Source organism: Bicyclus anynana, chromosome 24 (genome assembly GCF_947172395.1).
Source record: "Bicyclus anynana chromosome 24, ilBicAnyn1.1, whole genome shotgun sequence".
Classification (NCBI taxonomy): Eukaryota; Metazoa; Arthropoda; class Insecta; order Lepidoptera; family Nymphalidae; genus Bicyclus; species Bicyclus anynana.
In genome coordinates this window covers 7,582,193-7,654,281 of record NC_069106.1, presented here as the reverse complement: position 1 = coordinate 7,654,281, position 72,089 = coordinate 7,582,193, and the positions used below count along the sequence as shown (strand labels likewise).

Below are 72,089 nucleotides of genomic sequence, written 5' to 3'. Positions count from 1 at the left end.
AGTTCAACACGCTGGCCCAATGCGGATTGGCAGACTTCACACAAGCAGAGAATTAAGAAAATTCTCTAGTATGCAGGTTTCCTCAAGATGTTTTCCTTTACCGTTTGAGACACGTGATATTTATTTTCTTAAAATGCACACAACTGAAAAGTTGGAGGTGCATGCCCCGGATCGGATTCGAACCCACACTCTCCGAAATCGGAAGCAGGGGTTATATCCACTGGGCTATCACGGTTCTCCACTGGGCTATCTCGGAGACTGTATATACATATATATACCACTATAAAGCGTGGCGACGCGTCGTCACGCCGGTTTTACGTGCGTCTATAGGTGTTTCACATCAAAAATATAGGCCAATGTTCAGACAGGACGAAGTCTGTCGGATAGTACTTAAGAAATATAAATAGATATACCGGGCGCCGCTCAGCAAACAGCCTTTACGTGCCGCCGCGGGAATTAGTTGAAGCAATGAGATTTGAGTGTTTACACACACACAGTGAGATGAGCTGTGTTTGTGCACACACACAGTGAGATGAGCTGTGTTTGTGCACACACACAGTGAGATGAGTTGTGTTTGTGTAACACACACAGTGCCAGCTACCGGCTTTTATCTGTGAGTGTGACTAACATGGGAATTAGTCATCATCATTATCAACCCATATTGATCTCACTGATGAGCACTCTTCTTAGATGAGAGGGGTTAGGCCAATAGTCCACCCTGCTGGCCCAATGTGGATCGGAAGATTTAACACATAGCTTACACACGTAAAAATTTAAGAAAATTCTCAGGTTTGCATGTTTCCTAACAATGATTTTCCTACACCGTTTGAGACACGTGATATTTAATTTCATAAAATACACTTAGCAGAGGTCAAATCCACTGGCATATCACGGCTCTTGGGAATTAGTAATACCTGCAAATACCATATTATACATGTATAGTTATGTGTTATGTGTTGTATAGTTTAAATAATTTATATATGTATTTTTTAACCATTTTGTATTTTAGATTAAGCATCCTAATAGTTTAGTATAGTTGTTTAAGGTAATGAAATTAAATTGTATTAAGTTAGTAAATTGTGTATTTCCGCACCAGTCATGATTTAAAATATTAATATTGTAAATAAATTTTAGACTTTAGTTTTAGACAGTTGCATGCGGTGTTTACCTATAAATAGATTTGCATTTTATCTTTCTGCTCCTTGCATTTATGTTTAATAATTGTATTATTTGTATGTCTGTTGGTAGACCAAATAAAGAGAAAAAAAAAATACATCATAGCAGATACCACGCGGTTTCATCCGCATGGTTCCCGTTCCCATGAGAAGAAAGGGATAGCCTTTATAAACTCGTTGTGCAATGGGACGATATTTTTGATTCGCGACTAATAATCGACAAATATGTCACTTTATCTCCACAAGATGTGTCATGGCGCGCATCTGATGCCTGATGATTTTTTTGAATCTTTGTAGGGGAGACCGGGGCTGGATGTTACAGGGGTAGGTTGTTACAGTGGCAATTGCCGCGAAACAGAGATCGCAATAGTAACGTTAGAAAAAGACAAATACTTTCGTCGCCGTCGGCTACCGTGCCCCGAGAGCCAGGAACGCCAGCATTTTTGTGAGAAGAGCACGCGTATGCCTCCATTAAAATTGCAGGTTAGTAAAATTTTTCACTTTTAGTAATATCGGTTTACAAGCTATGTTCGATAGTGTCAGAGATACCCTTGTTGTGAATTTTACTCCCTAATACTTACGTTTTGCAATGAACCTGCGTTTTTACAGCTATATTTTTTGAAGTTTTCACTGCGTAACCTTAAATGGTCAGTTTTGGCGTTGGGGCTAAAAGTTACATTTGCTCGGGGTTACAACTAACATAAGTTGTCTTATGCTTTTTTATAGGATGATGACGTATGTACGAAATACTGAGCAGGGAAAAATATCTACAGACATTTCCGAACAAGCGGCAGCTTTGGATTATTATTATTCGTATCTGTTAAAACTCCTGATTTGTAAGGTTTGCATATGAATTAAAAACTCGCAAATCAGCAGTTTAAACAGATACGCCAGAGAAAAATGCTTTGGCACTGAAATAGAGTAAAAAAAGGAAAAAAAATCCAAGAAAGGAAAGTCAGTCAAGGGGGGAAATCTACAGGAAAGAAGATGGGACAGGAAAATCATCGTTTCATTTTAGATTATTATGTTTTCTTTGATAGTATGTATGTTATGTTATTTCAATTAAGAAAAGTAACTAACTATGATGATTGTTCCTAATAAAAACTCATATAATACGTTTGTTTTTTATTGTAACAACTTGCCCCATGTAGTGTAACAACCAGCCCCAAGCACGGGGTTGAATGTTACACGGTTTTTTTCTACAAATCACACATTTATATCATTACTATTAGTCTTCAATATACATTTTATTTTAAATAATGATCCTGGATAGTTATTTTATCAAACAAGCCTATACTCGGGTAAAACAATCAAACCAATTAAAAAATATGACAGTTTGTAAAAAAAATGTCACAACCAGTCTCCCCTACATTATGAGTGTTTTATTCTTTGTTAGAGTAAAATAATGTATAGAAAACGAAAAAAAACCAAAGACAATCTAGAAATAAAGGTAAAAATTTAAATTACAGTGGGTTTTGTGCGACAGTCGGGCAACTATCGCGCGATCATTTCAATAATTTATTGAAAATTACTTGTTTTTACTGTATTATTACATTTATTAATTAAAATTAGCTTGTTTAATAACAATTCCAACAAAAAATATATTTAAATAGCTCCTATAATACATTTTAATGCAATCGGGCGTTTTAAACACGCGTGACCTTGGAACGCTCGACTTTTAAAGATGGCACAGTGGGCCGTTTTTATTAGAAACTCGGATGCACAGTGGAAAGGATAAAGGAGTCAATCCCAGCGGGCTTATTCACTATTTTGGTTTTTATTATCAACCTTTTAAAATAAACATCAATTGCGAAATGTCATCTACCTACTGTATGATATTCACCAGTAGGCGCCGGGTGACATTTGTTACATAGAATCTCAATTTCTTTTATGTCAACTAGCATACGTAAAAGTTAGTGAGTTAGCCTGCTGTACTTCGTGAACTAAAAGCACAGCACAAACTAATCCGTTTTCACACACCTCTGTTATCGATTTCACGGCATAGTTTCGCTTTCAAATCAATCACCTGCCCTTCAATGGCCTCTATTACCCTTAAATACACTTCAAATGCCTTCAAATAGCGGCACAATGGTCGGGGGCGTGTAATGGCGCGATTTTCTACAATATTTCACTTGGGAGCGTGAAATAGGCGCCATGTGGTGACCATTAGAGATTCGGCGCTGGCGTTTGAGGCCAGCTTTATGGCGCGCTATATGTTAAATACGAAGATAAAATGTAAGACTTCTGAGTGATTAGAAAGAAAAAACGTATTTTTTTTTAAAATGTGCCACACTTAACCCCTTAAAACTATTGTAGTGCCTGATATTCAAACAGTTTGCTTAGTGGAAGTTTTCAATGTTTTCATACTGTTACTATCGCGTTATCGTAAACGTAAACAGTTGTTCAGTAGTGTCACTAGATGGCACTATTTAAATTCGTTAGAAATTCGCGTTTACGTTAACGCGATCGTCACAGTATCAAACCGTCACTAGGCCCTAAGAACACCACTATGTCATATGTACGACCTTGAAAAAGGATCCAGCTCAGCATTGTGCTGCATGTACCAAGCAAATGTTGGACGTACAGCGCTGATTTTCAGCTGATAATATAATTAGATATCTACTTTTACTAATATTACAAAGAGATACACTTTGTGGTATTGTAGGGAGTAATCTCTGGATATACTGAATCAATTTTATTTTAGTAATAGAAAGGTACTTTAATTGTGAGTGTCATATTTTATACCTGTATTACCACGGCAACGAAAACTACGTGAGGAAACCGCGGGGTGTTTGATAGTATAATATAATTAGCATAGACTTATTCAAATAACAGTCATTGAAAAAGTTTTCACAAAAAGAACCTAGATAAACAAAATGCCAATTGATTTTTTTTTTTGTCGTTTTACTTCGGACACACATATTTTCAGGTGAGTCCACGTGTAAAATAATCGTAGTTAAAAGTTATATGACATGGATTTATTGATATATTCGTAGGATGGGATACTGAAACGCAGACAAAGTTGTAGGTTTCAACTTGTTTTAAAAATGGGTATTGTTTCTTGATAATTACATTATTATTTCTTTAATTTAGCTAATAACTTTAATTGCACAACTGTAATAAAAAATAGCTTTATAAGGTTATACTAGCAATTTTTATAATTACCTAATAGGCTGAGAAGTTCTTTATTAAGTTTCATTAATAATATTTATGATTATAATATAAAGGATTATGTAAACAAGTAAACGCGTAAAAAGATGTAATTAAATAACAAGCTATTAATTAGTTTTAATTGACATTGTGAGATGGTTAGAACAAAAAAAATTAGGTACTATAACAGATGGATAGGAAACGCAAATTGATCTTATAACCCTAAATATACATACAACCGAATACAGCCCCTTTCACTATTTGAAAATCGGTTAAAAATACCAGTAACTGTAATAAAAAAATACTTAATTAAATGGCCAAGTTTTAAAAAGAAAAGGAGAAGCCCAAGTCAGTCATTGTACCCTGGCGGAAATAAAAAAAGATTTTATTTTTAACTATTTTTGATTATACAAATCTACGAATTTACTTTAATTCTTTCGAAATAAAATTCATTATCTGCCAAGAAATGCAACAATAATAAGGGTATTAATGTCGGATAGATGACGTTTACAATGCATTAATTGAAGTGACGATTTCAGTTGTGGATTGTATTTTATAAAAATAAATTCATATGAAATAAAAAATATAGGTAGGTACTCATATATATTATTATAGGACTCCAAAAGGTGATTGCAAATATAAGAAAACTAATGTAGAACAAAGGTTATGATTCACAACACTTGTCAGGACAACTTAATTAACAAATCAAACTGTAACCAAAATAAGACCCTAGAATGGCAGAGAATGACCTTGAGTGGAGTCACGTACTTGTGAACGATGTGAGTAGGGTTAAAGGATCCTTTGACAGTCGACTAACACTCCCTTTTTCAACTCAAGTCACTCTCCCCGCCTATCCCAAGTAACCCATAAAGAATTACACAACAAGAGATGTGGACGGCTCGAACGCCACGAGCACACTGAAGCCAACACGAGATCGAGCGATGTCATATCCGTCACAGACTACTATTTCCAACACTAAACGGCGATAACAATATAAATAAAATAAGAGATAAAATCAGTAAGTGGGTATAGGTAATGTATTTATTGGAAACATGCATCGATGAACTGCAACAAAATTTTGTCGATTTTTTACCATATACTGCCAACTAATTTAAGATGCGCCCAAAAGGCCGGGTGTCCGAAAGTCAAGTCGGTCTCAGACACAATGGATGAATTTGTTTCTAATGACCAACGCACGCCCACTGCTCCTTTGTTCATTGGGATACACTTTCGAAGCATTGCTTCAAACTGCAGACGGTATGACGACGTTATACTTATTAACACATATTAATCAATAATATACAGATGGGGCGAATGGAACACGACGGTGTTGTAGTCGCTCTAAATACAAAATTCAAAAACTAATACATTCTTGAGTCAGTCAGTCATCATTTTTGAGAAAAAACATCGTGCGGAAACTTGAGACTACTAGAATACCAAAGAATTTTCTTAATTCTCTGCGTGTGTGAAGTCTGCCAATCCGCATTGGGCCAGCGTGGTAGACTATTGGCCTAATCCCTCTCATTCTGAGAGGAGGCTCGAGCTCAGCAGAGAGCCGAATATGGGTTGATAATGATGATGATGATGATGAGCACGTACAAATTGGATTGTAAAATTTCTTCTCCGATACAAGTTCCTCAGGTTGATAAATTTTACATCTATGAAATACTTACCTACGACGTCCCATGAAGTTGATTTCTATAACAAGACGTCATTAAATTGTACAGTTTTTAACAAAGGCTTTGATGGATGTAAGCTTGTTGTTTAAAGTTAAACATAACAAGCACAACAATTTGTGTTGTTAAGTTTAAAGTTTACAAGGAAAATCCCCGTTTGCATCCCCTTTGTTATAAACGATTTCATTTTTAAATATATCTGTTTATTCAAAGATCTTTGTTATATTATATAATATCTGTAAAGCTAATGTACCTATAGCTTGTTAAAAAATTAAAGTTTAATTTTAAAAGAAAATTTTTGATTATACTTTTTTGTTTATACGTATTTTTTATTTTCGTCGTAATTGTTATAATTTGCAAGCAATTTCAAAATCCACGTGTTTTTTTATTATTTCTTTGCATCTACTTCACCTAAGAGCCGTGCTGATGATGATGCCACTGCCAGTGCCAACAGTCCACCACGCTGGCCCAATGCGGATTGGCAGACTTCACAAACGCAGAGAATTATGAAAATTGTCAGCTAAGCTATGCAGGTTTCCTCACGATGTTTTCCTTCACCGTTTGAGACACGTGATATATAATTTCTTGTACATATTTAATTTCTTTGTGAGCCGAATATGGGTTGATAATGACTTCACTTAAGGGCCTATAGGGGAAGATTGTTATGATAGGGCTTCAAGATTCCTTAATACTGGTTCTATTATAGAAAAACAATGAAAACATATCTGTTATTGTCGATAGAGTTCCACCAATAAAAAAGCAAACGGCTAACACAAAAGTCAATGAGCCCATTTATAAGCGCACTTTTTGCGAGCCAACAAAATGGCGGATCGGAAGCCATTTTGAGTTCGCAATTTTAATTGGTACGATAAAAGAACATTTTTCGTGGAATATTTCGCTCGAAATGCGGTGGCGGTTGTAAAAAGTTTTATCATTGCGAGGATTAACATTCCATTTTCAAATCGAACAAATAGGCCCTTTTTGTTGGGACCACGCCTCGCCTTGACACTTCGCCATAATGGACTGGGGGCCTGGGTCAGCCAGACATGCTACATTAGGGATGATGACAGTTTTTTTATCTCTATCTATCTATTCTTAATATTATAAAGCTAAAGAGTTTGGTTGTTTGAACGCGCTAACCTCATGAACTATTTTTAGAATTTTTTTTAGGATTTGAAAAAATTCTTTCAGTGTTAGATAGCCCATTTATCAAGAAATTTTATTTTCACCACATGGGTGAAAACGCGCGGCGTCTTTTAGTTGTATATAAATTAGGAGTATGCTAATAGTAAAAAATAACTAAGTACATATTTAAACACAAATTTGTACATTTTACAAGATTTAAAGGGTCATATTTGCAGCACTGCGACGGATCTCTGAAAAACGCCCCATACAAAATGGCATGCATTAATGACGTCCTAGATCATAATGATCGTTATATTTGTATGTTCGTCCTAAGAAAATTACAAATATGTGGGTTTAAATCTCCTTTTCGTTTGTACAAGTTAATATTTTGTCTTAAATAAACTACACAGTTATATATATTAACAAGCTACTGTTATCATACCTATTTCTTTAAACTTTTAACGAAGGGACTAGAATGTATAACAGCTAGGTTTACTAGACAGTTTTTCTACATGAGCACCCCACTGAAGTTTACAATCCAAGTTCACTCCCAGGAAAACTGTGGAATTCTCCATTTTCTGTGTTTCACCATCGATCTTTATAGACTTATTTATTTTTAACATTTGGTAATGAAAACTCAATACAATTAGTTTTCTTTGCATTTAAAAGTAATTTATTTGCAGTGAACCAATGCGACACATGGGACACGGTTTACATCGTCAGAGTTATCTTTACTTCTGTCGGTCTCTTACATTTTCCACAAAATTCTGAGTTAGGACTGCGTCAGGATCTGGCATTCTTCTTTTCGCACTTCATGAAATGAGGTGTATCTAGCTCTTGCAGGCTCTCACTCCATTATGGCTGCCAAGACAAAAGCGTGTGGTAATTAGCTGATTCCGAATGCTATAGACCTCCGTGTAAGTTGCAAAAAGTTGCTTCAGCAATTTTATGCCGGCAATAAAATATGTTAATTCGCAATTAGGCATTGCCGATTTTACGTGCTTCGACTTCAATGTATTTAGCACAAGGCCCTGCAGTTGGCTATAACGGTCGTCTTAAAACATCTGAACAATGAATAATTTATTGACTAACAGATGGATCGTTGACATTTAATGGGTTGCAGAGATGATTCCTCTCTCTCTGACTATGAGGGAAATCATCATCTCCTTACCCCTATCCTACTTAAGTGGGGTCGGAAAAATATGTCAATCTTTTCCATTCGTCTCTATTACTCGTCAACTCATCATCCACTCCTTTTACACACATGACCTCTTTCACACAGTCCAACCATCTCTTCTTTGGCCTTCCTCTCCTCTTATGTCCTTCCACACATAAGCACATTCAACATTTTTCTAGTAATATGTCTTTCCTCCCTACGCATTACATGTCCATACCAAGCTAACCTTCTACTCCTCAATTTTTCTGTCACTGGCGTAACCTTCAGACTTCCTGTTATATACTCATTCCTTAATTTATCTATTCTTGTCACACCACATATACATCTCAACATACGCATTTCGTTCACATGCATTCGTTTACTATCCGTCCCTTTCACCGCCCAACATTCTGATCCATACAGCACAACAGGTCTTACAACCGTTTTGTATATTTTACCCTTAAGTCTAAGAGGCATTCGCGGGTCACACCCAAGGTCACAAGCCCTGGGACCTGCTCGAGGTCCCAGGACTTGTGACCTTGGGTGTGGGTTTAAATGATCAGAATGCATTACCACTCACCTCCCTTGCCTTATATATTCCCCATGCCCTCACTATACTATATCGCACAAAATCAATAATGCCTAATGCCTTTTTATATTATTGCTAGCTGATGCCGGTTTCACCCGCGTGGTTCCCGTTCCCTTAAGAATACGGGGATAATATATTGCCTATAGCCTTCCTCGATAAATGGGCTATCTAACACTGAAAGAATTTTTCAAATCGTACCAGTAGTTCCCGAGATTAGCGCGTTCAATCAAACAAACAAACTCTTCAGCTTTATAATATTAGTATAGATATTAGTTATTATAATATTATTAATAATGAATATTAATACAATCCGTACTAAAAGAAACTCGTACCATTAGGTCCAGTAGAGCGACAAATACCTATGTCTTTCAATATGTGGGTAGGGTTGGTTACACGTAAAAACGGACTCCCGTACAAAATTCCAATTTATTAATAAACCCCCAGCTAATGGCCGCTTACCAGGAGTAATGTACTCACTAAATCATAGCTGTATTTACAAATAGCACCATTAAATATGAATAAAACGGTGCGCCACATAAAAATATCAACCAAATAATTTCGTGCGCTCCTAAATCATACTGGGGCGCGTAAATCAAAAACTCGTGTTTCGGTGTAGGTATTTATAACTAACTAGCTGACGCCGCGCGGTTTCACCCGCGTGGTTCCGGTTCCCGTAGGAATATTGGGATAATATATAGCCTATAGCCTTTAGCGATAAATGGGCTATCTAACACTGAAAGAAATTGTTAAATTGGACCAGTAGTTCCAGAGCTTAGCGCGTTCAATCAAACAAACAAACAAACAAACAAACAAACTCTTCAGCTTTATAATATTAAGTATAGACTAGCAGACGCCCGCGACTTTGTCCGTGTGAAACTCGGTGTTTACTTTCAACTACCCCTACCATATCCTTACCCCTACCTCTACCCTACCCATTAAGGCTGCACACGCGACGGAAGCTTAAAAAATTAACCTATCCCGTTTTCCTAACTTCTCCTTCACTGCTCTGCTCCTATTGATCGTAGCGTGATGAAAAGTATACTATACCTGCCCAGGAGTATGAAGGGACTACTGTTATTCTAGTATGTATACTTTTATAAATTTAAGTATTTTTTTATTCTTTACAGTTAACCCTTGACTACAATCACACCTGATGGTAAGTGATGATGCAGTCAAAGATGGAAGCGGGCTAACTTGTTAGGAGGAGGACCAAATTCACACTCCTTCGAACCCAGGACCTCCGGTTTGTAAATCCACCGCACATACCACTGCGCCACGGAGGCCGTCAAAATGAAAAGGCTCTCTATTTGTGCAAGCTAATCCCTAGAACTGCTGAACTATTAATGGGAATTTCTTGGGTTAGAGGAGATCATTGGGCAACATAATTAGGTAAGTACAGGCTGTAACGCACCCCCTGCACTATAGGTAAAGACTCTCTAGCTCACGTAGCGCCCGGGTGCAATCATCACCCTAGCGCCATCTATTACCTGCATATACCTGGGTTAAAATCAACGCACTCCCTGCACCATAGGTAAAGAAAGACGCCTCTATTAGAAGTAAATTCACGCACGTCGCGTTCATCTCTTCGCTTTAAATATAGACGATCGAAAAGAAATAAATTTCTTTTTGATCTTGTCTTTACCATTTCGGCGCCCCCTAGGATTTGGCGCCTGGAGCGACCGCTCCGTTCGCCGTATGGACGGTCCGGCCCTGAGTACAGCCTACTTATTATCGTTCAGAAATCAATCTTTACACTTGGATGCAGTCGCGGGCGATCGCTAGTTTCAAATAAATCTCTATCCCGAAAATATCGAAATGTGCATTCCAAAAATTCCCTTCCCCACATGAGGACGATTAACGCGCATGTCAAAATAGAATTCCCGCTAAAATATTTCCTTCCCCCGCCAATCGGGCATGGAATATGTCCCGTACTAGGACTTTCTGTAAATAGACGAAATACCCAAATACAGGTTGGATTATACGTGTATTAAGGGCGAATTATGCTTTTAAATCTGGAAAGATCATTGGCAGAGAAAAATCCATGAAATATTACATTTTCTTATATCTTCTCGGATAACGGGATATTTTAATGAGATTAGAAAATTAAGGACATGATTAACGTGAATTTTTCTCTCTTGGCTGGATCCTAACTGCATAATCTAACCCAGGAAGGGGTCATGACCACCCTCTTGGATCTGCAATTTCTAGAACCAAGAAATAAGACACGCTGCTAGTGTCATTTTAATGCTTCGAATCATTGTACCGTACGTACAATTTAAATGTCGTTGTTCGAATCATTACTTCCTTAATTATTTCAGTCTGAAAATTGTTTTAACAAAACTTATTTATCTAAATTCAAGCCCACAAATTACTATTACTAAATGTATAATAATCTAATTATAAAAAAATGTGGATACCAGTACAGTGAATCTTAATCTTCTAGTCTGAATGGTGCGTATTCTCTATAGACGTAATACGTGGGCAATTACCTTGTTTGAAAATTCCATCTACACTTATAGAAACATCTGAGACCCTAATAAATATTCCTAATGATACATTCCTTATTACCAAGACGATAAGTGCTATATTACAGACAATATCATTAGATTAAAATATACGTTTTTTCTAAACTATTTAAATGCTCAAGGAAGTAGACTTTTATACCTTTGAACCGCATTTGTTTTAAGTGAGATAAATAGTGATGTGACTCAGTAATTATTATCGATATTTCTATTGACATTTCTTTTCAAATACAAAAACTGAAACTCAAAATAATTATGATTTGTAGTAGAGCGTAGTATATTTTTAACCGACTTCAAAAAAGGAGGAGGTTATTAATTCGTCGGAATCATTTCTAAAGATTATGGAAAAATGGAAACCAATAAATATTTGTGAACTAACAGAACCACGTGGTGTCACCCGTATAGTTCCCATTCTCGTGGATATAAATAAAATAAATGAAAATAAATAAGTCATTTATTCCATATTTATATTTTTAAATTACATTTCAAATATCCCGGTAATGAAATATAGCTTATGTTACTCCCGTGGTGTTGTAGTTTTCCAGTGGTCAAAGGAATTTTTAAATAGGTCTAGTAGTTTTGAGTTTATTTGTTACAAACGAAAATACAAATCTTTCTTATTATAATATTTCAACCGCGTGGTTTCCACTATATTATATTCCTACTTCTCGTAGGAATACGGGGATAAAATATAGCCTATAGCACCCGGGGATAGTAGATAGTGGCTTCCCAACAGGGAAAGAGTTTTTCAAATCGGTTCGGTAGTTTTGGGGCCTATTTAATGCAAACAAACAAATAAACAATCAAATCTTTCCTCTTTATAATATTAGTATAGATGTAGTAATTTTCTTTTTTCCGCGTAGATTACATTAATTATTATTATTATTATTTCGTCCAATTTGATCTAATTATAGGTTAACCGGTATCAGTAGGTAACCTACCTACCTACTGATACCGGTAAAATATAAATTATTAATTTTTCCGCAAAGCAACGCCTGTTTCTATCCAATGTCCAAATCCAATCCAAATCCAATTTATACCTAATAAACTAAAAATTATTTTAGTTTTAGAAAAAAACTCAGAAGTTGATATTAAAAAATAAGAAAACCAACGTTGAACAAAGGCTCTGATTCACAGTATTTGTCAGGGCAACTTAATTAACAAATCAAACTATAACTAACACATTTTGGAGTGTTATCATAATTATCAATTGATTATTTTTTCTTGGTTTTTGTTTCCTTAAAAAATAGTACAAAGTTTGTCTTTTTTGTGCTCGTAAGCCCCTTTCGGTTTTTTTGAGCACTGCTTATAGTTCTTACAAATCTTTCTTAAGCCCAATTAATTAATTAATGTACCTATCAAGCAATGAGCAGATTTACGTCTAAGATTTTTGTTTATAATTCCACCTGTACAGACATGAGCGTCATTTTAGTTCAAATTACTTGCCTTGCCGGTGTCTATACCTACGTCATATTGTGAATACTGGATCCGGGTATCTGTAGTCGATAAAAAAAACAATAGACACTAGTCCCATCACTAGCGACGGTGATCAGTCTATTACCGAAGTCGTGCCATAGACAATTTGTAACCTCATAACGACTCGTGTTACACTGCACGCCATAAATCATACCCATTTTTTTACACACACAGAAAAAAGTCGACGCGGCAAAATGTCTGCTAATTGACATTTTCCTACTGGCTCAAGCTGGTTAATTATAAAAATATGCGATGTTAATGATTTATTGGTAACAGTATATGAGCCGAGATAGCCCAGTGGATGGGACCTCTGCCTTCGACCGAAGGGCGTAGGTTCGAATTCTGTCCGAGGCATGCACTTCCAACTTTTCAGTTATGTGCAATTTAAGGAAATATCACGTCTCAAACGAAGAATAACACCGTTTTTTGTGCTAAATATTTTCAGTTATCGCAGCGCGTCCATGGAACTCACTACCAGATACCATTTAAAAAATAAACCCATCAGTTCATACATTTAAACATCGACTTCATGAACACTATCTTTTTTTATCATCATAGATTCGTTATATTATATGTATGTATGTATATATTATTTATTTATTTAATTTATTTATTACTTACCTACCTAGTGTTATTTTTGATATATTTAATATTATTTACTTTTATTATTTATGTAAGTATAATATGTTACTCATTTTTTTTTTGTTGTACCTATCCATTTCTTTTGTTTTCAATCTCTCCCACTGTCAAAGGTCACTGGCAGAGATCTCTTATGGAGAGGAGATAAGTGTTTCCTTGTCCACTGTTTTTCTTTTTATATTTGTGTGTGACTAATATTGGTACTAAATAAATTTAAAAAAGAAAACCATCATGAGGTAACCTGATTTAGTCATCATCATTATCATCATCATCATCATCCTTAAAGTGCGTTCCCCGGACCGAATTCGAATCTAGACCCTCCGGAATCAGAGGCATAGGTCATATCCACCGGGCTATCACCGCTCATAAGTACCTAGACGTAAAAGGTAATGCCCAGCCCTGGCCCAGGCATACCCTAACCACCCGGCATTTCATAGATGCCCCACTTTTCGAAAATGCTAAATAACTCCGAATTTTATAATCTTAGAGCATTGCATTCTTTGGGAGATATTAAATATATTTCTTAATGTTCTATATTATCTGAATCTTTCTGATATAGACTGTGTAGATTTTGTGTAAATTGTAATTTTATGGACCTCTAAAAAATGGGATAGACGCCTACTGTGGCGGATAGAAGACTTATCATGAAAAAACTTCTGAGGATAGGTGCCCTTAGTGGGGTTTGGCGACTTAGATTGAACATTGTAATTGGTTTGTTCTGAAATCAAACAACTATATTATTATAATCAGTCTTTATGGTGTTTTATATAACTTTCATTTTCATTTCTTGGCCATCTTTGTCAAAGTTATACTTTAGCTGTAGCTTTTTAGCAAACTGGTATGCTAACTGACGTATTGCTGTACGGTCCAGCGGAAATCCAGCTTCTCCTAATTTGAATGTAAGAGCCACGAGTCGTTTTTTTGTTATTACAGCATGTTTTCATAAAACAAATAAAAATAAATGCTGGATATATATAATTTTTTTCAGTAATAATTATGCCAGACAGTAACTACAATGATATGATGCAATACAATACAAAGTAAAAGTAATTCAAATATAAAACAACAACACATACAGTAACTTTGAAAATAAGAATTGCTGTTAACGGCAAATCTTCGTCTTAATATTTTAGATGGTATTCCTTATATTCTAGAAATCTGATTTACGCCTTTCTCTCCCTTTTTCAAACGCTGCTAGCATACCGTCTTCGTTCTAGGTTACAGTACGAAGGACAACACCCTGTTTCCTTTTATATGTACGAGGCATTTTGCTCTTCTGCAACAACACAACACTTATAATAAACAGTTGAGGACAGTTGCCCTTAGGGGCATCTATCCTAATAAAAAACGGGGCAACTATACTTTTTGTAGGGGATAGATGCCCTGATCAATAAAAACAAAAGTTGAGTTTCAATTACTATAAAATCTATCAGTTTACATAGGCTAATCTTCAATGCAAGCAGACAAATAGAAAAAAAAATAAAATTATAAGCGAGAGAAAAAATACACTGTTGAAAGGACTTACGAATCTTATTTTGGCGCCTTTTGTCGTCTCCCCGCGGAACATTTTTACTTACACAGACGAAACGCATGCACTCCGGTCGAAATTCCTCCCGACACTAAGGTTTGCGGGGGGAGGACTCGTTACTTACAGTAAAATTTAACTCCTACAGTGTTCCTAACATAGTGAAATAAAAATCAAGTCATCTATCCCACTGGGGCATCTATCCTGGAATTACCCTATACCTATGTAGAAAAATCTAGATAATTCTACTTTAATACTTAATAAAATCAACCTTTATCAAAAAAAGTTTGCTACATTTTTAGTTCATCTTCAATTTGTCCACAACGGGGACAAGCTAAGATAAGCTAAGAGAAGAGCCAGTTTCTTCATCGCAAGTAACAGTCAAAGTACCTACCGTCAAAAATCAAAAGTGACAGTCTTATTCACTGAAAAATAAAGTCTTCTTTACTACTTACTATTTTTACTGTTACTTTAGCTTTAGGTACATGAAGAAACTGTCTGTAATGATTAGCTTGTTTGTTCGTTCTGTTATTAGTTAAGCTTGTTGGTAACAGAAAACAATAATACAAACAAAAAGCTTCAAATGTTACTTTGGTAGGTTCATCGGTGAACATTTTGTCCTATAAAAGTGTTAAGAATATGTATTTTTCTTCAAGAAACTTATTTTTATTGAGTCAATAATTTAACCAGATTTATTTATACATCATAAATCATCTTCATACCTATACTTTTATACAGGGGTATAGATAAGAGTATTAAAAATATCTATTTTTCGTCAAGAAATTTTACTGAGTCAATAATTTAACCAGATCATTATTTATACATCATATTATCTATTCCATATACTTTTATACGGGGTATACCTGGGTTCTCTAGGCCGACGTTGTATGGGCCAGTGGGCATTCACCTTTATAATGTAAGTAAGTGAATAAGCTAATTCTGAACACATTTTGCGATGATTTTTTACGTACGTAAGTAACATAGGTACTAGTATAAAATCTTTGTTTTTTTTATTCTTTACAAGTTAACCCTTGACTACAATCTCACCTGATGGTAAGTGATGATGCAGTCTAAGATGGAAAGCTAACATTTTAGGAGGAGGATGAAAATCCACACCCCTTTCGGTTTCTACAAATCGCTTGTTGGTACGTCTTTGCCGGTAGAGTGGTAACTAGCCACGGCCGAAGCCTCTCACCAGTCAGACCTGGACCAAATGAGAAAATCTCAATCTGATCAGGGATTGAACCCAGGACCTCCGTTTTGTAAACCCACTGCGCCACGGACGCCGTCAAATTGTATGTATAGTAATTGATCGTTCTTAGCAGTAGGTAACAAATAATGATTTGAATAAAATAACGCAATATCGGAATCGAACCTTGTACCTCCCACTTACCTCCTAACCATAGACTACAGCCAAACAAACCTATCACTTCACACTCGGTTTCCCTTCAAACATACCAGTCGAAGAGGGGACTATTACATCCCTATTATCATACCGACCCGAGAAAACTTGGGGTGTCTCCTATTCTATCTCTCTCACACGTACACTAAAACATACGTCTATCTCTGTTCAACTGTAATAGTTGCTACTAAATAGGTATTTAGTATTCTGAAGGGAAGTTGAGTTAATTATTTGGGGTGCAAAGAATAGTATGAGAGTACAAACGAAATGCATTGTTATTCAACTCTATGAGTATGAAGTTAGGGTTGAAAATCAATTGATTTGGTGTTATGTTAAGTTTGTGAGGGGGTATAAAGATTTGGTTTATTAGATAAACGACGTGATCGGGGTTGTTAATACAATATTGTTCTTGACTGATGCTCGGTTTATCATTTATGGGTTTAGGGTTTATGAGAATTAATTTTGTTATGGTTTTTTTTTTATTTATTTAATACTCTTTATTTGTACACCACAAAAATAAAAGAAAACAAGCAAAACAGAAACACAAGAAAAAGTAGAATACAAAAGGCGGCCTTATCGCTTAGTAGCGATCTCTTCCAGGCAACCTTAGGCTTAGGAACTTATAAGGACAACTGTAGGTGGTTATTAGATGGGTAGGTTTTTTTTAGCTCTAACTACTTTCCTACCTAGTTTATTTCTATTACTTGATTCTTACACTGCGGGTTGTCTGGAAGAGTTCGCTATTAGCGATAAGACCGCCTTTGTGCATACCTACTTATTTTGTTACTTGATGAATATTGTTTTATATTTTTTATGTGCAATAAAGAATATATCTATCTATCTAGTTTACGGATAACGGGGCAAGCCCCTCCAACTTTTCAGTTGTGTGCATTTTATGAAATTAAATATCACGTGTCACAAACGGTGAACGAAAACCGTGAGGAAATTTGCATGCTTACCTGAGAATTTCCTTAATTCTCTGAGTGTGTAATCCGCCAAGCGATTTAGCGTTCCGGTACGATGTCGTGTAGAAACCGAAAGGTGTGGATTTTCATCCTCCTCCTAACAAGTTGCCACTTCCATCTTAGATTGCATCATCACTTACCGTCAGGTGAGATTGAAGTCAATGGCTAACTTGCCGAAAATAAAAAAAAATGTTTTAGGTAGGTACCTACTTAATCCGTTGCGTACCTATTCGCAACGAACTTAGTGGGCATTAGATCTCACACAGAACTCTTCCAGCTGTTACCATGCTTCTCTGTTGATAGCTTATTCTTTGCAAGATTAACCATCCAATTGTTTTTATTCTACCATCACGTGTTTTTTTAATTATCAACGCCAAGAGGCAGAAGAAGTACCTACTGTTGTAATTCTAACAAGAAGAAAGAAGATCAAGGCAGTAAGTAATGCTCTAGGAAGCTACCTAAATATATCGCAGTAAGGTATCGAAACTGTATTAGAATTCAATAATCCACCATCGATTAATTATAAAATGCCAGGCAATCAACAACAAATCATAAGTTAACCATTAGCTAAACAAATGTCCGGTCAAAACATCGCAGCAGTAAATCACGAGCGCTAATTCGAAACGGATCGACTGCAGCCGAAACTCGGCAAACGACGCCAAAACTAATCCCACAAAGAGAACCGCTCAAAAGGATATAACAAGCGGCAGCTCATTATATTTTTATACTTTACAACGTACGTATACGTGTACGTCACGTATTCGGACGTAAAGTGCGATCAAAACTCACAAAAGGTAATTATGTTTTGATTCCTACAAAAAAATCGAGTATCACAAAGGAGACTAACGAGATAAGAGCGTGCTAAATCGCTCCCCCCCACCCCCGCGCGGATCAATTCCGAGCGAAACGGTCGATTGGCTGAAAGGGACGGCTTTACAATTGGGCGGAGCTTTCACAGGCCACGCCTCTTGTCGCGCGAGGGTACCCGCCACCGCTCGCCGGTCAGTCGACCTCCGACCGCGCCCGCATGTGTACACAATCCGTGGCTAGTGACTGTGATAAATGGAACTGTAGCGTTCAATGTTAAAGAAACAAAGATACGAGGACAAGGAAGTGAACATGGCGATACAGAGTGTTTCCAGGTACCCCAGCAGCCCCGCCGAGGCTACGGAACCGCCCAAAGCGTCCAGGATATCCTTCAGCGTTGCATCAATATTGGCAGACACTAAGGCGAGCCAAGTGGATGAAACTGCCGAGATGATAAGACACCATCGGACTATACCCGAATCTCCTTTACGACAGTCCCCTGGAGCACAACCCGAATTGCCCGGCGGCAAATCTCTATCTCCCAGGCCGTCTTCCCAAACTCCCCCTTTGAATCTCAACGCGTCCGCGACTGTGACGTCTTCTGACGACGAATACGAAGATTCAGTTAACCAAGAAGACTCTATAGTAGATGTGGAGGATCTACAAAATGGCGCACAGAGTGATGAAGACGACAGAACGTCGACACCTAATGAGAAGGAGAGGTTAGGTCCGATTAGGCCGACGCCCTTCAGCGCATTGGCGGCGGCGGCGGCGGCCTACCACGGCCTGGGCTGGCCCGGCGCTCCGTCAGTGGTTCCCTCATTCGGACCACTCTTCCAAGCACATTTTCCCGTTGGTCATATTACAGGTAAGTCTTTAGATAGTTGTAATTTAAGTCTGTTTAAGTTTTCCACTTACAAAACTGTAAGTTGATATGGAACTAATAATTGGGGATCGATATAGTCTCCGAGTTTAGTTAATTTTCATGATCAATCATGTCGAATCCTAAACTTTTCTGAAATGGAATTTGGGAGAAGAGTTTTGCATTCAATTGCACAAATTATTTTAGGTGCCCACCCACCTATTTACAGTTTCGTATGCTATGAATGGATTTGTCAATTTTAGGTTTTTTAATGGAAAATTAAAGAGATTCTTCAAAATAAAAAGAATTACTTGGGTACTGCTTTTACACTTCATGACAAGAATGAATATCTTGTGTTCCAACCTACATCTCTTCATTGGTTTCCATCGGCCATGATTGTAGTCAAGCAAATTTATCTGGTAAAAATTTGTTACCTACCTATAGGCTTTTCTTACTGTATTATGTGTAAGACTAGGTATAGGTGTATCCTCTATGACATATTCGTCAATAGACACCTTGGCTTCAACGTCTGAAGTGCGCAGATGTGGCAAAACCAAACTTAGTTTTAAAAGTCCGGCTGAACGACTGGCACAATAACTTATCACTACTAGGTATTTTGAAGTGATAACTTCTTATGGGAGGGTATGTTTTGTAACGTAACGCGTTACAGCGCCACTCTGTCTTGCTTCCCTTTCTCTCCCGTATACGACAGCAGGTTTAAGTCATCAGTTCTTTCGGGCATCCCGAGACGCACACGTTTCTTTTTTTTATTGGTATTGGCAGACTTCACACACGTAGAGAATTAAGCAAATTCTCAGTTATGCAGGTTTCCTCATGATGTTTTCCTTCACCGTTTGAGACACGTGATATTATTTCTTAAAATGCAAATACTTAACTGAAAATTTGGAAGTGCATGCTCCGAACCGGGCTCAAACCAACGCCCGCCGGTCGAAGGCAGAAGTCATATCCACTATTGGATTAAGGAGACTTGATGCCCTAAGCAATGTTTCCCTACAGTTTGTGTCATGTAGGATGGTGCGGGTGACAGTTCGTTTCACTCTTAAAAGGTTTTCTTATGTATTATGAACGTCATACAGGTGAATGTCACCGTACCCTGAAAAACACTTTTAAGTGAACGACGAAGAATTAATAAAAAAAAACGCACGGCTTTTGAAATTGTTTAAACTTTCGTGTGCTCGTATTTATTCTCGGTTGTCTCGAATATCCCACTAAACGGGATTCCATAAGCATTTGTTTAAATATGCTATGAGCTAATCCAGCACTGTCTCTGGGTTTTAACGACTCTCAAAGGATAATTAGATTATTATTGTGTTTAACAGTGTCATGTTTAACATGTCAATCGTCAGCCAAGGGTTGTTCAAACTATAATTTACTACCCATTACCCCGAAAGGTTACCCCATGATACGCCTAAGTAGCTAGATGGTAATCAATCACTTTTTTGTCGTCTCAAATTGTTTGCCTCTTCGTATGTATTTATCGCTTGTTTAACTATTGCTTTCTCTTGGGAAAGTTAAAAATGCCCCTGTAGCCAAGTCGATTCTCTTTCTACGATCGCAAACGCTTCGAAAACTATAAAAACGTATGGTAATGACATTTTTTTTATTCTTTACAAGTTAGCCCTTGACTATAATCTCACCTGATGGTAAGTGATGATGCAGTCTAAGATGGAAGCGGGCTAACTTGTTAGGAGAAGGATGAAAATCCACACCCCTTTCGGTTTCTACACGGCATCGTACCGGAACGCTAAATCGCTTGGCGGTACGTCTTTGCCGGTAGGGTGGTAACTAGCCACGACCGAAGCCTCCCAGCCAAAATTGATATCGACAGGTCACTTGACCAAGATCCGTCATGAATTAATTTTAAAATTAATCATAGTGAATTAATATTATCATTATGTAAGTGTCCACATATCCGCATCGGACGCATCGTATCAATCGGATCTTAGTATTTTCTTTATATAGAAAGTCATACAAGTGCGTCCAATGATCGGCATCGTACATCGGATCGCACTAATCTACGGTAAAATTAAACATCAGTTAAATGCGATGCCTACGATAAGTACAATGTGGATCTGTGGACGCTTGCCTTTAGGTACCTACCTATAAGTAGGCTGCTTTAAAAAATATATTTTCAAAATCAAACTTCCTTACCTGCTCTGGATAGTTAAAAACTCTCATGAAGAATGGCTGTCGAGTCTATGCAAAGTATTAATAAATAAAAAAAACATAAACGTACCCTCTTAACTAATAGCTGCAGCATCAAGTTATTTCTATAATTTTAATGTATTTTTACCAAATAATAACAAGCATGCAAAGTTTCAAACACCATACGAATAGTTACTTATACGAGATATTTGTACCTACTGTTGGTATACTTAGAAAAATACGCTACATTAAATGAGATACTTACGCAAGGAACTTGCAAATAACTACTTATTACAGGTGCAGCATACGTAAAATAGATGCCGTATACTTAGTAATGGTGCAGCTTACTGCGATGTTTATAAGCAATACCATGTTATTTAAGGATCTTGTAGAATCGTGCGAGCCGTACGATGCGGATCAGTGGACGCACTTGTATGACTTTCTATCCAAAGAATATCGTTTGAGCCGATGGGTCCGATACTTACGATGCGGATATGTGGACGCTTACCATTAAGTGTCATCTCATCGTATGTTGGAGACTAATACGGCTATCCTATAACTTTAAGACATAAATAAGACCTTGGGAAAGAACATAGGCTACTTTCTATTCCGGAAAAATCCATGTTTCCCAAGGGATTTGTGAAAAACAGAATTTCACGTGAACAAAGATGCGGGTCTCCGCTAGCTGCTAAATAAATTAGTGAAACACTATTAGATTGCAATCAATACTTAATTTCTAATTTTATATTCAATCATCAATCCATTAATATTTTATTGTTAATTAATTATATTGCTAATTTTATTAATAATATTATTATTAATTGAATATTAATTGTAACAAACCAAGTTACGCAATAAGTAATAATGCATATTGTTATGTGTTTTATAATTAATATTGTTCTAATTTGCTTTAAATTAATGAATAATTATACGGTTCAAGAATCTAATAAAACTTCCTTGTTAGGAATGTTCGCTTCGTAATTAATTAGCGTAATCAGAGAATAGGAACACATAGATATTCATCATCATCATTATCAACCTCAGACCAATTATAGAAGGACCTCTATCGCACTCGTAGTCACGAACAAAATTGTCTGTCATTTTCCGAGGAAAACAAGCTTAGATTTGGTATATATCTTATATTAAACTAGAAGTTTGTGCCCATTTTTTACACCATTCAATTACACAAAAAGGTATTTTTACGGAGCTCTTTAAACTGTTTCTATATAATCGGTGTTAAATAGTTGTAATGGTGTGCGTCGCATTACAACTATTTAACACCGATTATATAGAAACAGTTTTTATAATCGCATCGTTGATCATATACTTTGACAGAAAAGTAACGTCTAGCGAGGCAGGTCCTATACAATAATTGGTTTGAGTTATCAACCTATATTGAGCTCACTGCTAAGCACGAGTCTCCTCTCAGAATGGGAGGGGTTAGGCCAAATATTCCACCAGCTGGCCCAATGCGGATTGGCAGACTTCACACACGAAGAGAATTAAAAAAATTCTCAGATACGCAACCTGGTTTCCTCACGATGTTTTTCCGTCACCGTTTGAGACATGTGATATTAAATTTTTTTTAATACACACAACTGAAAAGTTGGAAGTGCATGCCCTGACTGGATTCGAACTACAACCTCCGGAATCGGAGGCAGAGGCCATATCCACTGGGCTATCAAGAGCAGAGCAAAGAAGGAACAAATAGGTATACATAATTACATACGTACAAACACACACAAACTTTCGCCTTTATAATATTAACTAGCTGACGCCGCGCGGTTTTACCCGCGTGTTTCCGTGTTTCCGTAGGAATACGGGGATAATATATAGCCTATAGCCTTCCTCAATAAATGGGCTATCTAACACTGAAAGAATTTTTCAAATCGGACCAGTAGTTCCTGAGATTAGCGCGTTCAATCAAACAAACTCTTCAGCTTTATAATATTAGTATAGATTTGATGTCACTATCGCGTCGAAACTGAGGCGAACTAAAGTGCCTAATTGTCTTAATTTCATTTAACTGCATAGTTAACAACGAAAGTTATTTGAACAAATAATACCTAAATATTGTCTACAATGTAGAGTTGTGTGTTCAGAAAACGTAAAAACGTCGTTATCAACCCATATTCGGCTCACTGCTGAGCTCGAGTCTCCTCTCAGAAAAAGAGGGGTTAAGCTAATTGTCCACCACGCTGGCCCAATGCGGATTGGCCGACTTCACACACGCAGAGAATTAAGAAAATTCTCTGTTATGCAGGTTTCCTCACGATGTTTTCCTTTACCGATTGAGACACCTATAACATATGTATATAATTTACATTTTATACATCTATACATAAGTATATAATTTAAATTAATACAAAATTGTGCATATGTAATTGTGTACCTACCTACAAGTATGCTCAGTGGAGTAGTTAAATTCGGATCCATTAGTACATATCTATACTAATATTATAAAGCTGAAGAGTTTGTTTGATTGAACGCGCTAATCTCAGCAACTACTGGTCCGATTTGAAAAATTCTTTCAGTGTTAGATAGCCCATTTATCGAGGAAGGCTATAGGCTATATATTATCTCCGTATTCCTGCGGGAACGGGAACCACGCGAGTGAAACCGCGCGGCGTCAGCTAGTCTAATGGTATAAAATCGTTTTAGGCTTACAAATTGGCAAATTATTATAATGATACGTGCGGATTACGTTTAATAAGCAATATACTATATTTTAATGAATAATTGCTCTTTTTCCACTGTTTAAGTGGGTTAAATATTACACTAAATTGAATTTCCTTAATAAATCATTAGGTAAAATTAACTACAGGTTAAATTTGTTGGTTAAATACATAAATTAATTGCTTACATACCTATTATAAACCTACGAGTTAATTTTGTTTGTTTTTGCTCAGACTAATTACGTAAGGACTAGTAGGTATCGCAACCAACTTTACGAACAAAATTGTCTGTCGTTTTTTAAAGGTGATGAGGTAAACTCACACATCGAAAATAGTTAACACCAATAAATATTTTCCGTGTCCTTACACTAGGTATTAGATTACTTGATCGATGTTTTGTTGCGCCGGCTAGAGAATCGATTCTTTTTATATATCGATAGTTTTTATTACAAGTTTAGTAAGTTGCAAATTGAAAAATATAAAAGAATTTTAGTACATTTTACCTACCTATAGTAAAAAAAATGTATTTTTATTATTAGCTGACAACATTATTAAAGAATTTTTACTATGGCAACAAGGTTGTAACTCACACCCTGACATATTGTCAGTGATATTCGCGTAGTAGCGTTCGTCTATGGTTTTCGTTTTTAAAGCTATTTAAGGATTTTTTTCATTTAATGCTTCTCTGTCTAGGATTTAATGTTTAAAAATTTTGTAACTTGTATCTTACTTACATTTAACAATATTACATGACATTGACAGCTTACACCGGATATGAATTCAATTCCAGGTGTTTTTATTGGTTGTTTTAAACATTTTTACAGTTTCGTCTAGGTATGTTTAATTTGTAGACAAGGGAGCGAAACACAAAAAAATATTTATCTAATCAATGCGGGTTCCAAAGAATCTAAAAAATTATTTGTTGACCTGCATGTAAATTAAAAATAATAAAAGCATATTTTGGGACATGTCCTTTCGCTTCTAAGATTTAACCCGCACTAACAAGACAAGCTAACTAAACGCTTTTTACAACCGTTTATACCGCAAAAAACAGTTCAGTCATCTTAACAATAAACAAATCCACGGAAGCCCGATCCGTATCGTCTGAAGATATCACTCCGCATTGAAATCCTCAAACAAAGTACAAAACAATACGAACACGACCCACAAATCCACGTTAACCCTACCATAACCGGTCGGAACGGAACGGCGAATAAAGGGCCAAATAAGCCCTACATAAATATCGGATCTGTCGAAAGGCGAAAACAATATCCTCGAAAGATGGCGGCTTTGGAAACATGGCCGGCTGATTTGCATATTACGCACGAAATGATCAGATCGTCGACTTTGATAAAGCGTCTGATTTGCAGACTATCCGACTTCGACACCCGATTTGAAACTACAACAGACTTGGCAACTTGTCTATCAAATGTTGGCTGAAGGTTTAACATATTTGTTAACAAGTTTTGCGTGTACTTACAAAGGAGTAGATATAATAATGATGTAAAAGGCAACTTATCGTTAGAGAAACGCGACAATATCCTCGATAAATGGCGGCTTTGGAAACATGGCCGGCTGATTTGCATATTATGCACGAAATGATCAGATCGTCGACTTTGATAAAGCGTCTGATTTCCAGACTATCCGACTTCGACACCCGATTTAAAGCTACAACAGACTTGGCAACTTGTCTTTCAAATGTTGGCTGAAGGTTTAACATATTTGTTAACAATTATTGCTTATCTAAAGGAATAAAAAGGCAATTTATCGCTAGAGAAACACAACAATATCCTCGATAAATGGCGGCTTCGAAAACATGGCCGACTGATTTGCATATTACGCACGAAATGATGAGATCGTCGACTTTGATAAAGCGTCTGATTTGCAGACTATCCGACTTAGACACCCGATTTAAAGCTACAACAGACTTGGCAACTTGTCTTTCAAATGTTGGCTAAAGATTTCACATATTTGTTAACAACTTTTGCGTGTACTTACAAAGAAGTAGATGTAATAATGATGTAAAAAGCAACTTATCGCTAGAGAAACCCGACAATATCCTCGATAAATGGCGGCTTTACGCCTGAAATGATCAAATCGTCAGCTTTGATAAAGCATTGGAGCTGCAGACTATTCGACTTCGACACCTGATTTAAAGCTACAACAGACTTGGCAACTTGTCTGTCAATTCTTGGCTGAAATTTCTTAAAACTATTATTTATACAAAAGACTATTTAGTGATAAAAGTGAAACTTATTGCTAGATTAGTATGTACCTAGTAGTAAACACCGCGCGAAATTTCTAATCCCTTCTGTAGGACATAGTTATCAATGTCAGTTACCTATATCTTGCAAGCTTAAGACATGATATATTATTAAAATATCTACAGATGTACAAATAATTATTTCATATGAAGCTTCAACAGACGCACCAACTAGTCGGATTACTGATTTAGTTGATTATATATGTCGGATCGGTATGGCATTGTCGCATGGTTTTTTTGTAGAAATAGCAAATTACTTTAATCACTAGGAATTTCGTCACTTCACTAAGTACATTAGTAAAGAGTAGGTAATAGTAGTAATAAATATGATAAAATATATAGGTACCTACCTAAGTAATACAATGTAAGATTTTATGTCAATTACAATTCGTAATAGCTGCAACGCAACGCGATTGTGTAAAATGGTTGAATAAAAAAAAATCAAACATTGGCAAATGGGTAGGCGAGAATCAATCCATTCATACCTGTCACATTCTTGCCATATTCTTGTAGCCATAGACTAATAAAATCGGCAGACGCTGTCAAACATCTGAAGAACCATAATGACGCAGAGCATCCATGTGTGAGTGTAAAGTGTATTGGAGGTTAATAGCAGTCGGTTTGTCATCGTATGTGCATCTGTGTGCGTGTCGAAGTGTATAATTATGCGAACTGTCAGAACTGGGATGCGTCCCTTATTAGTTTAATAGAGTGTCTGGACTATATTACATCTCTCATTCATTTATTAGTTCTTTTTTTTTAATTTTTAACAATGTCAATATAAATATAAAATACAAAACACTATTAAAAATTTATAAAAAAAAATCAACCCTCTCGCTGCGGGACATGAGTGCCCAAGCAACCGGTGGTCAGGACTCCAGAGTGAGGCACCTCCTCACAATACGCGCCGTCTCAGGAATCACTGCCTTTTGTATCCGACTCTTGATCAACAGTTAAGCGAAAGCTTCTTAAGTCGTTGTTGGTCGAAGCTTTTTGTTATAAGACCATTGACTGAAACAACTATCGGAACAATAATAGTTAACAATTGTCTGGACTTATTATTACGTCTATGCTTCTATCTACAGTTAAGTATAAAAATGGTTACATTACGTGGAGGTTATTGCGTATTCTTTTTCGACATTTCGCACTCACCCACTCGTTTTGGGTATTTGTACAATTTCGCCGAAATGTTTTGCATTCTGTTTGAGTTTGGAGTTTGGGAAGTAATTGGCGGATGCTTGCATATCTGTTAGCGGCTTTTTAAAATGTTTGTTTACTAAAAAGGTTACATGACCTACTTGTGTTGTTACCGCTACAAAAAACAACGATGGACGTCCACTATTGGACACAGGCCTCTTGTATAGACTTCCAAACATCACGATCTCGAGCCGCCAGCATCCAGCGGCTCCCTGCAACCCAATTGATGTCTTCGGTCAACCTAGTGGGGGGTCGACCAACACTGCGCTTTTCGGTGCGGGGTCGCCATTCCAGCACCTTGGGACCCTAACGTCCATCTCTTCGAACTGTGTTTTAGCCATTGCCACTTCAACTTCGCGACTCGAGCGATTGACGTTGTCAATAATTTAGGTTTAGGCGAATTAAAACATAGTGAGAGACCTCCTTTTAAGCCTTATGTGCCATTGATCTGAACCTGACCATATTTCTGCCATCATACAGCATTGCTGTATTTTGGTACACAGATAATATACTGTTATTGGCGGCAGAAAAGAGTAGTTATATATATGTATGTTTTATGTGCTAAAGCCAAATTCGATATGCAATGTTTATAAACAAATTAAAAATGAGGGTAGAAAATACATGTAATTTCATACCTAATTTATTTAAAAATATGTATTTTTTTATAAAATGTTATTCAAAACAGAGCCGTGATAGCCCAGTGGATATGACCTCTGCCTCCGATTCCGGAGGGTGTGGGTTCGAATCCGTTCCGGGGCGTGCACCTCAACTTTTCAGTTGTGTGTGTGTGTGTTGGGCCAGCGTGGTGGACTATTGGCCTAATCCCTCTCATTCTGAGAGGAGACTCAAACTCAGCAGTGAGCCGAATATGGGTTGATAACGACGATTCAAAACATAGGTAACGAATTGTTTAATTTATGTATTTTTTTATAAAATCTTATTCAAAAGATAGGTAACTAATTGTTATAAGTATTAAATGTCATTAATTTAGGAACAAGTTAATTAAAATTAAGTGTAAAATGACAAGTGATTTAAACCCTCATTTTTAATTTGTTTGTTGATAAATATTGTAGGTACAGTGAATTTGGCTTTAGTATACCTAGGTATGGTTTTTGCACTTCCTCGGGCAAGAATGGTTATACCTATCTGGCTAGTAGAAATTCACTGTATAAATTAAAAAAAGAAACGAAACGACCTTAAGTGAGTCATTATAAAATCCTTATTTATTATTCTTATTTACTTAATAACTTCATAATTATATTGAATAGTTTACATGTTTTTCCTCTACTAGGTAAATAGATAGTAAGTATAATTTTATACGAGTAGGTATATTACTTATCTATATTTATAATATAGACGGAGAGCCAGCAACTGCCAGACCTTCGTAATTTCATAAAAGCTGAAAGTTTGTCAGTAACCAACTATGGAGTTAGGACCGGTGGCTTTGGGAGATACTTAGTAGGTTTCAAGGATCCAGATCCTCAACCGCTTAAGTATAAAGTATAATTTTTTTTATATATTTATCGGCGTATTAAGAGAAATGATATCACAATTCGCGAGACACTTAACTTCATGGCAACCCTTCGCTAAAGACTCTTGAAGTTTCAAATTAAATAGTGTTTTTTGAAGGGTTGCCGCGAAGTTATGTGACTGGCTACTGGGAATATAATTTCTCATATTATTTCGAGGAAAATAAAAAAAATACACTTTATACTTAGACGGTTGGAGGTCTGGATTTTTAAAACCTGCTACCTACTAAAGCCACCACGATCCAAACTTCATAATGTGGATAATAACTAGGTTTGAATATATTTTTTAAGATACATTCGTGTAAATAAGGTCAATGTTAACTAATTTATACATATAAAGCAAAGATTGTCTGGATATTTGCAAAATACTTGCGTATAAAATTTCAAAATCTTTTATCGTAATTAGATGAAAATTCATACAGTTTTTAGCTTCCTTAAATGAAATGTGACATTATTTAATACATGAACTATAAACATAAACGCACAAATAACAAAGATATTAGTAATATTGTTTGAACGCCCATACCAATCAATCGATCATTATGATCTACGACGTCATTAAATCGTACCATTTTGTATGGAGCGTTTTTCAGGGATCCGCGGCAGCGCCGCAAATCTGACCTTTTAAATCACTGTAGCTCTGAAAGTAATGATAGCAGATACCCTGTCACTTTTACAAAATTGCTTTACTATTAGCATACTCCTAATTTATATACAATTTAAATAACTGTCTTCATTCCTAGTACTTACCTATGATAGGAGCATGAGCTGACAAACTTTCAGCTTTTATAAAATGATAAAATGACGAAGGTCTGGCAGTCGCTGGCTCTTAGTCTAATACATATGTTGCACAGTTAACCTAATGGCTGCCAGTCACGAAGGATACTTTATGTATTTTCAGTTTTCAACTAATTAAGTACATTTTGCGTTTTTATTGTTCACTCGTGAACATGCCAGGCGTGTTCGCTATCGTTAGCCTCCCAACGCTCACTCGCTTTTAATACAGTCTTTGCCAATGATTTTAATATTATTAGATACGTTACATGCCTATACAAAATCATCGCAAAATGTGCTCTAAAGATTTTATATCCCTACAATATTGTAGGGATGTTCGTAAAACAATTTTAGCTTCCTTAGTTTTATTATGAGATGTAAAAACATAAACACACAAATGCGTAACGTAAATATTTGTAACTTTGTTTTGAAAGTCCAAATCTGACGATGTTACGAATTTATGACGTCATTGTTGTGCCGTATATAATATAGGACGTTGTATCCTCATCATCATTATCAACCCATATTCGCCTTACTGCTGAGCTCGAGTCTCCTCTCAGAATGAGAGGAGCTAGGCAATCTATGCGGATTAGCAAACTTCACATACACAGAATTATGCTGGTTTCCTCACGAATCCTATAAAGTTGAATTAAATACTGCTTTATATATGTTATATTTTATTATATACTGCTGTCAGTTGGACCATCTGTATCTACTACGTATTGCTATAAAAAAGTAGTTCAATAAACATAAAATAAAGCTTTATGTTGCTAGAAGGTCATACAAGTTGAAAGTTGAGACTCGCACGTTACAGAAAAGCGTTGAAAAATAATAATCCTTGTGCATTCTTATCGGCACAATAGCGATTATAGTCCATGAGCTAGTGGCAAATTGTATGTCTTTAGAAAGGCTTAAGGAACCTACTTTTGAATAACATTTACATATTTATTGGGTCTTTTTGAAATTCTTTTTGTAAGATCTTTATAGGACCCTACTTAGAGTAAGTATCTTTATATCTTTATCTATTTATTAAACCGATCGAAGTAGTTTCTATAATGATATTTCAAGAGAAAATGTTGTCATAATAAAGCTATTACATGGTATTTGTGGTTGACCTTTTTCTATAAATCTTGTGTAATTGATAATAATATTTAATATAAATATTTTTCATCCCGGAAAAATCTGTGGTTTCTTTCGGGAGTCGCCGGCGTCTGCTTGTAAATAAATAAAAATACTAAGTACTTCCCCAATTCCACCCACTAGCTCTTGGACTATTATAAGCGAGTTAAGCACACGTTAATACGGCTATTACCGCACGTTTCCCCATTTGTTTACGAGCCCGCATAATAGACTATTACGGACTATTACGGATGTTAAATTAGTAATAAGAGTTCGCGTCGGTCGAACTGCATCACTGAACTATAATTGTTTTTTTTTTCACGAGCGATGGTGGCTTATCGGGGTAATGGGTTCTTGGATTTTCATTATACTACGATATGTTTTTAAATCTAATCAAATATAATTTTATTTATTATGCTTAGTTTTTAAACGTCAAGTTTTAAAATATGCGTTTAAACAATACAGAAAAGAGTATTGAATTAAAATTTTCGTATCTCAACAGAGAATCGAATAGTTTAATATAACCCTTTTGATGTTGGAAAATACACATAGGAAATCTTGGTCGAGAATTTGAAGAAGCTAAGCTTTTCTGACCGTTACATTCAAAATTCGGCTTTTTCGGTTCATTTGCACTTCCAAGCTAAGTTTTACGACAACCACTGTTGTATTATTAATGAAGTAGACTTAATTTACAATATTTAGAGACTCTGCCACCGTTTCGGAAGGCAGGTTCTGCTGAGAAGAGCCAGCAATAAACTCAACAGTTGCTCTTAAAAAAGAATTGCTATATCTAATATTTCCATTTCTCTACACTGTCTCGAATGTCTTCCCGAAATAAAGGATCTTGATCTAGACAGACAAACGGATAATAGAGATCTTTGTGTTTCGTTTTTTGCCTTTTAACAGAACGGAACCCTAAAAATATCCCGATTAAATCGTGTAATCGATTCCAGAACCATTCGATAATAAATCAACTATAATTGTTCTATAGGTCTGCAGATAGAGGTACATGACAAAAGACATTAAACCTAAAAGATTACAGATAACTCGAATGCAATCCACGCTAATTAGCACTTAACTAAGTAGTTAATCTAATAAATTAATTATTCAATGCAAATAAATAATTCGAAGGATAAAAGGAAAACGTGGTCGGTCATTTGCGTGACTTCGCAATTTTAATTTTCAATAATTTTAATTACGTTTCGTTATAAACACGTTTGTAATAATCATACCTACATTATAGGACAAGAGCTGCAGTAGCCAGACATCCTCGTTTTATTAAAAATAGTTTTAACAAAAAAAATCAATTGACTTCGAAGAAGCATTACTTACCTAATAAAAAAGCGAAACCAAACGTTTTTTTATTTTAACTTATTAACCGACGAAGTTCTCGTTCCCGTAAGAATACATGGATAAAATATAGCCTATGACCATCACAATTAACGTAGCTTTCTAGTGGTAAAAGAATTTTCAAAATCGGTTCAGAGAATAAGTACCCTTTACCATCCTTACAACAAACTTTACCTCTCTATAATATAAGTTATCTTATTCGTACGTAATTATATTTCAATCTACTGATCATTTTGAAAGTGGTACCAAGGGAAAGTAGGTACTTGAGTTTTACGATATTTCTTGAAGACTTATTTTTTTCATTCGTTTGTTTTCAAGTTGGTTTTGTTGGTTAGGCTTTTTGGTAAAAGAAAAAAAGCGTCAAATGTTTACTTCTCCGCTTTGGTACGAACGCCGGTAATTTTTTCTTCAAGAAACATTCCTACTTTTATTAAACCAATTACCTAAATAGGTCCTTTTTATATTAATATCTTCCATATACTTTTATACGGAGGTATACCTGGATTCCCAGGGTTCACGTATTAGCTGGTGGGCATCCTCTTAGCTGCGTCCCAAAGCTACAAAAACGGTCACAAAATTGTCTACCGTACTTAAAGTAGGAGCATGGGCTATATGCTTTTTTAAAATGAGGTAGGTCTGACTATAACAGGCTCTTAGACTGTTGTAGAGTAGGTAATTTATTACAAGTAAAAATTAAATATTTATAACAAGCACGTCGGCGGCAGAATGTTTTTTCTTGATTAATGGTTAACAAGACTTTCAATTATGTACAAACAGCTTTTATTGAATAAACACAATCAAAATCAGTTCAGACTTTTGAGACACTTTGGTTTTATGATTTTTCGCAAACAAGAAGCTGAAGTGAGGTCTTGTCTATACTTCTGTGCTAATATTATAAAGAGGAAAAATTTTATTGTTTGATTGTATTGAATAGGCTCTGAAACTAATTAACCGATTTGAAAAATTCTTTCACTGTTGGGAAGCTACACTATCCCCGTATGCTATAGGCTATATTTTATCTCTGTATCCATACGGGAACGGGAACCACGCGGGTTACACCGCGCGGCGTCTGTTTCGAAGAAGAGGCTCGTATAAAGGTAAAGCCCATATAACACATAATATCTGGATCTACTGAACCGATTTTGAAAATTATTTTACCACTAGAAAGCCACGTCATTTGTGAGTATTATAGGGGAAAAAGGGGGTGAAAACACTACGACCTATTGTCATAATGGTACCTACCAAATATACCAAAAAAAAATATTAAAATCAGTTGAGCCACTCGGATGAGTTTGAGTTTTTACATAGGTATCTAATCATTAATTATAATTATTATCTACATTACATTTGTTAATTAGATTAAATTTAACTTTTAAAACATCAGTGCGTTTGGAATCTATATATACCTATATAAAAGAAAGTCGTGTTAGTTACTCCATTTATAACTCAAGAATGGCTGAACCGATTTAGCTGAAAATTGGCAGGGAGGTAGTTCAGAGCCAGGAGAAGGACATAGGATACTTTTTACTTTTTTTTAAAGGGTAGGGTAGAGGTAGTTGAACGTTTACATCGAGGTTCACGCGGACGAAGTCGCGGGGGTCCGCTAGTAATTTTATAATTATGTCATATTATTTTATAAAAATATCTGCAATGACATTTTAAAAGTCCATCTGATATGTGTCTTGTTTTATCCTTTTGAATTTCAATTTATAATAATGACATTTATGACGACATATTGATTATAATTAGAGATGGGCCGAGTACTCGGTTGATACTCGGTACTCGGCCGAATAACTCGGTCGGTGAATGCCGAGTATACTTTGTTTAAGAAAAGCATTATTTAGATAGATATAATTAGAACAAGAGTGTTATTCAAAAATTATTTATTAGTAATTTAGGAAATCTTTGAAAATCTCAATTAAATTAAAATAAAATTAAAATGAAAGATTTAAAAGAGCAACTGTTGAGTTTCTCGCCCTCTCAGACTGCGCCTTCTGAGCTGGGTGGTAGAGTCACTACAAATAGTCAAACTTGACGTTTCAAAAGTGCTTGTAAACTAAGACTACTTGAAATAAACAATTTTGAATTGAATTGAATTGAATTAATACTTGTTTGCGCGCGCGAAATAGAAATTTGACTGAACCGAGCTACTCGGCCGTGTACTCGGTTGAAAAAAAATTGAACCGAGTAAAACTCGGTTCTCGTTACTCGGCAAAAGTGTTACTCGGCGCATCTCTAATTATAATGAAATATATAAAAATTAAGTAGACACGAGTAGACAAAGGATTTTAGCACCTGCTTATAGTGGAGTTTACCACTTTTGTTACTAGAGTATCATTAACCCATGTTCGACTCACTGTTGAGCACGAGTCTCCTTTCAGAATGAGATGGGGTTAGGCCTTAGTCCATCACGTTGGCCAAATACGAATTGGCAGACTTCACACACACAGAATAACACATAACTGAAAAGTTGGAGGTGCATGTTCCGGATCGGATTCAAACGAACTCCCTCTTATATCGAAGGCAGAAGTCATATCCACTGAGATATCCACGTCTTACTACTAACTAGGACTATATAAATTGTACAAATTCTGTCTTTAGTACAACTTCGGAAGTCGTCAGAGCATAAAGCCTTTGACAGCCTCCGTGGCGCAGTGGTATGCGCGGTGGATTTACAAAACGGAGGTCCTGGGTTCGATCCCCGGCTGGGCAGATTGAGATTTTCTTAATTAGTCCAGGTCTGGCTGGTGGGAGGCTTCGGCCGTGGCTAGTTACCACCCTACCGGCAAAGACGTACCGCCAAGCGATTTAGCGTTCCGATACGATGCCGTGTAGAAACCAAAAGGGGTGTGGATTTTCATCCTCCTCCTAACAAGTTAGCCCGCTTCCATCTTAGACTGCATCATCACTTACCATCAGGTGAGATTGTAGTCAAGGGCTAACTTGTAAAGAATAAAAAAAAAAAGAAAAAAAAAGCCACTTCATAAAGCTAAAGTACATGATATTCATAAAGTTCGGTTGCAATGGCATTTACAATCAATTAGGCAATAACCTGAAATTAGCCTGGCCACTTGTTACCATATAGCATTACTTGGAATAAAACTCGAGTTAAGGCTGCGCTGACCTTTCATACGATCGTCATCGTTACTTGTAATAAAAATTATTAAAAAATATATAAATCTAAGACTTACATCACTAAATATCCAACGTTCATTTCATCAGCTCGCCCATTAGCCACCCAGGTCAGTGCAGCCTTAACAGTACAAATTTTTTGATAATTACATCATTTGTCTATCGAGGAAAACAATAATTAAATAACATAAAAATTCAAAATTCAGTTAGATGCAACCGACATTACAAAACATGCATACAGCATGCATTTCAGCTGTCCACACCCATAATTAGCCACTTAGACCAGCGCAGCCTTCACAGTGCAAATTGTAGATAATTACATCATTTGTCTATCGATAAAAACAATATCATAAAAACTAAAAATCACAGTTAGCTGCAACTGACATTATAAAACATAGGCAGCGAGGATTTCACCCGCGCTCACCCATTAGGCACCCAGACCAGCGCAGCCTTAACAGTGCAAACTTGTAGATAATTACATCATTTGTCTATCGATAAAAACAATATCATAAAAACCAAAAATCACAGTTAGCTGCAACTGAAATTATTTAACATGGACAGCGTGGATTTCACCTGCGCTCACCCATTAGACACCCAGACCAGCGCAGCCTTAACAGTGCAAATTTGTAGATAATTACATCATTTGTCTATCGATAAAAACAATATGATAAAAACTTAAAATCACAGTTAGCTGCAACTGAAATTATTTAACATGGACAGCGTGGATTTCACCCGCTCTCACCCATTAGGCACCCAGACCAGCGCAGCTTTAACAGAGCAAATTTGTAGGTAATTACATCATTTGTCTATCGATAAAAACAATATCATAAAAACTAAAAATCACTGTTAGCTGCAACTGAAATTATTTAACATGGACAGCGTGGATTTCACCCGCTCTCACCCATTAGGCACCCAGACCAGCACAGCCTTAACAGAGCAAATTTGTAGATAATTACATCATTTGTCTATCGATAAAAACAATATCATAAAAACTAAAAATCACAGTTAGCTGCAACTGACATTATAAAACATGGATAGCGTGGATTTCACCCGCGCTCACCCATTAGGCACCCAGACCAGCGCAGCCTTAACAGTGCAAACTTGTAGATAAATACATCCATATTTGTCTATCGGACTAACTGTAAACTCTTATCGAATACTCAACTCGTTAACGCTTGCAATTCGAAACCCCTATTACGATTTAGCAACTATTTGAATTTGTAACTTTATGTGCATACATTTAGGGTTTTAATTCCTCTGTGTCGGTTGTGCAAGGTTCTTTTTCACCATTTCGCAATTTTACAGAATTTGAACTCTATTTAAATGTATATTGGGGTTTAAATTCGTTTGTTTTGTTGTTTTAAGGTCTTTTTTCGCCCTGTACTCGCACGATTGCCTCTCCTAATTGGTTCGCCATCTGTTTTAATTCATTTCTGCGATAGTTTTACAAGTATTTTATTGACTCGTGACTCCGCCTGCGTTGGGTGATTAATCGATTCGTTTGCGAACTAGACGCTTGATTGAATTGCATCGGTTATTTTTTTATTGATATATGCAATTATGGTTCGTTGATCCATTGTATACCTCAGCCATATCGATCCAGGTAGTAGGTAGGCTTTAAATCAGGAGGTCCTGGGTTCGAGTCCTGGTATGCAAAATTGTAATTTTTTTTTCCGAGCAATTCTCAGTGAAATTTTTCATTTAACTTATTAAAATAAATATTAAATCAATTGACAAAATGTCATCTACCTACTGTATGATATCCACCAGTAGGTAAAAATGTCATCCTACCTGGATGTTAGCTTGCTGATGTTTATTTTAATGGGTTGTTAATAAAGACCAAAATAGTGAATAGGCGAGAAGGTGTAGAGTCCTTTTCATAAAAGAAGTCCTGCAGCTAAAACCTAAACCAGCGCGCAGCCAAGTGACAATGAGCACCATCAAGACATTCGCGCCGCGTCTGGGGGACTTATTTCATGAAAAGAATTTAAATTCTTACTCCGTTCTATTCACTATAGGAGGTCCAATTACACGTTTCTAAATAAAATTAAAAAAAAATCTTGGTTACCACTGAAAATTAGTACACTATCTCCGATATGAGCCCAGTGACGCGTGCTGCCATCTCTTGGCCGATGACAGTACACAATAAATCATCAGATAAACATCACAAGCGAAGATTATACGCCATTGGGAACGAACTACGTCATCCGTACTTCCTGCGTACACAAATTAGCATCTCCTCAAATTAATTGCTCAGCCCTTATGTTATGTAACATAGAGTTGAATTTCGCGTAAACTTTTTCGCAAAGGAAGCTGTGTAATATTTTTAGTTGTTCGTAGAACTACAAATATTAGCAACGCGTTTAGACAATGAACAGAAGTGCTGTTTAGTTCTTAAGTACTGTGTTAAGGCCGGTTTACATTTATCCAGTGCAGTCCTTAGTTCCAGTAATACTCTAACAAATACACCTGTCATTTTATTTATATGGACACCACATTCTTTATTTGTACACAAGGACAAAAAATAAAAAAGAACAACTAATACTAAAGGCGGCCTTATCGCTACATAGCGATTTCTTCCAGGCAACTTTAAGGTTCGGAAAATATGAGAATACAAGAAAGTATTTAGTGTATATTAAAACAATACATACAATAACATAAACCATGTTACACAAATAAACAAATAAAAATAAAACAATCAAATAAATAACAAAGATACTCTTTTAAATGATAACATATTTGTTGTCATTGACGATCTATTGGAAATGAATATTATGTAGGTATGCTTTCATAAACTGAATTGTAATTTAATTTACATAATTTATATTTATGTAAGTACTCAATACATAATTTAGTTCGCAGAACTGCACAAATATTAGCAACGCGTTTGGTTGTTGAACAATGTTTGTTCATTGTTCAGTGACAAACAGACTGACAGAAAAGTACTGTGTTGAGCTTGCTTTACATTGATCCATTTCAGTGTTTGCGTTCCAGTAAGAGATAGATCACACGTGTGATATTCATCTTCTCCTAATTATCCTTTAAAGACCGGTGGTAGTTAACCATAACTGAAGTCTATCACCATAAGATGGCTTTTATCAAGCAAAATGAATAGATCAATGTGACAAAGGCTTAAACTTAAACTGCTCAATGGCACGTCCAAACGCATTGCGCTGAACGTTGGCGCGCTCTTACTCTATGACCCGAACCACCTACCACACACAATTCTCTGTAACTCTATGAATAGAAGAAACTTCTACATTAGTACACTTCAAAGAGTCCTTTTAAATTGACTAGGTAGCAGTGGCGAAGGATGGAATTTTGACGAAGGTAAACTGTCCCAAATAAAAGGAAATTCATACCGCTTGATATAAACTCCGGTTTCTCATAAATCCATACATAAATACATGAATATGTATGTATGGATTTTTAAAAGGTAACCTGGCGGGAATCGGCCTGTATGTCTGTCCATACTACTATTATAAAGAGGAAATATTTGATTGTTTGTTTGCATTTAATAGCCTCTACATTTTATGAAAAATACTTTCACTGTTGGAAAGCTACGCTATCCCCGGGTGCTACATGCTGTTTTTTTTAAATAGGCTATAAAAAATAGGTCATATTTTATCCCCGTATTCCCTACAGGAACGGTAACTTTGCGGGTGAAACCGCGTGGTGTCTGCTATAAAATTATAAAATTTTCAAAATTATAAAAACAACTTTCTACTCGTAGGTAAAAAAATGCCAGACAGCTTTATTTAATTAACTTGTAGTATAAAAATGTCCGCTTAAATCGATTTAAATCCAACCAAAATAAATACAATGATAAGTTGATTCATTAATCAATAATTAATAAAGGATAAAGCAATAATGCCAAACGTATACTCAAATCATTTGGCATTCCGTCGACCTATGCGTTGGCCAATTAGAAATGGCCATTAAAGACTCCGTTTCTTTTGGCCGTTTTTCTCGCGAAATGCATTCTTTCACGAAACGAGGCGGACGATTAAATCCGTCAATTTGTGAAAACAGGCCTACCGACTTCCGAATGGTGGGTTTTTTGACTTTGAACATACACATTGCACGGCTATAATATATATTTTTAATTAAATTTAATTTAATAAAAAAAATATATCAAGTAAAAAATAATCCTGTAAAGGATGTTGTCTGTTTTTTGTCTGTCTGTTAATATACTTTAATCCCGGAGACCCGGAAACGCGTGAAATAATTTAGCTGATTTTAAAACAATATACTTATGTCTACTGTCACTTGAAACTGTCAAAAAGTCTAACTTAAGTACCTAAAAGTGTAAAAAACGTAGGACCGTATAGGTTACGTGATTTTTTTTATGAAATTAAGTATATGATATACTGTAATACATACATATATCATAAAACTACTTATGTACCTACTCACGTAAGTCGATCGTCAAAGAAGTTATTTCATTGAGTGCTTAAATGGTACATACCTACTTTATAACAGAGAAATAAAGATAAAAATCCATTTGTAAAACGGATGTCATGTTTTCTCACAGACTATAAAAAAAGGATAAAATTTGTTAAGATATATTCACATACATATTATTATTTTTATGAAATATTGTATTTCTATTGAATATTATACAACTAATTAATACTTAATCTATACTAAAATTATAAATATACTCGTAGATATATAAAAGTACAAAATGTCTGTCCTGTTTTCACTTAGTCATCAATACACTGAATTCGTTTGGATGAGTTTTAATGCAGAAGTAATTTTGATGCAGAAATAGTTCTAATATACAAAATGTAATAGACTACTTTAGGCTTGTTTATCTGTTCATACTAATCAATGAAACTATTAAACTTAACGTACGCGTAACTTGAAGCGTTAAATGTCACAGGTAAGTTAATTATGCTAAGTTCCATCATAATCGGACGCAGCGAAATCTATTAAACAATAAATGGAATTCCTCGCGAACAAAATCATAAGAATGGTCTAGTATTTGATAAAAGTCGTAAAATTTATGAATGGAATTTATAGTCAGGCAAGAAGAGATAATAAAATGGTGAATTTAATTTAGATAAAAGGCAAATTTACATTTTATTAAATACAACACACTCGTAACTAATTGGTTCTTCACAAAACAGGTGACTTCAAAATGTTACTTGTTACGAATAAGTACTTATCATAAAATATGTACTTATTATTAATAAAATAAACGTTTAATACATTAAATATAGTACTTAGTACATTACAAGTTGCAACGACCCCTGTATTAGGTGGAAACCTGTATTTATAAATTATATTAATCACAATACAATAAATTTTAAATTACATTTATTTACGTACTAGCTACTAGCTATTTCATGCCAATTTAATTAATACTTAGTACTTACATCCATACTTTACAAGAGTCATATTGTCTGTTACACTTTCACGCCTAAGCCTCTAAACTGAAAGACTTTCATCAATAACTACAAGGTTATTAAGTTATATTATCAGCGAGTGACATAGGCATACTTTATTTCCATATTTCTACGGGAACTATGCAAGTGAAACCGCGAATCGTGCGCTAGAACAAAATTACAAATAAAACTAATAATTTAATTTGTAAACGAGAACAGACTAATTTAGCTACGTGTAAATGAGAACTTAGAAAATTGATTTAATAGTCAAAGAGATAGTTTGCAATTTTGCATAACAATTTAATATTCTGATTTGAGATTACAAAGAACTATTGAATTATTGTGAATAAATTACTTACTTATTGTTATTAGCTATCTGCATTTATTTCTACTATTATTTGCAAAAATAATTTAATATTAATCACATAAAAATAATTAGTTTATTAATAATTCTACATTAAATTAAATAAATCATCATAAAATTAAACTTTGCGTTAGGTATAAAGTCGGGTTTCACCATCGATAAGTGCAGTTACTTTATGTCATTTGACTTAAAGTACATTGATAAACTAACTTTTAACTATCCCACACATACACACTATTTTGTTACTCAAAAATAAACCTTAGATACAACATTAGTAGGTATCAATCACCTTACTTTAACATGTTTCCCACAGATTATAATCGAAAATTAATTTTTAATCCGTCATATTCTATAAATTAAGATCACGTCAACATAAAAATCGATTATTATCCTATTTATTGTTTTTTTATACAATAACCTTAATTAAAAGCGTAGCGAATTAGACAATTTGTCATCGAGTCGACCTCTTTGTAGCTCGGTCATAAATTATGACAACCTTCTTGGAATTGGATTTGAATACTCATTTGGAGAATGGTGGCGATAAATTAGCTAATGCTTTTAAAATACACTCCTTGTTCGGGCACGGAGCGCTTTTATAATGTACGACAATTTGCTAACTGTTATAAAACATTTGCTTTTCGTTAGAGCTGCTTGAACTTAGAAATATTAACATTTAATTAATTATACTACAATTATATTAAAAAATATTAACGTGTGTGTTACTCTATACGCCGCAGATATTCATCATCTCCTTACCCTTATCCCACTTAAGTGGGGTCGGAAAAATATGTCAATCTTTTCCATTCGTCTCTATTACTCGTCAACTCATCATCCACTCCTTTTACACACATGTCCTCTTTCACACAATCCAACCATCTCTTCTTTGGCCTTCCTCTCCTCTTATGACCTTCCACTTGCACATTCAACTATACGCCGCAGATATTCCGGGCTATATATTGCAGCTATATTCGTGCGCATATATGAAATTTTTCTTCATATGAAATTTTAAAATATTGATTTTCCGACTAACAACGACATTGATTATTTCTTTACAAAGTTCCCCAAAGTGATACTTGGATCTCGTATAAATGTGTAATTTGTGTTTCGTTTATTCTACAGGATTAAATTATTATGGTCAATACAAAAGCGGTTTGAAAAAATGGAAAATCCCAAAAACGATTTAAATAATTAAAAATTGGAACATTTGAATGCTACTTTAATTAATTATGACAATCTAATCAAGGTTTTTATTAATTGTATGTAAATAAAATTGGAATTTAACAATGGAACTCTGTACAGGGCCCCTAGAATACTAAGTGCAAAGTGCTAACTAAAATGTCTAAAATTAACTAAAATTAAAAATGTTAAATCTAAAATACATACGTAACTACCAGTGAGTGTTATTTAGCTCATATTTACTTTTGGCAAGCAGGTTTTTCATATTTTTTGTGTGAAGAGAATCGTTACGACAAATCGTATCGGCTATTAAAAAAGAGTTTTAAGTAAAAATATTCATAATATTATGGCTTCTGGTTTCTAAGAAAGAAATATATTTATTTATTTATTCTAAATTTATTTATAATCGTCTATTTTTGTAAAAATGTAAACATGTATTACAGAATTGTTGTTTTTTAATTTGACTACCTCGTTGATCCAGTGGCTATTCTACGTGGTTTCGGATCACGAGGTTCTAGGTTCGAGGTCCTGGGTCGGGCTTTTCTTTCTTCCAAGAATTTTTTTAAATTAAATTGACAGTAATGACGTACTGTGCTGTGGAAGGCTGTGTGTGTTGTGGAAAACAAAATGTTATATAAGCTACATTAAATAGAAACTTAGTCTGGCAATATAATGTTCTATAAAATATAAACATTTTATTTATTTATAAGGCCAAATCGGAAGTCAAAATTTTCCTTACTGTTAGAGAAAAAAAGTATACTTGTGTGAGTTTCGGCCAGTGTAATATAATAGGGATGATGACAGTTTTTTAAATTGTATTTATATAAATTAAGAGTATGCTAATAGTAAAGTAATTTTGTAAAAGTAACAGGGTATCTGCGATCATTACTTTCGGAGCTACAGGGATTTAAAGGGTCAGATTTATTTACGGCGCTGCCGCGGATCCCTGAAAAACGCCCCATACAAAATGGCACGAACTAATGACTTCGTAGGTAATGATCGTTAGATTTGTATGTGCGTTCAAACAAAATTACTAATATCTTTGTTATTTGTGCGTTTAAGTTTATAGTTCATATATTAAACAATGTCACATTTAATGTAAGGAAGCTAAAACTGTATGAATTTTCATCTAATTACGATAAAAAAACTTAATAGATTTTGAAATTTTATAATCTCATTTATTTTGCAAATATCCGGACAATCTTTGCTTTTTATGTATAAATTAGTTAACATTGACCTGATTTACCCGAATGTATCATAAAAATCAATATATTCAAACCTAGTCATCATCCCCATTACTTATATCATACGCTCACATGGTCACAGAAGTGGCTTACGTTTGGAATGTAAAATATTAGGGATTGCGGGTCTATAGTGTTATTAGTCTACGGCTTATAATGATGATACCAGTCGCCTTAACTTTTGTATGTCTATTTGTTTTGTATCTCTGAAAGTACCGTCCACAAGTCATCCGACTAATTATAGAAGCATTCCCAATCAATTACCGAGCAACAGAAGCATTGCGTACTGATGCCAGAAACGGACTTCTCTTATTGTACTGTTTATTTTTCGTCACCAAGTACCGTTGACAAAAAAAAATTAAAATCAAATGAAAATATATTAATGAATTTTTACAAAACTTTTTTTTTGCCTATTAGTATGGAAAGCTAAATTTAAATTACTCCCTACTTTAGCAGTATTCATTCAACGCCTAAGTAATTTTTCAGCACATGGTACGACTAATCTGAAAGTATTTTTGATGATTTTTTAAAAACCGTAAAATTTCGGCTAACATAAGTTATTGCGTTATTTTAGACACTCTGTATATGCTGCCAGTATCTACTGCAGAGTGGCGCCGTAACGCGTTACGTTACGAAGAAATTGTTTCCGTAAGAAGATATCATTTCAAAAATCATATAAAACAATTATGAATAAATACTTTATTGAAGCGGCAGTTGGCGGGGGGCACACGGTTCGAAGAGCCGATGGACGATGGGGTCCCAAAGTGGACCCCCCACCAGGTGAACTGACGATATCAAGCGAGTCGCAGGGATTCGCTGGATGCAGGTGGCTCAGTATCGTGATGTTTGGAAGTTCCTACAAAAGGCCTATGTCCTGCAGTGGATGACCATCGGCTGATATGAAGATGATTAATGATAAAATAATTGTAGTTATTTTAATAGATACATATGTATAGTCAAGGAAAAGAGGACGGGTCCATTCAAGATGACATTCAATAACCGTCGAAGAGTGTAGCGGAACCTAGACTCCCTTAAGTCCCCATCTCACAACGCGCGCTGCGAGCAGCCCCTCGCGCCGCCGCGTCGCAGTTGTAAGAACCCGCTCGTGACTAAGTAACCCTCAGACTAATTAGATAAAGACCTGCCTCGCAAGACATTATTTTTCTGGCAAAGTATATGATCAACAATCTTATGCGATTATAAACACTGTCTCAATAGAATCGATGTTTGATGACTAGGTTCGATGTCCGTCGATTAACGACCACCGTAAAAATACCTTTTTGTGTGGTTAAATAGTGTAAAAAACAAACAAAAACTGCTAGTTTAATATAAGATATGTATGATATCTAAGCTCGTTTTTCAGAAAATTTTGTTCGTTAATTTGGGTGCGATACTAGTCCTTATGTATTTAGTCTAAGAAGTACCCTTATGGACTCTAGTCAAGTTCTAGCTATTATTTTATAATAAATTAATATGTTTAACACTCACGACAGTGTAAACACTAAAATTGTAAGCCAATAGTCCGACAAGATATCTGTCTATTAGTGGATAATAAACTGTTAAAACAAGACGTTTAGTGACATTCCAGTAAAAGGCATATTGCCGACATGTCAAACACTAGTACAAAGTAAGATCCAGTCAAATCACAGGCGCATAGAGCAGGCTGTCGCTGGCTCGCCGCCAAACGATAATGCTCCATTGAATAGTGCTATTTGTAACCGCTCTATGCCGCTGAGCTATTAAGTAAACGGCTATTTGAAATTGAACATTGTAGATTCAAAGTTTCTTGAAACCACGCACACAACTAGGCTAAATAGCTCAGTCAATAAAGCAAAACAAAGGGATCAAACTGAAGAGTTCGTTTGTTTTTTTGCTTGAACGCGATAGTCTCATTAATACTGGTCCGATTTGAAAAATTCTTTCAGTGTTAGATAGCCTATTTATAGAGGCGCTAATCTCATTAATACTGGTCCGATTTGAAAAATTCTTTCAGTGTTAGATAGCCTATTTATAGAGGAATGCTATAGGCTATTAATTATTCCTACGGGGATAGAACCACGCAGGCAAAACCGCGCGGCTTCAGCTAGCGAGAGATAAGCTGTAAACTTGTATATATATTAATTTTGGTGTACTAAAGGTTGTCTGAATAGTCTTAGTAGGCGGAGACGAAATATGTAATTCCATGGATTAATCGTGCGGAATAGTATTAAAAAAAAATATAGTATCTTACAGTACAAGTTTACTATAGTATCGTGTTAGGCCTCAGACCAATTATTGTATAGGACCTGCCTCGCTAGACGTTACTTTTCTGTCAAAGTATATGATCATCGATCTAATGCGATTATAAAAACTGTCTCTATAGAATCGATGTTAAATAGTTGTAATCGTGTTCGTCGGTTAAAGAGCTCCGTAAAAATACATTTTTGTGTAATTGAATTGTGTAAAAAACGGGCAAAAATTCTAGTTTAGTTTATGATATATACCAAATCTAAGCTCGTTTTCTTCAGAAAATGACAGACAATTTTGTTCGTAACTGTAAGTGCGATACAGGTCCTTCTATAATTGGTCTGAGTGTTAGGCAGAGATATAGAGGTGAAACGCACTTGAAAGTTATACACAATAACATTACAGAATAGCTCTGCCGGCCGAACCAGTAGTCAGGGGGGGATCCAGTGGGGATCCAGGGATCGGGGTAAAGCGGGGCATGGTCCTAGAGCAGCAAAAATTAAGTGAGACAAAATTTAATTTTTCCAATATTAAAAATTTATATTCAAACTAGGCTCGAAAAAGTAAATGAAAAAAAAGTATTTTTGGTGTGGGCTAAGTTTATCTTTGCCCGAAGCGGCATAATTGCTGAATCGGCCCATGCCAGTAGTGGGCCATTAAAATAGGGAAAATAGACCAGTAATAATGATGACAACACTGGCCTAATTCATTATCAAAATCTATAATCAAATCGGATCTTAACTAGCACAAAAAGCTTTTTCAACTATAAACCTTTATAAAACCGACAAAATTTAATAGCTCGACTAAACAGAGGCTACAAAAAGTGGAACAAAAAACAAAATGAAATAAAGCCATCAATAGTTTAACAAAACGCTTCCGTATGGTCTATGGTCCACATAAAACTGAACGATCTAAGGGCTTCGTTAGATCGGAAGATAAAAATCACCCTTAATTTATTTTTTTTAATTTGTAAAATACGTTTATTCAGTAGGAAAGTTTATGATAACTTTGAATCACCGATTTAGTAATTTTAGACATTGTAAAGTAGGCTTTATTTTTTTTGTTATAATAGGCAATGATAATTTTAAACTATAGATCAGTTACGTCCCTAAAAATCACCGCAAAAATTGATCCGAATAATGGTTACAAAACTAAGCGCACACATGCACAATTTTGTCTTTAATTTCATTATTTTTATAGTTTTTACACTTTCTGAACACACAACTCGACATAATAAACGATATTTAGGTATTATTCGTTTAAATAACGTTCGTTGTTGACCACAACTAACATTGAGATACGGAAATTTCCTCTTTTGAGCGCCTCATTTTTCATGACCTAGTAACACATCTAACAGTATTTAACATCATTGATAATGTAATAATAATTTTTTTTATTAATTTTTAATAAAGTTTTTTTTTTGTTCATCAATAAAACTAAAAAATTAAACAAAATATTTTGAAGGTGCTCCCTTCCCTCACAAAAAAATATCTTCAGCACAAATGATACGGAACACAAATTTAAATATAAAATAATGTTTAATGTTTGTTTGTCTTTGCCCACACTTTCTATCAAATTGTATAAGCACGTGATTCTTCAGAATAATAATAACAGAGTCTACAAAGAAACGGACGCGGCGAAAAATATTGCCCCTTTTTGTATAAGGAAGCTTGCGAGATATAAATCTCGGATTCGGCTTAATGAAGAGGCAAAAGCAAGTCATTAACAAGTCTCTGATTCCGAACATCCACTACATATATGTGTTTTTTATATAATTCCGAACATCGACAATATATACATACAGGTAGGGTTTTTTTTAATAAGTATTATTTTTTAAAAACGCACATCCTGTATCCAGCCTTCCATACTTAATATTATAAATGTGATAGTAAGTCTATCTGTTACCTTTTCACGGCTGAACCACTTAACCGATTTGGATGAAAGGTAGAATAATTTGATAAATTGTATCTTGGAGCAGAACATACGTTACTTTTTATCCCAGAAAAATCCATAGTTCCCGCAGGATTTGTTGAGTTGGAGGCATGCACCTTCCAACTTTTCAGTTGTGTGCATTTTAAGAAATTAAATATCACATGTCTCAAACGGTGAAGGAAAACATCGTGAGGAAACCTGCATACCAGAGAATTTTCTTAATTCTCTACGTGTGTAAAGTCTGCCATTCCGCATTGGGCTAGCGTGGTGGACTATTGGCCTAACCCCTCTCATTCTGCTCGAGCTCAGCAGTGAGTCGAATATGGGTTGATAACGACTTAAGTAATCACCCTTTTTTGTGATATTTCATTAATGGGAAGAAAAAATACATAAGTACAAACATTTACATTATAAACATGAAAAACACAACCGTTTTTCGTCAATCGGGTAAACACCAAGCCCCACATCTATTAAGATCACATCATAGCGACCCGCCTCTCAAACAAGTAGGTACAGACAACAAAAACGACACGATACTGAACCGTTTAAAACATCGGAATGAATGACATACCGCGCCTCGCACGATTAATGTACAGCCAACACAAAAAGCAAACACACTCATTAATATATCAGCTGTCTTTGTAGCGACACTGGAATAGTACCGTCAGGAGAATATTTAAATTGGTTTCGTTAAGATCAACGCATACTATCGACGCGTATGTTGGATATTTGCATACAATAAAGAAAATAATTATAATTGTTTTGCTTTTGCATATACTGACATGTTTACAAACTGCGTCTATAGAATCGATGTTTTATTGTGTTAAAATTACATGTGTAGGTATTACGATTTATATTTATTTGTGTTAAATATTTTTGATGTGCGAGTTTACCTCGTCCCCATCAAAAAAGACAGACAATTTGTTGGTGAATTTAAGTGAACCAACACAACACAACCAACACAAGTCTAAAGGTCCACTGCTGGCCATTATGCTACTACTACTCTCTAACTATAACTATTATGCCAATCTCTCGAGCCGCTAGCATTCAGCGGATCCCAGTCAGTCGCTTAAAGTCATCGGTTCACCTAGATGGTTGACCAGCACCTTGGGACCCCAACGTCCATAGTCTCTTCTAACTACATGCCACGCCCATTGTTTCTTCAGCTTCGCGTACTCGTTGAGTTACGTCAGTGACCTTGGTTCCTCTGCATATCTCATTTTTGATTCTAGCACGCATAAATATTCTGATAAAAGCTCACTCGATCGCCTCTGAGCCTTCTTATGAGACTTAATAGTAAGTGACTCAGTCTTTTTTTTATTCTTTATAAGTTAGCCCTTGACTACAATCTCCCCTGATGGTAAGTGATGATGCAATCTAAGACGGAAGCGGGCTAACTTGTTAGGAGGAGTATGAATATCCACACCCCTTTCGGTTTCTATACGACATCTTACCGAAACGCTAAATCGCTTGGCGGTACGTCTTTGCCGGTAAGGTGGTAATTAGCCAGGGCCGAAGCCTCCCACCAGCCAAAACACTAGCTAGTCTCGGATCCGAACAAACTAAGCTTTGAAAAAATTATGAAGCTCATCGGTACATATTTGACACGATGAATAGTGAATAGTTGCATGTTAAAATTTAAAACCCGCCGTATTTCTCTCGACACCATTAAGAGACGCGCATAATTCAGATGTAACCATCTGCATCGATATCTCTTTAGACAATTAACACACAAGTAGACGGGAACTGGATATATTTTTAAAAGGCGTTATACTTGTCGTGGATAGTTAAGGAATCCCACAGACTGAAGACATTTTAGGTTTAAAGATAATTAATGTGAACAGTGAACAGCTACACTAATATTCTTATAGCTACAGAACTACACTATACAGCTTGTTTTATAAAAAATGTTTTCCTACTAATAAATTAACTTGTAATTTTAATATTACGTGTCACACACAAATTTAATGGTGTTTATCGAAAGCTTGTAACTAAGCTAATTAAGTGTTTGGCGATTATTCTGCCGTAGAAAATATAAAAAATACCCTGAATTGAGGGTCTGACACTTTTACCTCCACACGCCGCCACTGTTTAAACTCCATAGTTGGACCAACACACTTTTACATGCCTTATATAAAAGGTAATGCCAATTCCCGGCCTGGCCTATACTAATCACCCGGCAATTTACTTATATCTAAAAAATCTTGATAGGTCTACTTTAATAATGAAATCATTACTTTAACAAAAAAAGTTTGCTACAACTTTTTACGGCATTTTAAATTCATCTTTTATTTGTCCTTAACGAGGTTAAGAAGATTTTCGCTCTATTAAAGCTACATACTCGTCACTACTAGCTAGAAATAATATTCCATTTCTTAATTTGCAGATTATAATTTAAGGTTAGTTACAAATATTTATTTAAGAGTACAATCCGGTAAAGAATGGCATGATAATTTCACCACTTATTCGCAAAAAGTCGCAATTGTAACGAAGTCTCGCGCGTGCGGGCTATTTCAGTGTCGGCACTTTGACGTCTAAACGCGACATTAATACACATGAACTTTTTTTCGGCTGTCACATAATTTACTTTTCTGCCGCGTTTTGTGGCCCATTAGCTATTAAGCGACTCGTGTTTGACATCGGGATTAATACGATGAAATCGTTAACCGTTGTGCGACAGTCGTAAGTCTTCCTTTGATATCTTTACTTTGTATTTACTTACTTGCCAATGCACAACTTTAAGCAATGTGTTAAAAAACATTTACTTAGTCGAGGTTACTACACTATTGATGAGTTCCTTAACGACAAAGGTGCTTGGAGGCCATTGGATCAGCTTCCACCTTCACACAGGAAATAAAACTATAAGAAATTGTGATTTAATTGTTATCAAATGTAAATTGTAATACTGTATGACTTTTTCAAAAGAGCAACTGTTGAGTTTCTTGCCGGTATCTTCTCAGCAGAACCTGCCTTCCGAACCGGTGGTAGAATCTTTACAAATAGTCAACTGACGTGTCAAAAGTGCTTGTAAACTGAGCCTACTTGAAATAAATGAATTTTGAATTTTGAATTTATTTTGCGTTTGACTTAAGAGCGCGCAGCGCGTCGGTACGATATGGATACAATCCGAAGCGCAAACGAGACGCCGAATTATGACTTTCACGTGAGTGAAAAGCACGGAGCGATTGACGCGCGACGCAAATTTTATGACGTGAGCGCCAAAACCATTTTTACTTAATTGCAAGTAAATTAAACAACATAACGAAAAACAAAATGGCCATGTTCAAGATATATACCTAATTTTCTATACAAAAAGAAAATTTAAGAAAATAAGTTTGCTTATCCTGAGATTGAAAGCAAAATGTGAGCAAAACATGTATTTTTCAAAAAAATAAACTATCGAGAAAAGTTTTACAAATTGTGTATTTTGTATAGTCATAACGAAGCTAACACTTTGAAATATCATTTACCCAAATATCAGGCTCCTAACTTTTCCAGAATCTGAGATCCAGAACCATTTGTAACCACCAAATTACATATTGCACACTCTTAAGGATGTGGTAGTGCTATTTTTTTTTATTTGCCATATATTTTAAATATGACGAATATTTCTGTTCTCCTACGTTAGTCGGGAAATACTGTGACAGGGTACGACAGTAGTTGAGCGGGCGGGGCTCGAACCACAACCCCTCAGTGATAAGTCCGGCACCTTTACCACTGAGCTATTGATGCTTAATTTGGTTATATCTACATAATTATGATATATTTAGTTATACACATATCCCGCGGGAATCGTGAATTTTTCTTTTATGTGTTGATCAAAGTAGGAACGAACATACTTACACACTCGCATACAAACTTTCACCTTTATTATATTAATGTGATGTGGATATAATTTGTATCCAAATCAAAATTAATAAAAAAAGGCGTAAAATTATTGATTTTCGTCTGTTTGTTTGTTACGAATACACTCCGGAACTAATAAAGCGATTTAAAAATAAATAACCAATGACTACATTGTCGACGAGTAACATAGGCTATATTGTATCCTCGTATTATCTCGAGATGGGAATTAGGTAAAACGTGGGGCGTCCGCTAGTTTATTTGATTTTTTTACACATCACTATCTAGCCTCATGATCTAATAAACAGTTTTCGTTAATTCATCTAATGCCGACGACATTTTATAGGTACTGTAGAGTTGTTACGTGCCTACAAAATCACTGCGAAAAGTGACACCGTTTTTTTCACCTCAGTTTTGACTCGGTAGTGACAGTGAGTGATATTTCGAATATAAAATCTTTGTCTAAATCGGTTTAACCGTGAAAAAGTAACAGACAGACAGACATAAACTTTTGTATTTAATATTAGTATGGATAATCGTACTATTATTTATGTATTAAATTCAAAACAGTGCGAATAGGTCACGCGATTTATTACTTGTTGTGACATGTGTCATATTGTGATTTATTATAATTAGTATATTTTTAATGAACTCCGAAGTCGTTTAAAAAAACATAACTTATTTTAATATTTTCATCATCATTAACAACTCGTATTCGGCTCACTGTTGAGGACGAGTCTCCTCTCAGAATGAGAGGAGTTAGGCTAATAGTCCATCACGCTAACCCAATGCGGATTGACAGACTTTACACACGTAGAGATAAAGAAAATTCTCAGGTATGCAGGTTTCCTCACGATGTTTTCCTTCACCGTTTGAGACACGTGATATTTAATTTCTTTAAATGCACACTTACTGAAAAGTTGGAGCTGCCCCGAACCGGATTCGTACCTACACCCTCATAATTGAAAGCAGGTCATATCCACTGGGCTATCACGGCTGTGTTATTAATTAGGTACCTATTAAGTACTTATTAGTAAATAGTGTGATAATAATCTGATGCTGTGATATATTACAAGTAGATACAGTTATTGCATTTGTGTTATGAATGACTGCTTACGACTTGATTTGCGTAAATCGATTTGGTTATCTCATTATCTATTATAGTGTAAGAGCTATAGCAAAAAAATCCATTCGCCTATACTCCTATTGCATCAACGACGTAACGAAAGACAGAAACACGTAACTAACTAAAATTCAAAAATTCAAAATTCATTTCTTTCAAATAGGCTTACAAACACTATTGAAATGTCAAAAATAACTACATATTAAATACCGGTTCGAAAAGCAGGTTCTGCTGAAAATATACGGCAAAAAACTCAACAGTTGCTCTTTTCTCAGAAGAAAAATAAACTCGGTAAGTATCTTATACTTACTGAATTTTTCTTATTTCTGGGTCTGGCCCAGGATTCGAATCCAGGACGTTACGTATCTATATTAGACATTTTTTTGACATCTTCAAAATATTTCATCCAAAACTCTAACAAATTTTAAACACTTTAAAATGTTGCGTGACAAAACATATGTTTGTTTATATAAATTTATCGTGTTTTAGTAAAAATAAATTTAATTTAATTTTTATTTATTATAATAGATTTTAATAAGTTTACACAAAGGGGTAATTTCAAATAGTCGTAAAAAATTGTTAAAGCATTTTATGTTTTGAGGACACAACCTCTTTGACTATAGAACTTTCTAACGACCATACAATCTATCAACGCATAAGCGTTAATTATTTCCTACATATTAATTAGTTTTTATTGGCAATAAACTGTCTTATCACACTTAAGTCAATTCCCGCGTTACTCATAAAAGATCGAAGTTTTCGTGTTATCTAATTTGTCCCATTAAATTTTTATGATTGACCGGTTTTTTCGAAATTATAAATATATTTATAGCCGATTTAATGATCCATTAAAAAAACTTTATACGTAAATTGTTATACTATCGATTCAATATACGTTTTCCGAAGGAATCTTTATACATGCTTTTATTTAAGTGGGTAAAATCTTGAAAGCTAAATAAAACATTGATTATTCGACATGTTATATGGTATATTATACAGGGTGCTCGAGTATTTCCCATAACTTTAAGGTGTTGATGAGTTCACTTATAAGAGACGAACTGCATAACTAATTTTTTTTTAAACTATTTTTTTTTATGTTTTCATACAAAGTAATTCAAATAATTCCAAATATCCGTGTAACACACGACTTTATCTATCCTTGCATTTATAATACTTAAAACTTGACTATGTCATAATTAAGGTTGCGTCTAAGGTTTATTTACAAATAATAATTACCCCGAAAATATTAATTTTAGAACACCATGTAACTTAAACATTTTTAATTATTTTCCAGTAAATAATATAATCCCAGAGTTATTAAGAAACAACACTCCCCAGCACCCTATATATTATACTGGGTGTATGATGTATTGTAATAATCTATACTTGATAAAGCAGAAGAGTTTGTTTGATTGAACGCACTAATCTCAGGAACTATTGGTCCGATTTAAAAAATTCTTTCAGTGCTAAATAGCCCATTTATCGATGAAGGCTATAGACTATATATTATTCCCGTATTCCTACGGGAACGGGAACCACGCGGGTGAAAACGCGCGGCGTCAGCTAGTATACCATATGGTGTATGCAATCGCAATATATTTGTACTATAATAGTACAAATCGAGGGCACTCTCTCCAATAATGGCGGCTAGAGCTACGGACAGCCATTAGGTCTATTTATTAACTTGTTGGTAAATGCAACAACTCAATAAGCAATGGCACCAAAGCTGCCGCCTTGTTCTAAAGGCGAAGCGATCACTAACGATTGAATAGGGTTGCCACTTTACATATTTATTTTATGAGTTCCCTAATAAGTTGTCATCAACACATATTCGACTCACTGCTGAGCTCGAGTCTCCTCTCAGGATGATAGGGGTAATAGTCTACCACGCTAGCCCAATGCGGATTGACAGACTTCACACACGCATAGAATTAAGAAAAATCTCTGGTATGCAGGTTTCCTCACGATGTTTTCATTCACCGATTGAGACACGTGATATTTAATTTCTTAAAATGCACACAACTCAAAAGTTGATGCATGCGCCAGGTCGGATTAAAACCCATACTCTCCAGAATCGGAAGCAGAGGTCACTGTCACGGCTCTATGATTTTGTTGTTGTTGATATGTAAATAACAACAATTTGTTGTTGTCAACAGACGCCAACGGCGAACCTCCGAAGCTGAAATGCCACCTGCGCAAGCACAAACCCAACAGGAAGCCGCGCACGCCATTCACCGCGCAACAGTTGCGTGCTCTGGAGAGCAAGTTTGTCGACAAACAGTACCTCAGCATTGCTGAAAGGGCGGAGTTCTCGTCGTCTCTTGGACTATCTGAAACTCAGGTATTTGGACTTTAAACATATTTATGAGATAGAAGTAACATAGCTAGAAAGAGCTGCGTAGCCTACGTGGCGCAGTGGTTTGTGTGGTGGACTTACAAGGAGGTCCTGGGTTCGATCCCCGGCTGGGCTGATTGAGGTTTTCTTTTATTACACGTCTGGCTAGTGGGATGCTTCGGTCGTGGCTGACATGACATAGTTCCAGTACGATGTCGTGTAGAAACCGAAAAGAGTGTGGATTTTCATACTCCTAACAAGTTAGCCCGCTTCCATCTTAGATTGCATCATCACTTACCATCAGATAAGTCACTTACCATCACTTACCGTCAGGGCTAACTTATAAAGAAAAAAGAAAAGGATGCGTGCTCAGGGGAGCAAGGTCGTCTCTCAAGACTCACATTTATCAATATCAGTTAATATTAATGGCCCACTGCTAAGTTCGGAAGCTCTCCTCATAGGAAAGGACATTTGGACTTACAACGTTGCCTCAATGCAAAAATAAACAATCTCAGACGTATGGGTGAACTTGCTCTCCGAAGCACGAGGGTGTAACCTTCGTTCTAACTCCATCCGCCGTCTCTTGGACTATAAGAACTGTACGAGTGTTATTAATCATAAAAAAATATAATATAATATATCAAGATTATTTTTATTGTTATCAAGATGTTTTACTTATATTTTTTTTTCTTTGTCAACAGGTCAAAATTTGGTTCCAAAACCGGCGTGCAAAAGCGAAAAGGGTGCAAGAAGCTGAGATTGAGAAGCTCAAAATGGCGCAGTTCACCCGTCACCCACACCACATGTATCCCCACCCACTGCAGCAGTACTTCCCCCACCCTTTGATGGGGAGGCCTTTACCCATGATGCCACCGCATCTGGCCATGCAGGCGTCTGTGCAAGGATCACCCTCACCCAATACACAGCCTAATGGGCAACAGTAAGATAACGAAATCTACAGCAGTTTCACTTCACTCAAATCACAGCATAAAGATATAAATAAACTATGGATCATCCTCACCCAACAATACACAACAGTAAGATAAAATTAAATATGTAAGAGTCACCCTCACAACAGTAATATAAAAATTACTCTACAAAGCCACGAATATTAAGGATCACTGACAACACAGAGCTCAATAAACAACAGCAAGATAAAAGTCAGCGAGGTTCACTCACAGTAAGGAATACTCTAATTCACCTTAACGGTCAACAGTAAGGTGAATTAAAATATTCAAGGATCATCCTCACCCAACACAGTGTAATGGACGACAGTAAGACAAAATTAATTGTTTAAAGCCTCGTGTTTGCGTTCTTTCTTGTCAACAGAATTTTGTGAAAGCATCAGTGTATCCGGAGCTTTAATTTTACCTTTAACTATTGTACACTGCTTTGTCAATCAATCGTTTTAACTGTTAGAGGCGATACAGACGTTCAGTTTTAATTTCTAAAAAACTACAGTTAAAGCTGTCGGACACTACATACGCACAATTTGACTGAAAAGTAAACTGTCCAGTTATAACTGCACGTCTATATAGCACGGTGTTACTCGAACCAATTTTGAGATGATATGAAATAATATTTACGTTTGAATATTTTTGTGTTGTATTTTTTTCCATTTTGTATCTCACATTATGCTAAAGTGACAGCAATAGGTAATAATCATTTGAAAATAATACATAATATCCTAGATTTTGTACAATTTGGTTACCTAAAAAGAGACTGAATTTGATAATTGAAGAAAGTAATTGCAATTTTTGGTTGTGTACAAGTATTTCAATGTTTGTATAAAAAAATTACGTAAAATGTCTTCAATAATGTATTATAATTCATATAATATTAATTGCTTTTAAATTGATGCACGAAAAGTTTAAAAATACTTTATGATATTAAAAATACAGAAATCTCAGTTTTCATTACATAATATTTCTCCGAATTGTAAAAATAAACCACCCTTTTGTGTAAAATAATCTGTAATAAAAAAAAACAATAGATAAATATTGAAAACATTCTCTTGAATAGTTCCTAGATGTTTTAAAACAAATGTTGTGAGTGAGCTTGAAAAAATAATCTGGCAACTGAAATACAAGTATTCTCGAAGTCATAACAAACTCAGTTGAGTATTCAATTTATTATAACCATTACACATTGTCAGTTGTCAGTTATTATTAAGGCAAATGTTTAGCGAAAACAATTAAAATACCACATTACACAACTATATACTCGAATGACAAGAATAATTAAGCTGTTTGTATTCCGTTCAGATTAATAGTTTAAGAGCTGGTGGCCAGAGCTTCGTCTAATCTATACTAATATTTTAAAGATAAAATTTGTGGTATTGTAGGGGGTAGTGGACCTACTAAATCTATTTTGAAAATTCTTATACCATTAGAACGCCCAGCTGGGCCGATGGAAGTTTTCTTAATTGGTCCAAGTTTGGCCGGTGAGAGACTTCGGCCGTGGCTAGTTACCACCATACCGGTAAAGACGTACCGCCGAGTGATTTAACATTCCTGTACGATGTCGTGTAGAACCGAAAGCGGTGTGGATTTTCATCCACCTCCTTACAAGTTGCCCCGCTTCCATCGTATATTGCATCGTCAGTTACCATCAGGTGAGATGGTAGTCAAAAAGAAATATTGAAAGCTGGCGCTCGTTATTCTCTATGGTAGAAGCAGCTGATAAACTGTCAATTCTTATAAAATGACGAAGGAATGAGAAGGACGGCTACTACAAGCTCTTGCTCTATAACAAATAAAGACCAGACAAAACATTAATCAAAATTATGACAAGACAACACTGTTGTAAGTTTGTTCGGTATATAAATAAATACCAAACCGTAGACAGAGAAGTGAATAGACAACTGATTGCAGTACCGTTATAAGTTAAAAAAATATACGATTTTGATATCCTAAAACACTACGCTGGACTATTTTTCACGTATATATTGTAGTTGTAGTTGTAGCTACCACCCTACCGGCAAAGACGTAGCTATCGCCAAGCGAGGTAGCGAGCGTTTCGGTACGATGCCGCATAGAAATCGTCAGAGGTATGGGTAGAATAAACTTGTTTGTACCTCTTTCGAGTAAGCCAGTTTCCATCTTAGGCTGCATCGTCACTTAACATCAGATAAAATCGCATTGAAGGGTTAATTTGTATCAGAATAAAAGAAAAACTTATACTTTGTAACAATTGAAGCTGTAATTTCATTTTCAAAATACGTATATGCTTGAATGTTATTTAAACGGGTACATACCACGATAAAAAGACGAGATTTTTAATGTCGATATAAATAACATTCATAATGAACAACCACGAAATAAGTTTAAAAACACGTTTATGCTTGTATGGAATATTGTTGCCCGTCTTGCACCATATATCGAATATTTACGTATGTTTACATTGATTCTAAGGAAACGCGATGAATGATTACTATCTGTTACTGTCTATTTACTTCTCTGTCTACGTACCAAACTATTACAATGAGTAATGAATTATTGTCAGCAATGATTTCTTTAAATTCCATTAGAATTAGTCTCGGACAAAGATTGATTAATTATTACAATTCCGACGGAAAATGTTTACTCAAAATTTAAAAATGTAAATTATTTTTTTGTAAATATAGTTATAAGGTGTCATAAACATAATAAGATATTTATAGGATTTTGTATTATTTAACGAACTATATAAATATTATTTTATTTTATTATAAAAAAACAACATTTATATTACCAAATCAGTAATGTTACTGCGTGTATAGTTATTATATTTTTTTGTGTTTAGTACAAAATTAACCCGGGAACCAGTTTTCAGGAATATCATTTTCACATTGTAAATAAATAGAATTTATTTGTAAATTGATATTTGTACTTGTGTAGTAAATATATTAAAATTTAATGACATAAATGTTTGGTTTTATTTCAACAGCAGGTACATTGAACCCTATAATATAATTAAAATTTTAAAAATACAAAAAAACAATTTTGAAATTAAAAATTAATTGAAGTGAATAAATGTAACTAAATAAAAAGAAATAAATAAAATAAAAACCCACGTTTTTGAGTTATACCAAGATGGCCCCCATAGAGCAACTATGACATGACAATTGACAGCAAACGTCAAATCGATTACTGCATTGAAAACGTCATCTATCCGCCATATTATTAACCATATTAGTGTTGCATTTCCTGGGAGATTATAAGCATTATTTCAAAAGAATCGTAGATTTGTATAATCAAAAATAGTTAAAAAAAATATTCTTTTTTATTTCCGCCAGGATTCAATGATTGATTCTGGGCTCCTTACAATTTTGGACCATTTCCTTTGAGTTTAAAAACCCAGTAAGTGTTTGCTAAACTTGAAAAATTAAAACACTTGCTAAATTAAAGTAATGATAAGTACATAATGAGGATGGAGTTATACCTATTAGTGGCGATGGATGTAATTTTGACAAAGGTAAGCTGTCCCAAAGAAAAGGAAATTCATATCGCTTGATACAAGTTCCGGTTTATCATACATCCAAATATTCATTCATTATCAACCCATATTCGGCTCACTGCTGACCTCGAGTCTCCTCTCAGAATGAGAGGGGTTAGGCCAATAGTCTACCACGCTGGCCCAATGCGGATTGAAAAAATTCTCTGGTATGCAGGTTTCCTCACTTTGTTTTTCCTTCACCGTTTGAGACACGTGATATTTAATTTTAAAATTTAATCCAACTTTTTAAATGCACACATTTAAAAAGTTGGAGATGCATGCCGCGGAACGGATTCAAACCTACTCCCACCAGAATCGGAGGCAGAGGTCATATCCACTGGGCTATGGCACGGTTCTGCTTGTACCTACTTGTAGAATAGGTAGGTACTCAGCTTTTAGCGATCTCTGTTCTGTGGTAGGTACATAAAGATACATATCGAAAACTGTTTATCAAAAACAGCTCTTGCTGAAGCTAGAAGGGCATTCTATTTCTTTACAGTAGTAACAGAAAAATAGAGCCTAAACGCTATTCCAATCAGTGGTGTGCTTAAGGCTCTTAACTAGGGTAGGCAATGTAGGTACGTACGAATTATACTAAATCGAAAATTCCTTCTCTAATATAGGTTCGTAATGAATTCTGAGGGTAGGCAGTACATTTATGCATCTATGAAGTGCACGCCACTGATTACAATGGAGATCACTACGTATGGATACAGACTACTGCGGTGCTTGGCAGTTTTATGATAAAATTTGATGATTTGATCATACGCCAAACAAGTAAGCCCGTTTCCATCTTCATCATCATCATCATCATCATCATATCAGCCGATGGACGTCCACTGCAGGACATAGGCCTTTTGTAGGGACTTCCATACTCATGATACTGAGCCACCTGCATCCAGCGATTCCCTGCGACTCGTTTGATGTCGTCAGTCCACCTGGTGGGGGGTCGACCAACACTGCCATTTTTCCATCTTAGATTGCAATAACACATAGTACTTACCTACCACCAGATGAGATTGTATTCAAGTGTTAACTTATAAATAATAAATGATTTTTTAAGTTTTATTTGGCGAAATAAACGATTTTTTTAAATAAATACAGACGGAATACCGACAGAATCTCTAACTACAGCACAGTATACAATAGACTACAGTTCGTTTCATGTAGGATGGTGCAGGTGACAGTTCGTTTCACTCATGAAAGTTTGCCGCGATTCACGAATTATCGTGAATGACGTATGACGTTCATAATACGTACCTACCTACGTATCGGGTAGTCACCGTATCCATGCTATCTGAAAAACATTTTAATAAATAACAGCAGTATGAGGTGTACCTAATCCCAAGTCAACGTTTTAGACAGAGTCGCCGGCGCGACGCTAGGCCAAAACACTAATTAATAATTATAATTAATGATAAGTACAGTATCAATTGACGTCATTTTCATTTTTCAGAGCAAACGCAATTGTTATCATAACAATTTCCGATAATACACATAATGTTGTAATAAAGTGGCCACTAATTTAAATAAGCCCATTAAAGTTAATTGTCTGATTGTGAGCGGGGTCGGGTCGCGCGATATGAGATCCCAGACCGCGCCTACAGGGTGCCCCGAATTTATTTTCATTTTATAATTTTAGATTTTGGCTTTGGCCGTGGCTAGTTATCACCCTATCGACAAAGACGTACCGCCAAGTGATTTAGCGTTCCGGTACGATGTCGTGTAGAAACCGAAAAGGGGTGTAGATTTTCATACTCCTCCTTGTTAGGAGTAGCCCGCTTCCATCTTAGACTGCATGATCACTTACCATCAGGTGAGATTGTAGTCAACTTGTAAAGAATAAAAAAAAAATACAGTATATATTCGATACACAAGATATTTATAAATGTATATAGTAACACAACAAAACAGAAAACAATAGTGATATAAGGGAGAATTAATCCAGTGTTAAGTAAAAAACCCTAACATATAACCGAACAACATTTCGCAACAAACTCGCGGACGCCCGCAACTTCGCCCGCGTGGAAATCAATGTAAACTTTCAAGCCCTATTTCATCACTTGTTGAATTTTAAAAACTCTTGAATCACATTATATTTCGTATATTTTTTATGAGTTATGAACAAATTTTTAAAATTGTAACTCTAAAAATTAAGGACTTTCCATACAAACTTTGAACCCCTATTTCACCCCCCTTCTTATTTTATTTAAAATATCCTATAACCTTTTCCGTATTATGGTCTTAAACCGTGCCAAGTTTCATTTGAATTCATTCAGTAGTTTCAGCGTGATGCCCGGCCAAGAAAATCACGTTCAAACAGACAGACAAAAAAACGAAAAAAAATATTTTTGGCTTCAATATCGATTAGGTATGTAATGCCCTCCAATAAAAAATTTCAAAATATCTTCAATGTATAGAATTTGACCTGTTACAGTTTTATTATAAGTAAAGATATAGGTGTTATAATATGTAATGTTCGAGTCAAAAAGCTTAAGCGTTCGGCTCAAGCGTTTAAGGGATCATCAATTTGGGGGGTCGACCAACACTTTGCTCTCCGATGCGGGGTTGCCATTTCAGCACCTTGGGACCCCCTATGACCGTCGGCTCATACAACTATGTGCGCCGCTCATGTAAAAATAAAGATACTTACTTTGTACGTTGTTACCTAAATAAAATCACCCTGTATAATCTTTTTGACTAACAAAGTCAATCAAAAACAATTTTTATCTCAATTATATTAATGGCAATTATAATTTACCTACATCGACGATCTATGGCCTACTTACGAGTATATGATTTAATCAAAATCGATTAATGAGAATACAGTACTATGAGTTTTATTAGCTAAGTGTTTCTATGTAATTTTGTTGTTAACGCAATTGACTTCGTCGTATTGAAACTGATTAATAATTCTGATTGTGATTATAGTGCATGATTATTGTGATTTTTCCACTTATTCTAATAGTAATCATTATCATTATCAATCTACTAGCAGACGCCCGCTACTTCGTCCACGTAAAATCCTACACTTACTTTACCCTTTTTTTTTTCGTTGGGACATACATTTACGCATCCCTCCAGAGGGTATGTGGGATTCACCGAAACTTCGGAATACCCACTAAAACCCAGCGTTTCCGGCTTCGTCCTTTGGTGACATCACAGGATCATTTAGCACATTCTACTGTGATGTCCCGGCGTTTGTCACTATTTATTTATTTTTTATTTAATACTCTTTATTTGTACACCACAAAAAATAAAAGAAAACAAGCAAAACAGAAACATAAGAAAAAGTAGAATACAAAAGGCGGCCTTATCGCTTAGTAGCGATCTCTTCCAGGCAACCTTAGGCTTAGGAACTTATTAGGACAACTGTAGGTGGTGTGTACGTAATAATAATGTACATATACATACATACAAATAACTACACACTAATACATAAACCATAATACACAAATTATACAATAATTATAAATATCATAAAATAAACTAATATATATATAATATCATTATGTCGTATGATAAATATTCTAATAAAATAAAATATGTAACTAGTGACTAAGATAATATGTCTTAACGGATTTTTTAAACATATCAAGGGATTTGGATTTCCGAATGTCGACTGGGAGTGCATTCCATAGCTTAATAGCACGTACAACAAATGAACACTTGTAAAATTTACAATTTCTCTATGTGTCGCCGCCTACCCTGTTCGCCCTACATTAAGGTGGGAGTAGGTGCACATATCGGCGCCTCCTTCTACCCTGCCTCCGCCTGCGTATGAGGGGAGCATCGGCAGCTTCTTCCTTCGCTCTTCAGCCTCTTTCAGACCCATGACAGCTTCACAGAACGACAGCATCACTGTCCAGCACGTTTCACTGCCTATCATGGCGTCAACTACGTCGGACAACGAGACGGCTCTACCAATACACTTACTTTACCCTACATCTAACCTCCCCTACTCTATGCCCACCCACCCCTACCCTACCCTACCCCTACTCTATCCCTTTTTAAACTTTACCCTAAGTATCCTATGTCCGTCTCCTGGTTCTATTACACGAGTGGCAACTCTATCGACGACTGCAGTCAGCGACGTCTCGGCGGCAGTCAACGGCGGTCGACTGCAGTCAGCGACGTCTCGGCAGCAGCCAACGGCAGTCGACTGCAGTCGACGACGTCTCGGCGGCAGGCGACGGCGTCACCGACTGCAGTCGACTCCCGCAGAGGTTCAGCTTACTTGCCGGGATCTAAACGTACTTGAATTAATGAATTTAAGAGCGCGCAGCGCGTCGGTACGATATGGATAAAATTCGAAGCGCAAACGAGACGCCGAATTATGAGTTTCACGTGAGTTTCACGGAGCGATTGACGCGAGACGCAAATTTTATGACGTGAGCGCCAAAACCATTTTTACCTAATTGCAAGTAAATTAAACAACATAACGAAAAACATGGCCATGTTTAAGATATATACCTAATTTTCTATACAAAACAAAAATTTAAGAAAATAAGTTTGCTTTTCCTGAAATTGAAAGCAAAATGTAAGCAAAACATGTATTTTTCAAAAAAATTAACTATCGAGAAAAGTTTTACAAATTGTGTATTTTGTATAGTCATAACGAAGCTTACACTTGGAAATATCATTTACCCAAATATCAGGCTCCTAACTTTTCCAGAATCTGAGATCCAGAACCATTTGTAACCACCAAATTACATATTGCACACTCTTAAATATGAATATAACCGCAAGAACGAGCACTGTGTCCATTTACTGATCTCGTAACATGCCGTCGCGCAAATGTGAAACACTGCCCGCTCCATTACAAACTAATTAATATCAGTATGTCTACACTTAGACTACTGAGATGATAGAAAGAAAGATAGACGTAGTAAATGAAATCATTAGCTGTTCTGTTCAAGTAAACTAAAGTGCATATAAGCACTTACTAATGTATAACTAAGCAGTCACCAATAAACGTTCGAGTTTTCTGGCTGGTGGGCTTCGGCCATGGCTAGTTACCACTCTACCGGCAAGGGCGTACCGCCAAGCGATTTAGCGTTCTGGTACGATGTCATGTAGAAACCGAAAGGAGTGTGGATTTTCATCCTCCTCTTAGCAAGTTAGTCCGCTTCCATCTTAGACTGCATCATCACTTACCGTCAAGTGAGATTGCAGTCAAGGGCTAACTTGTAAAGAATAAAAAATTGAGTGCACATGTACTGTGGTTTAATTTAAAAGCAATACCATTCTGCAAACTAAAGAGAACTTTAAACACTAGGTTTTTTTAGGGTGATTTCAAATAACTGGGGATTTTCAAGTGGATATAGATAGCTATTTACACGATACTAAACCATAATCAAACTTTTTTAGAATGTTTTGATTGTCTGTCATTCAGGTTGTCCGAGCTAACCTCTGTAACGGCTGAACCGTTTTGGACTGGGGCTTCCATTGGAAGATAGATGAGGTTATGGAGCAGCATATATGTTACATTTATTTTAAAAAAATATATGGTTCCAGGATTTGTAAAAAACAAAAATTCGCGCGTAAGAAGTGCATTTATCTTTTTGACTAATTTCGACAATTAATGTTTCTTTTTATTCCTATTCATTTACATTTTTATGAACCTATGGTTTATCGTTTACCTACCTGTAAAGTTTAAATTATTTTTCGTCACTTATTAATTAATAGGTGAAGTTTAGCGTTTTACATAAATTAAAATAAAAGAAGAACTAAGTAGTGTTGAAAGAAAGAAAACCCGTATTAAAATGAGAAAATTTTGTAGCCCGACACAGGACGCGAACTGACCTCGAGATTCCAGACTACGGACTAACCACTTGACCAACAAAGCATTTCTAATATAATTCGTCTATTTACTTTTAGTCTCAGACTCGCAACTGGCAATTACCACGTAATTAAAACTAACTTATTAATTTCGTGTCCGTTGCTCTTAATTGATGGAATTAATCACATTAATCGAGCGTGATTGTTAATTTTCAGGCGACAGGCTCGCTTTGTAGTCGACTTCAGTTTGTTGTGGTGTTACTGGAACGATTCGTGTTAAGAGGACTGTAGACTGTGGTGCGAGATATTCGTATAGCTAGAGTTTATTTTATATAATCGATAACCAAGTTAATTGTAAAAATAGAAATGAAAAAACACAACTTGAAATGATTAAACTGTATTCCAAATATCTTAATACCATAGCTGGGCACCGTTAATCAAATAGTTAACTTCGTTAATCGTTAGTCCGCTACAAAAAAGGTTAGCTTCGTTAAACGTTAAAGCGTTACATGTCAGAAGAATTAACGCAAGTTAACGTTAATCGTTAATCCGTTAATATGACTGGTTAATATTGCATTTTTATATCATTGTGTGAGATCCCCATTGCAAAAATAAAGATGAGCACTGGGGAAAAGTGCCATAATTTGTTTTTAGTTGATTTTATCTATAATTTTAACATAAATATAGTAATTTGTTGATTTCTTTGAAAAAAAAAACTTTCATAATTTCTTACTTGTCTAAACCTGTTAATCACGTCGCGCGGTAAATAGTAAGCATTGGATTAACGATTAACGGACTTCTGCACATTAACGGAAGTTAACGGGTCCGTTAACATTTTTAAAAGTTAACTTAAATGTTAATCCGTTAATCAAAATGTTAACTTCGTTAATTAACGATTAACGGATTAACGATTTAATGCCCAGCTATGCTTAATACTCATTTTTAAACAATCGTTACTTTATTAGATGGATCATACATTAATTAAATTTAACATATCCCCACTTAACATGTCAATTATTTTTACCTAGACAACAACTGTCAACCAAACCTCAGAACAAAGCCATAATCATTAATGAACAACACAGATTACAATATTTATCTCGATAAATGTGTTTTTATATGTTAACTTATGTATTTATAATTATTAACAAGATAGATTAAAGTAGATTGACCAAGTTGAGAGCCGTGATGACCTAATCCAGTGGATATGACCTCTGGCTTTGATTCGGAGGGCGTAGTTTCAAATACGGTCCGAGGAATACATCTTTTCAATTATGTGCATTCATTTTAAGAAATAATGAAATTTAAATATGTAACTTTTTTTTAAATTTTGACGGCCTCCGTAGCGAAGTGGTATGAGTGGCGGATTTGTGTGCGATGACACAAGTTGTATGTTACTCTTTAAAGTTATGCGATCCTGGTACTTTCAATACGATTTTCGTGACGTGGAAATTCTTTCTTTCTTCTTTCTATATCACTCTGCGTTAATTTTTCTTCTATTGTCTTTTATCTATACTTAATATTATAAAGCAGAAGAGTTTGTTTGAACGCGTTAATCTCAGGAGCTACTGGTCCTATTTGAAAAATTCTTTCAGTGTTAGATAGCCCGTTTATCTAGGCTTTAAATTATTGCCGTATTCCTACGGGAGCGTGAACCACGCGGGTAAAGCCGGAGTCAGCTAGTATAACATACTTTTCTTGTCAAGATTCTGCAGCCCAATGTGCAAGGCCCGCGAGGCACGCTCATTACGAGCAATCCGCGCGTGGCGGGCACAGATCTGTCAGCTCGCCAGCATCGTTGCAAGATTGTTTTCTTTTGGCTGCTTTTATGTCAGCTGACTGATTTCTTACGTCACAAATGCATTATCCTACTAATATTATAAACGCGAAAGTTTGTATTGATGTTTGGATGTTTGTTACCCTAATCGCCGCTGCTACTAAAGCGATTTAGATGAAATTAATTATTGTTTTTCATCGTTATGTTTAAGTTTTCTGTGTTTTTTTTTAAAATCAATGTTAACTAATGTTATGTTATGTTAAACTAGTTAGTTTTAATAGTTCTTAATAATTGTCTTTAATAGTTTACGTAAAGTGTTGAACTGTGTGCGTGGCGGCACCTGAACTGGGTCCTAACTGAAAATCAGTGCTGCATACTTTTTTTATTGAGAGTATGCGGCAAAATGCTGAATTGGGGCCTTTTTTTAGGTTTTGCTACATATTACAGGGCATTTTTTAGTGCCCACTGTTTGAGTGAACAGTTAAGCCATAATATGTTATAATTTAGATTTAATGTGATATGTGGCATAACTTAAAAATAAAATATCTTTTCTTTCTTTCTATCTTTCAAATTTGGTATGGAAATAGATTTTACTCTGGATTAAAACATAAGCTACTTTTTATCCCGAAAAAATCCACGGTTTCCCGAGATTTGCGAAAACTGATGGTTTTGATATGAATGTTTGTTGCTCTTTCACGCCTCGACTACTTAACCGAATTAGCTGAAATTTGGTATTGAAATATATTATAGAATAGATTAACACATAAACTACTTTTTATCCCGGAAAAATCCACGGTTTTCGAGGGATTTGTGAAAAACTAAATTCCACGCGGACGAAGTAAATACATATTTTGAATTCGTCCGCTAGTTTTCGTCCCTAAAAAAATGCACGCACTTCGCTATCTATGCAAAAATGACAAGCGTATCAAAATGTCCTCATATGGAAAACAAAGATGTAAATTCATTTTCAGAAAGTGTGTTCAAAGTGTTTCCTCGCAAATGTGTTATAAAACGTCGTATGACATACGTGCGCTTTGATAATTACAGCCTCTGCTTTCTTACTATAGCTCTCGCCTTTGGCTCGAGCTGTAATATCGCCTAGGCTGTATTTTTCAACTTACCGTACTTATAACATAATGTAAAAACAAAACTTGGTAAATAATACATAATTGTGTTAAAGCCCATAAAACGAATGTCCGTTCCACAAACGCCTCGAGATAAACTTCCCAATCACGACATTAATAATGAATGATCATAATTATTTATTACTCCGATCATAATAATTATAATGTAACAATTATTGTTCAGTAAAAGAGACATTTAGATAACTTATCTGTGTATGCGTCCGACAGACATAAATATTTGTGTTAATTGCATATTATTTTTAATATTATTAATAGTTAATGGCATCTAGTGTTTTTGCAACACGCGTTCAATAACAATAATAATATAATAATGTTAATTATAATAATAATAACTCACGATAATGGGTTAACTGTCACATTTCGATTGTATTTTATTTTGAGTTTTATTATCGTATTGTAAATATATTATTGTTATCACTGTAATAAGGCAAGCAGAATGAAAACCCTCTATACTTTAGATAAGTTTCATTCTGCCTCCGCGGCGCAGTGGTATGCGCGGTGGATTTACAAAACGAAGCTCCTGGGTTCGATCCCCGGCTGGGCAGATTGAGATTTTCTTAATTAGTCCAGGTCTGGCTGGTGGGAGGCTTCGGCCGTGGCTAGTTACCACCCTGCAAAGACGTGCCGCCAAGCGATTTAGCGTTCCGGTACGAAGCTGTGTAGAAACCAAAAGAGGTGTGGATTATCATCCTCCTCCTAACAAGTTAGCCCGCTTCCATCTTAGACTGCATCATCACTTAGGTACCATCTGGTGAGATTGTAGTCAAGGGCTAACTTGTAAAGAATAAAAAATAAATAAAAAAAATAGGTACTTATTAAAGTTATAAGACACCTAAACATAAGGTTATACGTCCCGATTTCCCCGGATTTATCTTAGTCTAGTGGAATGTCCAGAGAGCGCCTTTCGGGTTTAAAAAAAATGCAAGTATTGGTGAGTCTAGGGTTAACCGAATAATAAATATAATAATAGGGATAATTTAAGGGTAAAATGGGTCTTTATAACTAAAACGCCGCTCTCTGTCTCTCTCAAAGAGTTTATAAAAGAGATATGTCACTGGCGCGTCACAACTGAGGCGAGCAAAAATTTCAATTATTAGCGAAAGTTCTTTAAACAAATAATACCTAAACATTAAAGGAACTTTAAAAACTATATATAAGTGTACATACATATTTATTTATGTATATTTGTATATTAAACACAAAATTGTGCATGTGTGCGCTCAGAGTAGCTAAATTCTGCTTAGTTTTTGCAGTCATTTTGTAGTAGGCACGTAACATGTATATATTTTATCACAGAATATACATATATTTGTACAAGCTATAATATAAAATGTCGTTGTATACAAATAATCCTGTACGAAATGTCGGAACATTATGGTATCGCTACGGACTTAAAATTAATTTCCCCCTTTAAATAACATGGATAGATATCATGATAATTTTGTAGAAGTTTGTGGTAATCCCTCTGATACATACAACACGACAGGTCTTCGTTTTATAGGTATAGTACAGGAAATCTAGAAAATATGACTGCTAGAATTACCTCAAATAACCTAAATGACATTAAGATTTTGTGAGAGGAACAACTTTCTCATTTGTACTTTAGTTGAAAAATCAATTTCTATACACTAAATGCTGAAAAAAACACATTTCAAGCAACTTCAGCGCCACCTACCTTCCGTATTTAAAGTTGTACAATAGTACCTCAATGACATTAATTGTTATGAGATTGTCATCTATATTTTTAGTCAAATAAACTTAAGAGCGCGCAGCGCGTCGGTACGATATGGATAAAATTCGAAGCGCAAACGAGACGCCAAATTATGACTATCACGTGAGTGAAAAGCACGGAGCAATTGACGCGCGACGCAAATTTTATGACGTGAGCGCCAAAACCATTTTTACCTAATTGCAAGTAAATTAAACAACATTACGAAAAACAAAATGGCCATGTTCAAGATATATACCTAATTTTCTATACAAAACAAAAATTTAACAAAATAAGTTTGCTTTTCCTGAGATTGAAAGCAAAATGTGAGCAAAACATGTATTTTAAAAAAAATAAACTATCGAGAAAAGTTTTACAAATTGTGTATTTTGTATAGTCATAATGAAGCTAACACTTTGAAATATCATTTACCCAAATATCAGGCTCCTAACTTTTCCAGAATCTGAGATCCAGAACCATTTGTAACCACCAAATTACATATTGCACACTCTTAATTGTAATACTCATAGTTTAGGAGAAAAACGCAATCCAACAACTTTTTGAGTTCACACCAAGAGTATATACTCGAGTTAAGCTTGTTGGGTTATTCCCTACCGATGGTTAAAAAATCTCAAATCATGTAATTCTTGTACAAATCTTATACGATTTTTTCTAGATTTCCTGTACTAGTAGGTATCACAATACAATAACTAAATCATAACCACATAATAACTTCTATTCTGGGTCCCACAACCAATGATAGCAGCACCAATAAAACAGTATCTCGCCAATACAACAGTTAGAGATGATTCATTCACTCATTGATGCGTTCGTTGATCATTCATTTCCCTGAAATAGCTTTATCTAGAGGAAGTCATAAAACATTCACTCGGTCTATCACTCTTCGTGTCAACTTGTCTCTTTGACCAAATGTCTTAAACAGGCACTAGAATAGTATCTAGAGAATAGTTTGAATGAGTGTCTAGATCTAGAGCATAGGTTCTCAACTTTATATTAAACGCAAGCTTTTTGGAAAGTCTTATTATTATTATTATTTTTTTATTCTTTACAAGTTAGCCCTTGACTACAATCTCACCTGATGGTAAGTGATGATGCAGTCTAAGATGTAAGCGGGCTAACTTGTTAGGAGGAGTATGAAAATCCACACTCCTTTCGGTTTCTACACGGCATCGTACCGGAACGCTAAATCGCTTGGCGGTACGTCTTTGCCGGTAGGGTGTTAACTAGTTATTATAATGTTAATGAGTATATAAATGTAAAAACCTTGGTTTTAAACTGTATTATACGACTGTGTGCTTAGTTTTAAATAAGTTTGTAAAATGGTGGTAAACAAAAAAAAAGCAAACCTTGGTTGAGTTTGTTGTGGGCTCTTCTCGGACCAAGGTGCGTTTGGAACCCTCGTAACTTTAATTTTAAGTTTTCGACTATTATTACCACCATTAGAATGAATTAAATTATGACATAATATTGAACTTGTGCTTGTAAACTAAGCCTAATTGAAATAAATGAATTTTATTATTATTATTATTTATTATTATCGTACCCACTACCCCCTTTAGGAATGTTTCTTCATTCGAGTCGCCTAATTTCTTCTTCATTATCATTTTTAGACGTGCCTACAAAATCACCATAAAAAATGATCCGAATTTAGCAACTACATTTAGCGCACACACGCAAAATTTTGTGTTTACTTACATTACATATTTATAGTTAGGTACTTCCTGAACACACAACTCGACATTGTGGACAATTTTTAGGTAAGTATTATTTACTAGCTCACCCCGCGCGGTTTCAACCGCGTGGTTCCCGTTCCCGTTGGAATACGGGGATAATAATATATAGCTTATAGCCTTCTTCGATAAATGGGATATCTAACAGTGAAAGAATTTTTCAAATCGGACCAGTAGTTTCTGAGATTAGCACGTTCAACCAAACAAACAAACTCTTTTATGATCTTTCTGTTGGTGGTGAAACTACTCTCGATTCGGAATTGCAGACATTGCAGAGAGGAATCGCTAAGAAACTCTGCAGTAGCTCTTTTCAAAAATGTTGGTTAAAAAACTGTTTAAATTCTACTCGGAGAATAATCGACCGCCAACATAAAAATAATAATGTCTCCTATCAAGTTGCAGCTTTCAAGATTGGATAAAATAAATTTGATTGGTTCCCGCCATTTTACGTCAACCGGCGTCAACCAATCACAGAATGACAACTGAGAGATCATTTAAAAACAAAGTTGCCAGCATGAAAATAAAAATGTAATGCAATTATGAAGCT

General features: G+C 35.4%; 1 protein-coding gene across 1 annotated transcript; it reads left to right on the top strand.

Moving 5' to 3' along the window:
* The first annotated feature begins 18,416 nt into the window (after nt 1-18,416).
* Nucleotides 18,417-58,804, top strand: LOC112047854 (muscle segmentation homeobox-like). The gene is made up of 3 exons (XM_024085124.2): nt 18,417-19,075; nt 54,726-54,910; nt 55,606-58,804. Exons 1-3 carry the CDS (start codon nt 18,481-18,483, stop codon nt 55,846-55,848), a joined length of 1,023 nt encoding a protein of 340 aa, XP_023940892.2. The 5' UTR covers nt 18,417-18,480; the 3' UTR covers nt 55,849-58,804.
* The last annotated feature ends 13,285 nt before the right edge of the window (nt 58,805-72,089 follow it).

What these genes read in the sequence shown, in the direction of transcription:
- LOC112047854 (XM_024085124.2), top strand. Translation starts at nt 18,481, where the DNA reads ATGTTAAAGAAACAAAGATACGAGGACAAGGAAGTGAACATGGCGATA. An exon ending in TCCCGTTGGTCATATTACAG is followed by an intron (nt 19,076 to 54,725) that starts GTAAGTCTTTAG and finishes TGTTGTCAACAG; the next exon opens with ACGCCAACGGCGAACCTCCG. An exon ending in TTGGACTATCTGAAACTCAG is followed by an intron (nt 54,911 to 55,605) that starts GTATTTGGACTT and finishes CTTTGTCAACAG; the next exon opens with GTCAAAATTTGGTTCCAAAA.